Raw genomic sequence first — 72,089 nt, 5'->3', positions numbered from 1 at the left:
CTCGAGTAGGTAAATGATAAAAACAGAATTTTTGATGTGGAATGCTACCTAACATATTTATAGATGTAATCTTCTTTATTGTGGCAAGAATATTCAGATCCATAAGATTCAAAACAAAAGTTTAATATTGACATGAAAACAATAATACTTCAAGCATACTAACAAAGCAATCATGTCTTCTCAAAATAACATGGCCAAAGCAAGCTATCCCTACAAAATCATATAGTCTGGCTATGCTCTATCTTCATCACACAAAATATTTAAATCATGCACAACCCCGATGACAAGCCAAGCAATTGTTTCATACTTTTGATGTTCTCAAACTTTTTCAATCTTCACGCAATACATGAGCGTGAGCCATGGACATAGCACTATAGGTGGAATAGAATGGTGGTTGTGGAGAAGACAAAAAGGAGAAGATAGTCTCACATCAACTAGGCGTATCAACGGGCTATGGAGATGCCCATCAATACATATCAATGTGAGTGAGTAGGGATTGCCATGCAACGGATGCACTAGAGCTATAAGTGTATGAAAGCTCAACAAAAGAAACTAAGTGGGTGTGCATCCAACTCGCCTGCTCACGAAGACCTAGGGAAATTTGAAGAAGCCCATCATTGGAATATACAAGCCAAGTTCTTTAATGTAAAATTCCAACTAGTATATGAAAGTGACAACATAAGAGACTCTCTATCATAAAGATCATGGTGCTACTTTGAAGCACAAGTGTGGTAAAAGGATAGTAGCATTGCCCCTTCTCTCTTTTTCTCTCATTTTTTCCTTTTTTTTTCTTTTTTGGGCCTTCTCTTTTTTTATGGCCTCTTTTTTCTCTTTTTTTTCGTCCGGAGTCTCATCCCGACTTGTGGGGGAATCATAGTCTCCATCATCCTTTCCTCACTGGGACAATGCTGTAATAATGATGATCATCACACTTTTATTTACTTACAACTCAACAGAAAACTCGTAAGCTCCTTTAGTATAAGAAAATAAATCACCACTTAGGTACTGTTGTGAACTCATTCTAAATTCATATTGGTGTAATATCTACTGTATTACAACTTCTCTATGGTTCATACCCTCCGATACTACTCATAGATTCATCAAAATAAGCAAACAACACAATGAAAACAGAATCTGTCAAAAACAGAACAGTCTGTAGTAATATGTATCAAACGTATACTTATGGAACTCCAAAAATTCTGAAACAAATTGGTGGACCTGAGGAATTTGTCTATTAATCATCTGCAAAAATAATCAACCTAAAAGCACTCTCCAGTAAAAAATGGCAGCTAATCTCGTGAGCGCTAAAGTTTCTGTTTTTTACAGCAAGATCATAAAGGCTTCACCCAAGTCTTCCCAAAGGTTCTACCTTGCACAAACACTAATTAAAACATAAAACCACATCTAACCAGAGGCTAGATAGATTATTTATTGCTAAACAGGAGCAAAAAGCAAAGAACAAAAATAAAATTGGGTTGCCTCCCAACAAGCGCTAACGTTTAACGCCCCTAGCTAGGCATGATGATTTCAATGATGCTCACAAAAAAGATAAGAATTGGAACATAAAGAGAGCATCATGAAGAATATGACTAGCACATTTAAGTCTAACCCACTTCCTATGCATAGGGATTTTGTGAGCAAATAACTTATGGGAACAATAATCAACTAGCATAGGAAGGCAAAACAAGCTTAACTTCAAAACTTTAAGCACATAGAGAGGAAACTTGATATTATTGCAATTCCTACAAGCATATATTCGTCCCTCATAATAATTTTCAGTAGCATCATGAATGAATTCAACAATATAACCAGCACCTAAAGCATTCTTTTCATGATCTACAAGAATAGAAAATTTACTACTCTCTACATAAGCAAAGTTCTTCTCAATCGGAATAGTGGGAGTATCATAAGAGACTCAAATACTATAAATTGTTTCCATATTAAAAGAGTAATGTTCAGAAAAAGGGTAATCATAATCATGACAAGTTTTTATAAATATAATCATCACTACTTTTTATAGCATAAGTTTCATCACAATAATCATCATAAGTAGCAACTTTGTTCTCATAATAATCAATTGAAACCTCTTCCGAAATAGTGGATTCATCACTAAATAAAGTCATGACCTCTCCAAATCCACTTTCATAAATATTATAAGATTCAACACCCTCCAAAATAGTGGGATCATTACTTCCTAAAGTTGACACTCTTCCAAACCCACTTTCATCAATATAACCATCATAAATAGGAGGCATGCTATCATCATAACAAGTTTGCATATCAAAACTTGGGGGCTAAAAATATCATCCTCATTAAACATAGCATCCCCAAGCTTGGGACAAACATTAATTTCAGCAAATATATTCTCAAACTTGTCATTCTCATCAAACATAGCATCCCCAAGCTTGGGCCTTTTCATATCATAAGCATAATCACTCTCATCATTAATAGTATGGGTAGCACCAATAGTATAGCAATTATCATCATCACAATGAGTAATAGGAGCAACATCATTTGGGAGGGATACCTTTTCACCTTTGCTTCTCCGTCTTTTCTTTTTCTTCTTCACATCATGCGTGCGTTAAACCCTCTTTTTTGAGCTCCTTATTAATGAGATTGGTTGAATAGAAAGCTCCTCCTCGTTACCTGATTCATCATAAGAAATAATAGGAGGATATTGGGAAGTCTCTTCCCTTTCATTAGTATTCTCTTCATCTTCTATTTGTTTTATTGTCTTTATGTAATTGGCAATATAAGGATTTTCAATGGAATTCACTGCACAATACATAAAAATTTCTTCTAGATCAAAATCAAGAAATCTATCAAGATTAAATTTTGGAATACCCTCAGTTATACGTTTCATTTTTTCATACCCCAAAAGAAGACTAAGCTCTTTATGATGTTCAAGGGTAATCAAGTTATCACAATTTTTGGACACGATTTGATCATGAAACAAATAGCATTGGAGCTTTAAATGACCATGTTCATTGCAAAGTTCACAAGGATGGCGATAAATGTTGAATCTTTCAGCACAGTCATCTTGCCTTTCTTGCAACCATTTAGTTTCCGAATACTTATGGCTCTTGCAAAATCTATCTTCCCTATTTAGTGTGTGCTTGCAAGCTCTATGTATTCCACAAAAGTTGACATGCTTATAAGAAACATTTTCATCATGACTAGTGCAATCATCATTAGTACTATGGATATTCAAAGAGTTCATACTAACAACATTGCAATCATGGTCATCTTTCAAAGATTTAGTGCTAAACATTCTAATGCATTCTTCCTCTAGCAATTGAGCACAATTATCGGAATCCTTATTTTCACGAAATACATTAAAAAGATGAAGCATATGAGGCAACCTTAATTCCATTTTTTAGTTTTCTTTTATAGACTAAACTAGTGATAAAACAAGAAACTAAAAGATTCGATTGCAAGATCTAAAGATATACCTTCAAGCACTCACCTCCCCGGCAACGGTGCCGGAAACTGCTTGATGTCTACTACACAACCTTCTTGTAGACGTTGTTGGGCCTCCAAGTGCAGAGGTTTGTAGGATAGTAGAAAATTTCCCTCAAGTGGATGACCTAAGGTTTATCAATCCGTGGGAGGCATAGGATGAAGATGGTATCTCTCAAGCAAACCTGCAACAAAATAACAAAGAGTCTCTTGTGTCCCCAACACACCCAATACAATGGTAAATTGTATAGGTGCACTAGTTCGGCGAAGAGATGGTGATACAAGTGCAATATGGATGGTAGATATAGGTTTTTGTAATCTAAAAATATAAAAACAGCAAGGTAACAAGCGATAAAAGTGAGCGTAAACGGTATTGCAATGTGTTGAAACAAGGCCTAGGGTTCATACTTTCACTAGTGCAAGTTCTCTCAACAATAATAACATAACTGGATCATATAAATATCCCTCAACATGCAACAAAGAGTCACTCCAAAGTCACTAATAGCGGAGAACAAACGAAGAGATTATGGTAGGGTACGAAACCACCTCAAAGTTATTCTTTCTGATCGATCTATTCAAGAGTCTGTAGTAAAATAACACGTAGCTATTCTTTCCGTTCGATCTATCATAGAGTTCGTACTAGAATAACACCTTAAGACACAAATCAACCAAAACCCTAATGTCACCAAGATACTCCAATGTCACCTCAAGTATCCGTGGGTATGATTATACGATTTGCATCACACAATCTCAGATTCATCTATTCAACCAACACAAAGAACTTCAAAGAGTGCCCCAAAGTTTCTACCGGAGAGTCCAGATGAAAACGTGTGCCAACCCGTGTGCATATGTTCACGAGGTCACAGAACCCGCAAGTTGATCACCAAAACTTACATCAAGTGAATCACGTGATATCGCATTGTCACCACAGATAAGCACATGCAAGACATACATCAAGTGTTCTCAAATCCTTAAAGACTCAATCCGATAAGATAACTTCAAAGGGAAAACTCAATCCATTACAAGAGAGTAGAGGGGGAGAAACATCATAAGATCCAACTATGATAGCAAAGCTCGCGATACATCAAGATCGTACCACCTCAAGAACACGAGAGAGAGAGAGATCAAACACATAGCTACTAGTACATACCCTCAGCCCCGAGGGTGAACTACTCCCTCCTCATCATGGAGAGCACCGGGATGATGAAGATGGCCACCGGTGAGGGTTCCCCCCTCCAGCAGGGTGCCGGAATTTGTCTAGATTGGTTTTCCGTGGCTACAGACGCTTGCGGTGGCGGAACTCCCGATCTAGGTTATGTTCTGTGGGTTTCTGTATATATAAGAGGTTTTGGCGTCGAGAACAAGTCAGGGGGGTCTCCGGGCTGTCCACGAGGTAGGAAGGCGCGCCCAGGGGGGTGGGCGCGCCCCCCACCCTCGTGGGCAGCCCGGGACTCTTCTGGCCCAACTCTTTTACTCCATGGCGTTCTTCTGGTCCAAAAATAAGCTCCGTCAAGTTTCAGGTCAATTGGACTCCATTTGGTTTTCCTTTTCTGCGATACTCAAAAACAAGGAAAAAACAGAAACGGGCACTGGGCTCTGGGTTAATAGGTTAGTCCCAAAAATCATATAAAATAGCATATAAATGCATGTAAAACATCCTAGATGGATAATATAATAGCATGGAACAATAAAAAATTATAGATACATTGGAGACGTATCAACGACCAATGCTGATGAGTTCGCTATTCGTAAGAACAAGCGATGATACCATTTGGTGCTCAAGTTGAGGAAGGACTTCATCATCTTCAACATTGTCTTCACGACCAATGTCTTCAGCTGTGATGGGGTCAACAGCTGGAACTTCTTCATCTTCAGGAGCCTCTGTGAAAGCAGGCTCATGGATCACAAGGCGACGTCCTTGGTTGGTGGAGGCTGGACGGGCAACAGACATGGGCTCAACAACAAGGGGCTCAGAGGCCGCAGCATGCTCTTTCTTTGAAGACTTTGTCTTCAATTTCTTCTTCGATGGTGCATCACCAGAAGCATTCTTGTGCTTGCGTTTCTTGGCTTCGGCTTCAGCTGCCCTTGTCTTCTTCAGTTCTGAAGCTGCTGAGGAGACCTTAGGCTTCGAGCCTGTCATGCTGGCAGGGAAGACAATGCGAGGTTCTTCCTGCCTTGATGCTTCACTTTGGGTTTTAGAAGACTTCTTCTTTTGTTTGGTAGCCATCTTGGGGTCGATGCCAGGACGCCCAAGAGCCTTGCGCTTCTCAGCCTCATTGTGTGCTTGAACACATTTCTGCGGAAAGTATTTCATGCGCTCTCTTGAACCTTTTGCTTCTTCACGCTTCTTGTGAAACTGTTCCTTGAGCTCATGCAACATCTTCTTGAAGATCTGAACATCTGCCACATTGAGCTTGGCCATGTTCTTCTTGAAGTGAGCCTTCTCATAGTCAATTTCATTTTTTAGCTCGACAACCTTCTGAGCCAGGGCCAACTCATTAGCAATGGCTCCATGGAAGGTGACGCTGATGTCCACTGGCAGCTGAAGATCATCAATGCTGATGCTCTGGTCATCAAACCACTCGTCGATAAAGTTGTTGAGAATATCCATGTCAAAGAGGGGCAGATCATTGAAGATCTCCGCCTCTTTCTTGCTCTTGATCAACAACTCAAGGGCATCATCACCAAGATCTTCATCGCTGGACAGATCAATGGTGTCATCCTCATTGTGCAGAACAACAGCAGGAGTTAGTTCATGCCCAGAAATATTCTTGGGTTTCTTGTCTTTCTTTGTCTTCTCGGTCTTCTTGGAGACACGAGACAAATCTTCAGATTGCACACTGGGTTCAGGAGGCGCAGTGGCCAAAGGCTTCACACGCGAAGCTTTTGGTGAGGCAGAGTGCTTTGAAGCCTTGGTCTTCTTCTTCTTCTGCGGCTTTGGTGGAGCTGGCGCTTCTTCAGAGTCAGGGTCGTCAGCTAATTGCTCCACAGTGGCCCTCTGAGCAGCTATGTGGGAAAGGAGCCCATCAAAGTTACCGAAGGGCCCGATGACATTTGGATTGGCATCGCGAGTGCTGTCCTGTCTAGGAGCAGATGGACCAGGGTTGAAGTTGAGTCCCAGGTCCTTCTTGTTCTTTAGAGCTGATTCTTTTGCAAATGATAGTTGCGCTTGAAGAGATTGTCTTCACGACACCATAACATAGATGATGGGTCGGCATTCTCTGGCTTTGGTCCTCGGACCATGCATGGGTAGAAGCCTTGAGCAATGGCTTCAGACTTGGACTTGGGCTGCAGATTTCTGTACATAGTATCTCCCCATGGGCGCTTGATGGCGTTCTTTTCAGCATATTTAGCAGTCACAAATCTGTATTTGAACCATTCCACTGCCCAATATCTTCGAATCCATTGGATTCGGGTCTTGCGCTGGTTGTAGCTTTCCTCTGGATCTGACTTGTATAGTTCAAACGCACCTGGAGGTAAATCCTTAGTTGTATCTCCATGGTGCTGCCTGCCGCCCTTTCTAGCTGATTTCTCTGTTGCCATTCTATTCAGACTGAACGGCTTCAATACAGTGAATGGCTTCCTTTTGCTGGTCAGACAGGAACTGGCTTCAGGTGAGTGAATATGACGCTGTAAGAACTCTGCAAATGAATGTAGACTATGAGAACCAAGGGATTCTCCCACGGACATGTACCTATGACAGCATTAGAGGTGCGAGGGAAGGGGAAGAGGTCATATGCATTCTCAGAAGATTTTGAAGATAAATCAGTTTGAAGACATTGACCTCATAGTGCGAAGACATTCACTTATTTGTTGAGAGTTGGTTCCAGATTTGTACGAATCCATGAATAAGTACAAGTGAGTAATCTAACTAGTTGTGAAGCATAAGTGAATATACTTCGCATGATATGAGATGCAGATGAAAACGGATCCAGATTTGAAAGTGAAGAAACCACTTTTTATTGAAGTGGATGGATTTGACGGATCAAAAAGGCAGTAAAAAGTAAGTTTTAATTACCGTTGACAAACCACTAGAAGAGGTGGAGAGAGAGGCCAAGCAGTTCAATCTTCCGCGCCCTAACTTGGCGGCGGAAGACACCTACGGTGGCTGCGGAGAAGACGAGGTCCGAGGCCAGCGTGAGGACGGCATCGAAGTAGTCGCGGCAGCTAAGCGCTTCATCTCCGGCGTCGACGCGATATAGCGGAGGCGCTAGGGTTTGTGCGAGGTGGCGAGGTGGAAGAAGATATAATGACCGTGGTGAGTGTGTATTTATAAGGAGAGGGGGTAGCACAGCGTAATTACGCAGGTGCCCCTGGCGGTTCACATCTGAAAGACACGTGGCATACATGCAACATATTGGAAGTTGTTCCATGTTCCCACGCACGCCTGGATTGTCGGTTGGTCGTTCCAGCTTCTCCGGTATTCAGGCAAAAGGATATGGCATTAAAAACAGACTTGAATGTTTGTCTCTTTGTCTTCTGCTGACAAGAACTCAGAGAAGACTGAAGGAAATATGCCCTAAAGGCAATAATAAAGTATTATATATTTCCTTATATCATGATAAATGTTTATTATTCATGCTAGAAGTGTATTTACCGGAAACATAATACATGTGTGAATACATAGACAAACAGAGTGTCACTAGTATGCCTCTACTTGACTAGCTCGTTAATCAAACATGGTTATGTTTCCTAGCCATAGACATGAGTTGTCATTTGATTAATGGGATCACCTCATTAGGAGAATGACGTGATTGACTTGACCCATTCCGTTAGCTTAGCACCCGATCGTTTAGTATGTTGCTATTGCTTTCTTCATGACTTATACATGTTCCTATGACTATGAGATTATGCAACTGCCGTTTACCGGAGGAACACTTTGTGTGCTACCAAACGTCACAACGTAAATGGGTGATTATAAAGGTGCTCTACAGGTGTCTCCAAAGGTACTTGTTGGGTTGGCGTATTTCGAGATTAGGATTTGTCACTCCGATTGTCGGAGAGGTATCTCTGGGCCCACTCGGTAATGCACATCACTATAAGCCTTGCAAGCATTGTGACTAATGAATTAGTTGCGGGATGATGTATTACGGAACGAGTAAAGAGATTTGCCGGTAACGAGATTGAACTAGGTATCGAGATACTGACGATCGAATCTCGGGCAAGTAACATACCGATGACAAAGGGAACAACGTATGTTGTTATGCGGTCTGACCGATAAAGATCTTCGTAGAATATGTGGGAGCCAATATGGGCATCCAGGTCCCGCTATTGGTTATTGACCGGAGAGGTGTCTCGGTCAAGTCTACATAGTTCTCGAACCCGAAGGGTCCGCACGCTTAACGTTACGATGACAGTTTTATTGAGTTTTGATGTACCGAAGGAGTTCAGAGTTCCGGATGTGATCGGGGACATGACGAGGAGTCTCGAAATGGCCGAGACGTAAAGATCGATATATTGGACGACTATATTCGGACTTCGGAAAGGTTCCGAGTGATTCGAGTATTTTTCGGAGTACCGGAGAGTTACGGGAATTCGTATTGGGCCTTAATGGGCCATACGGGAAAGGAGGGAAAGACCTCAAAGGGTGGCCGCACCCCTCCCCATGGGCTAGTCCGAATTGGACTAGGGAGGGGGGCGCCCCCTTCCTTCTTTCTCCTTCCCGCTTCCCTTCTCCTACTCCCACAAGGAAAGGAGGAGTCCTACTCCCGGTGGGAGTAGGACTCCCCCTTGGGCGCGCCACCTCCCTTTGGCCGGCCCTCTTCCCCTTGCTCCTTTATATACGGGGGCAGGGGGGCACCCCAGAGACACAACTTGATATACGATATTTTAGCCGTGTGCGGTGCCGCCCTCCACCAGATTACACCTCGATAATACCATTGCGGAGCTTAGGCGAAGCCCTGCGTCGGTGGAACATCATCATCGTCACCACGCCGTCGTGCTGACGAAACTATCCCTCAACACTCGGCTGGATCGGAGTTCGACGGACATCATCGAGCTGAACGTGTGTAGAACTCGGAGGTACCGTGCGTTCGGTACTTGATCGGTCGGATCGTGAAGACGTACGACTACATCAACCGCATTGTGATAACGCTTCCGCTGTCGGTCTACGAGGGTACGTGGACAACACTCTCCCCTCTCGTTGCTATGCATCACCTTGATCTTGCGTGTGCGTAGGAATTTTTTTTGAAATTACTACGTTGCCCAACAGTGGCATCCGAGCCTGGTTTTATGCGTTGATGCTATGCACGAGTAGAACACAAGTGAGTTGTGGGCGATATAAGTCATACTGCTTACCAGCATGTCATACTTTGGTTCAGCGGTATTGTGAGATGAAGCGGCCCGGACCGACATTACGCGTACGCTTACGCGAGACTGGTTTCACCGTTCGGAGCACTCGTTGCTTAAAGGTGACTGGCGGGTGTCTGTCTCTCTCACTTTAGTTGAACCGAGTGTGGCTACGCCCGGTCCTTGCGATGGTTAAAACAGCACCAACTTGACAAACTATCGTTGTGGTTTTGATGCGTAGGTAAGAACGGTTCTTGCTAAGCCCGTAGCAGCCACGTAAAACTTGCAACAACAAAGTAGAGGACGTCTAACTTGTTTTTGCAGGGCATGTTGTGATGTGATATGGTCAAGACATGATGTGATATAATTTGTTGTATGAGATGATCATGTTTTGTAACCGAGTTATCGGCAACTGGCAGGAGCCATATGGTTGTCGCTTTATTGTATGAGATGCAATTACCATGTAATAGTTTTACTTTATCACTAAGCGGTAGCGATAGTCGTAAAAGCAATTATTTGGCGAGACGACAACGATACTACGATGGAGATCAAGGTGTCGCGCCGGTGACGATGGTGATCATGATGGTGCTTCGGAGATGGAGATCACAAGCACGGTGCTTCGGAGATGGAGATCACAAGCACAAGATGATGATGGCCATATCATATCACTTATATTGATTGCATGTGATGTTAATCCTTTATGCATCTTATCTTGCTTTGTTTGACGGTAGCATTATAAGATGATCTCTCACTAAAATTTTAAGATAAAAGTGTTCTCCCTGAGTATGCACCGTTGCGAAAGTTCTTCGTGCTGAGACACCACGTGATGATCGAGTGTGATAGGCTCTACGTTCAAATACAACGGGTGCAAAACAGTTGCGCACGCGGAATACTCAGGTTAAACTTGACGAGCCTAGCATATGCAGATATGGCCTCGGAACACGGAGATCGAAAGGTCGAGCGTGAATCATATAGTAGATATGATCAACATAGTGATGTTCACCATTGAAACTACTCCATCTCACGTGATGATCGGACATGGTTTAGTTGATTTGGATCACGTAATCACTTAGATGATTAGAGGGATATCTATCTAAGTGGGAGTTCTTAAGTAATATGATTAATTGAACTTTAATTTATCATGAACTTAGTCCTGATAGTATTTTGCAAATTATGTTGTAGATCAATAGCTCGCGTTGTTACTTCCCTGTGTTTATTTTTGATATGTTCCTAGAGAAAAATTATGTTGAAAGATGTTAGTAGCAAAGATGCGGATTGGATCCGTGATCTGAGGATTATCCTCATTGCTGCACAGAAAAATTATGTCCTTGATGCACCGCTAGGTGACAGACCTATTGCAGGAGCAGATGCAGACGTTATGAACGTTTGGCTAGCTCAATATGATGACTACTTGATAGTTTAGTGCACCATGCTTAACGGCTTAGAATCGGGACTTCAAAGACGTTTTAAACGTCATGGACCTTATAAGATGTTCCAGGAGTTGAAGTTAATATTTCAAGCAAATACCCGAGTTGAGAGATATGAAGTCTCCAACAAGTTCTATAGCTAAAAGATGGAGGAGAATCGCTCAACTAGTGAGCATGTGCTCAGATTGTCTGGGTAGTACAATCGCTTGAATCAAGTGGGAGTTAATCTTCCAGATAAAATAGTGATTGACAGAATTCTCTAGTCACCATCACCAAGTTAGTAGAACTTCGTGATGAACTATAGTGTGCAAGGGATGACGAAAGTAATTCCCGAGCTCTTCGTGATGCTGAAATCGACGAAGGTAGAAATCAAGAAAAACATCAAGTGTTGATGGTTGACGAGACCACTAGTTTCAAGAAAAGGGCAAAGGGAAGAAGGGGAACTTCAAAAAGAACGGCAAGCAAGTTGCTACTCAAGTGAAGAACCCCAAGTCTGTACCTAAGCCTGAGACTAAGTGCTTCTACTGCAAAGGGACTGGTCACTGGAGGCGGAACTGCCCCAAGTATTTGGTGGATAAGAAGGATGGCAAAGTGAACAAAGGTATATTGGATATACATGTTATTGATGTGTACTTACTAGTGTTTATAGCAACCCCTCAGTATTTGATACTGGTTCAGTTGCTAAAGAGTAGTAACTCGAAAACGGGAGTTGCAGAATAAACAGACTAGTAATAGGCGAGGTGACGATGTGTGTTGGAAGAAGTTCCAAGATTGATATGATCATCATCGCACACTCCCTATACTTTCGGGACTAGTGTTGAAACTAAATAAATGTTATTTGGTGTTTGCGTTGAGCATGAATATGATTTGATCATGTTTATTGCAATACGGTTATTCATTTAAGTTAGAGAACAATTGTTGTTCTGTTTACATGAATAAAAACCTTTTATGGTCATACACACCAACAACAATGGTTTGTTGGATCTCGATCGTAGTGATACACATATTCATAATATTGAAGCCAAAAGATGCAAAGTTAATAATGATAGTGCAACTTATTTGTGGCACTGCTGTTTAGGTCATATTGGTGTAAAGCGCATGAAGAAACTCCATACTGATGGGATGTTGGAATCAATTGATTATGAATCACTTGATGCTTGCGAACCATGCCTCATGGGCAAGATGACTAAAACGCTGTTCTCCGGAACTATGGAGAGAGCAACAGATTTGTTGGAAATCATACATACAGATGTATGTGGTCCGATGAATATTGAGGCTCGTAGCAGGTATCATTATTTTCTGACCTTCACAGATGATTTGAGCAGATATGGGTATATCTACTTAATGAAACAGAAGTCTGAAACATTTGAAAAGTTCATATAATTTCAGAGTGAAGCGAAAATCATCGTAACAAGAAAATAAAGTTTCTACGATTTGATCGTGGAGAAGAGTATTTTAGTTACGAGTTTGGCCTTCAGTTAAAACAATGTGAAATAGTTTCACTACTCACGCCACCTGGAACACCACGGTGTAATGGTGTGTCCGAACATCGTAACCGTACTTTATTAGATATGGTGCGATATATGATGTCTCTTACCGATCTACCACTATCGTTTTGGGGTTATGCATTAGAGACAGCTACATTCACGTTAAATAGGGTACCATCTAAATCCGTTGAGACGACGTCTTATGAACTGTGGTTTGGCAAGAAACCAAGTTGTCGTTTCTTAAAGTTTGGGGTTGCGATGCTTATGTGAAAAAGTTTCATCCTGATAAGCTCAAACCCAAATCGGAGAAATGTGTCTTCATAGGATACCCAAAGGAGACAGTTGGGTACACCTTCTATCACAGATCCGAAGGCAAGACATTCGTTGCTAAGTATGGATCCTTTCTAGAGAAGGAGTTTCTCTCGAAAGAAGTGAGTGGGAGGAAAGTAGAACTTGATGAGGTAACTGTACCTACTCCCTTATTGGAAAGTAGTTCATCACAGAAATCTGTTCCTGTGACTCCTACACCAATTAGTGAGGAAGTTAATGATGATGATCATGTAAACTTCAGATCACGTTACTACCAAACCTCGTAGGTAAACCAGAGTAAGATCCGCACCAGAGTGGTACGGTAATCCTGTTCTGGAGGTTATGTTACTAGACCATGACGAACCTACGAACTATGAAGAAGCGATGGTGAGCCCAGATTCCGCAAAATGGCTTGAAGCCATGAAATCTGAGATGAGATCCATGTATGAGAACAAAGTATGGACTTTGATTGACTTGCCCAATGATCGGCGAGCCATTGAGATTAAATGGATCTTCAAGAGGAAGACGGACGCTGATAGTAGTGTTACTATCTACAAAGCTAGAATTGTCGCAAAAGGTTTTCGACAAGTTTAAGGTGTTGACTACGATGAGAGTTTCTCACTCGTATCTATGCTTAAGTCTGTGTGAATCATGTTAGCAATTGCCGCATTTTATGAAATCTGGCAATTGGATAAACAAAACTGCATTCCTTAATGGATTTATTAAAGAAGAGTTGTATATGATGCAACCAGAAGGTTTTGTCAATCCTAAAGATGCCAATAAAATATGCAAGCTCCAGCGATCCATCTATGGACTGGTGCAAGCATCTCGGAGTTGGAATATACACTTTGATAAGTTGATCAAAGGATATAGTGTTATACAGACTTGCGGTGAAGCCTGTATTTACAAGAAAGTGAGTGGGAGCACTACAACATTTCTGATAAGTATATGTGAATGACATATTGTTGATCGGAAATAATGTAGAAATATTCTGCAAAGCATAAAGGAGTGTTTGAAAGGAGTTTTTCAAAACAAAGACCTCGGTGAAGCTGCTTACATATTGAGCATCAAGATCTATAGAGATAGATCAAAATGCTTGATAAGTTTTTTCAATGAGTACATACCTTAACAAGATTTTGAAGCAGTTCAAAATAGAACAGTCAAAGAAAGAGTTCTTGCCTGTGTTACAAGGTGTGAAATTGAGTAAGACTCAAAGCCCGACCACGCCAGAAGATAGAAAGAGAATGAAAATCATTCCCTATGCCTTGGCCATAGGTTCTATAAAGTATGCCATGCTGTGTACCAGATCTATTGTATACCCTACACTGATTTTGGCAAAGGAGTACAATAGTGATCTAGGAGTAGATCACTGGACAACGGTCAAAATTATCCTTAGTGGAATAAGGACATTTTTCTCGATTATGGAAGTGACAAAAAGGTTCGTCATAAAGGGTTACGTCGATGCAAGATTTGACACTAATCTAGATGACTCTAAGTCTCGGTCTAGATACATATTGAAAGTGGGAGCAATTAGCTAGAGTAGCTCCGTGCAGAGCATTGCAGACATAGAAATTTGCAAATATACTTACGGATCTGAATGTGACAGACCCGTTGACTAAAATTATCTCACAATCAAAACATGATCACACCTTAGTACTCTTTGGGTGTTAATCACATAGCGATGTGAACTAGATTATTGACTCTAGTAAACCCTTTGAGTGTTGGTCACATAGAGATGTGAACTATGGGTGTTAATCACATGGTGATGTGAATTATTGATGTTAAATCACATGGCGATGTGAACTAGATTATTGACTCTAGTGCAAGTGGGAGACTGAAGGAAATATGCCCTAAAGACAATAATAAAGTATTATATATTTCCTTATATCATGATAAATGTTTATTATTCATGCTAGAATTGTATTTACCGGAAACATAATACATGTGTGAATACATAGACAAACAGAGTGTCACTAGTATGCCTCTACTTGACTAGCTCGTTAATCAAACATGGTTATGTTTCCTAGCCATAGACATGAGTTGTCATTTGATTAACAGGATCACCTCATTAGGAGAATGACGTGATTGACTTGACCCATTCAGTTAGCTTAGCACCCGATCGTTTAGTATGTTGCTATTGCTTTCTTCATGACTTATACATGTTCCTATGACTATGAGATTATGCAACTCCCGTTTACCGGAGGAACACTTTGTGTGCTACCAAACGTCACAACGTAAATGGGTGATTATAAAGGTGCTCTACAGGTGTCTCCAAAGGTTCTTGTTGGGTTGGCGTATTTCGAGATTAGGATTTGTCACTCCGATTGTCGGAGAGGTATCTCTGGGCCCACTCGGTAATGCACATCACTATAAGCCTTGCAAGCTTGTGACTAATGAATTAGTTGCGGGATGATGTATTACGGAATGAGTAAAGAGACTTGCCGGTAACGAGATTGAACTAGGTATCGAGATACCGACGATCGAATCTCGGGCAAGTAACATACCGATGACAAAGGGAACAACGTATGTTGTTATGCGGTCTGACCGATAAAGATCTTCGTAGAATATATGGGAGCCAATATGGGCATCCAGGTCCCGCTATTGGTTATTGACCGGAGAGGTGTCTCGGTCATGCCTACATAGTTCTCGAACCCGAAGGGTCCGCACGCTTAACGTTACGATGACAGTTTTATTGAGTTTTGATGTACCGAAGGAGTTTGGAGTCCCGGATGTGATCGGGGACATGACGAGGAGTCTCGAAATGGCCGAGACGTAAAGATCGATATATTGGACGACTATATTCGGACTTCGGAAAGGTTCCGAGTGATTCGAGTATTTTTCGGAGTACCGGAGAGTTACGGGAATTTGTATTGGGCCTTAATGGGCCATACGGGAAAGGAGGGAAAGACCTCAAAGGGTGGCCGCACCCCTCCCCATGGGCTAGTCCGAATTGGACTAGGGAGGGGGGGTGCCCCCTTCCTTCTTTCTCCTTCCCCCTTCCCTTCTCCTACTCCCACAAGGAAAGGAGGAGTCCTACTCCCGGTGGGAGTAGGACTCCCCCCTTGGGCGCGCCACCTCCCATTGGCCGGCCCTCTTCCCCTTGCTCCTTTATATACGGGGGCAGGGGGGCACCCCAGAGACACAACTTGATATACGATATTTTAGCCGTGTGCGGTGCCGCCCTCCACCAGATTACACCTCGATAATACCGTTGCGGAGCTTAGGCGAAGCCCTGCGTCGGTGGAACATCATCATCGTCACCACGCCGTCGTGCTGACGAAACTCTCCCTCAACACTCGGCTGGATCGGAGTTCGAGGGACGTCATCGAGCTGAACGTGTGTAGAACTCGGAGGTACCGTGCGTTCGGTACTTGATCGGTCGGATCGTGAAGACGTACGACTACATCAACCGCGTTGTGATAACGCTTCCGCTGTCGGTCTATGAGGGTACGTGGACAACACTCTCCCCTCTCGTTGCTATGCATCACCATGATCTTGCGTGTGCGTAGGATTTTTTTTGAAATTACTACGTTCCCCAACAAAGGCAATCGACACGTTTCAATAGAATGCATATGATTTGGACAGATAGAATTAGCGGAAGAAGCACAGAAGAAGTTTGGGTCCGATCACATTCACTTAGATCAAAAATTCCAGTATGAAGACATAGCTATAAGTGAATGCTGTAGAAGACAGAACACAGATATATGTATATATCAGCACAAGACCAACTCAACATTGTGAAGATAAACGTGACGTCAATTCAATGTCGAAGACAAACCAAATGCGAAGACTATGCAATTATGACGCCAAATGAAACACTTCAATGGAAAATTTGGTGGTGGCGTTACCCACCGTATAGGAAGTATTAGACCCAGACACGGCGCACAATTATCGTGGCGCTCCAAAGTCAAATTCCACGTTAATGTATTCACACTTAGAATGTATGTGTTCATTGATTGAAGATATACGTTACTTTGTGTGTTGCACATCTAAGTCATCAACATGCATAAGCGTTAGGATGTGTGTCCAATTACAGGACATTTGAGGATTCTAAGATATTTAGCTCACACTGCAACTTGCAAAACCTTTTCTCATCCAAGGGCTTTGCGAAGATATCTGCGAATTTGTCTTCAGTCTTGATGTGAATGATATCAATATCTTCCTTCATGACATGATCTCTGAGAAAGTGATGACGGACATGAATGTGCTTTGTCTTCGAGTGTTGAACTGGGTTGTTGGCAATCTTGATGGCGCTTTCATTGTCGCAGTAGAGTGGCACATGCTTCAAGTGGATACCATAGTCCTTGAGAGTTTACTTCATCCATAGAAGCTGAGCATAGCAAGATCCAGTAGCAATGTATTCAGATTCAGCAGTGGAGAGGGATACACAGTTCTGCTTCTTTGAAGACCAACAGACAAGAGATCGTCCAAGAAAGTGACATGTGCCTGATGTGGACTTGCGATCAACCTTGTCACCAGCATAATCAGCATCTGAGAATCCAACTAGATCAAACTCTGAGCCCTTTGGTTAGCATAATCCTAGTGTTGGGGTGTAAGCCAAATATCTAAGAATTCGCTTCACAGCTAAGTGATGCGATTCCTTAGGTGCCGCTTGAAATCGGGCACACATGCAAACGCTAAGCATTATATCTGGCCTAGATGCACATAAATAGAGTAAAGAACCAATCATGGAGCGGTATACCTTTTGATCAAACTCTTTACCATTGTCGTCGGGACCCAATTGACCTTTGGTTGGCATTGGCGTCGTGTATCCTTTCCAGTCTTGCATTCCAAACTTCTTCAGCAATCTTTGAGGTATTTCTCTTGTGATATGAAGATGTCGTTGCTCTGTTGACGGATTTGAAGATCGAGGAAGAATTTCAGCTCACCCATCATGGACATCTTATATTGCTCTTGCATCATGTGTCCAAACTCATCACTATATCTCTTGTGAGTGCAGCCGAAGATAATGTCATCCACATAGATTTGGCACACAAACAGTTCTCCATCATTTGTCTTCTTGAAGAGTGTAGGATCTAGAGAACCAGGTTTGAAGCCTTTGCTCTTCAGGAAGTCTTTGAGTGTGTCATACCAAGCGCGAGGAGCTTGTTTGAGGCCATACAGTGACTTGTTGAGCTTGTATACCATGTCAGGATGTTTTGGATCTTCAAAGCCAGGTGGTTGTGCAACATACACTTCTTCTTCAATCTTGCCATTAAGAAAGGCACTCTTCACATCCATTTGGTACAGAAGAATGTTGTGATGGTTGGCATAGGCTAGCAGGATGCGAATAGCTTCAAGCCTAGTCACAGGAGCAAAAGTTTCATCGAAGTCAATCCCTTCTACTTGAGTGTATCCTTAAGCAACGAGACGAGCCTTGTTTCTGACCACTTGACCATGCTCATCTTGTTTGTTGCGATAGATCCATTTGGTGCCAATGATGTTATGCTTGCGTGGATCAGGACGCTTAACCAATTCCCACACATTGTTCAACTCGAACTGTTGAAGCTCTTCTTGCATCGCTTGAATCCATTCAGGTTCCATGAAGGCTTCAGCAAATTTATTGGGTTCAGATATAGAGACAAATGCAACGTGCCCACAGAAATTTGCTAGCCGTGTTGCTCTTGAACGAGTGAGTGGACCAGGTGCATTGATGCTATAAATTATCTTCTCAATCTGTACTTCATTTGCAACACGAGGATGAACCGGACGAAGACTTTGCCCTTGCTGATCATTGTCTTCGTCTTCAGCATTGGCTTCAGGCTGAGCATTGTCTTCGGGTTGATTAGGTGTAGAAATGATGATTACTTCTTCAGCCTGTGCCTCTGAAGGTATGATTTCTCAAGTACCCATAAGCTTGATCGATTCACTAGGTGAGACTTCATCTAGCACATTTGGCAGGTGCTCTCTTTGCGAGCCGTTAGTCTCATCGAACCGCACATCCACAGTTTCAACCACTTTGTAGTGAAAGAGGTTGAAGACTCTGTAGGAGTGCGAATCCTTTCTGTAGCCAAGCATAAAACCTTCATGTGCTTTCGGTGCAAATTTTGAAGTGTGATGTGGATCCTTGGTCCAGCACCTTGCACCAAATACTCTGAAGTAACTGATGTTTGGCTTCTTACCAGTTAGTAGCTCATATGATGTCTTCTTTAGAAGCTTGTGAAGATAAACACGGTTGATGACGTGACATGCAGTGTCAATGGCTTCATGCCAGAATTTCCTTGGAGTCTTGTACTCATCGAGCATCTCCGAGCCATCTCAATGAGGGTTCTGTTCTTGCGCTCCACGATGCCATTCTGCTAAGGTGTGCAAGGAGCTGAGAACTCATGAGTGATGCCCAATGTATCAAGATAAGTGTCGAGGCCGGTGTTCTTGAATTCTGTGCCGTTGTCACTTCTGATGTGCTTGATCTTGATGCCATAGTTCGTCATGGCACGATTGGCGAATCTTCTGAAGACATCCTGCACTTCAGTCTTGTAGAGAATTATGTGTACCCATGTGTATCTTGAGTAATCATCAACAATGACGAAGCCATAGAGGCAAGTAGTGGTAGTAAGAGTAGAGTAGTGAGTAGGGCCAAATAAGTCCACGTGAAGCAGGTAGAAGGGACGTGATGTCGTCATGATTGTCTTCGAGGGATGCTAGGCCCTTGTCATCTTTCCAGCTTCGCAGGCACCACACAGATGATCCTTCTTGAACTTGACGCCCTCGATGCCTATGACATGCTTCTTCTTCGCGAGAGTGTACAAGTTCCTCATGCCAGCATGCCCTAGCCTTCGATGCCAGAGCCAACACTCTCAAGCTTTTGCTAGAAGACATACTGCCAACTGTGGTTCTGCTGAGAAATCTACCATGTACAAATCATCTTTTCGATATCCTTCAAAGACTAGTGATTTTTCAGATTCCATAAGCACAAGGCAACAATATTTTCCAAATATCACAATCATGTTCAGATCACAAAGCATTGAGACAGACATTAAGTTGAAACCAAGGGATTCAACAAGCATCACTTTATCCATGTGATGATCCTTTGAGATTGCAACTGTACCTAGACCCAATACCTTGCTTTTACCAGTGTCAGCAAATGTGATGTGACTCTTGTCAGATGGACGTAAGGTTGAGTCCATGAGAAGACTTTGATCACCATTCATGTGGTTAGTGCATCCACTGTCCATAATCCACTCAGAAGCCTTTGGTGTTGTACCCTACAGTGCAGTTAGGGGGATAGGCTTCACCAAGGGAAATGTGAAGCATAAACATTTCACGAACAAGCATATTATCAAAGTGCAGATCCTGGTTAGGGTAGGTAGGATGTTTGCCAAGAAATCCTAGGACGAAATACATAGTAAGACCATTTGGACATTTTATCTTGCGTCCGACAAGATGTTTTAGGTCCCCAGCATAAGCATCAGACGCCTTCGATTTTCGGCTGGAGACCTTTCCCTGCAAAAGAGAGTTAAGTTTTCTTAACCACCCACATTTTCAGGGGTGGCTTCGAAGCAATGAGTCTAAGTGCAGCATCTGAGAACTTCAGCTTTGGAGCCTTAGCAAATAGCCTTGCAGGAGGTGAATACTACTCATAAGAATAAGCAGAAAAGTTCTTGGTCTTATGAACATAGCGGTTTGATGAAACACGCTCATATTCATAAGTCTGAGTATGGTTTCCCTGCAAAACATTGGCGTTAGGGTGACTCTGGTGAGTCCTCTGTCTGTATGAAGCCTTTGGACCATATGAAGCCTTTGGTCTGGGGTTTGTCTTCTTCCTAGGTGGTGTCATGATGACATTCACCTGAAGATTCTCAAGACAACTCTTGGGCACCCAGATCTTCTTCAAAGGGGGTCCATATCTGCAGTTAGTACCAATATACCTGGCAAACACTTCACCATTCTGATTCTTAAACAGTTTATAGTTTGCATCAAAGGATTCATCAATGATAATCGGGTCAGCACAAGTGAAGCCAGATACGGTAGATGGATCCACTAGAGCCCCCTTTGCAGCAACCCATGTGGTTTTGGGGTACTGCTTAGGCTTCCAGTAAGAGACATCAACATTCATTTTCCTCTCGAACCCAACACCCTCTTTCCTAGGGTTTCGGTTCAGAATCTGTTTCTTGAGGACATCACATAGTGTCTGATGCCCTTTGAGACTTTTGTACATTCCTGTCTCAAGCAATGTCTTCAACCTAGCATTCCCATCAGCAATAGTAGTGGTATCCTCAATAGAGGGGTTAGTTACCACATCAGCAGTTGAAGATACTGCAATAGTAGCAGCAGTAGATCATTCAGCAACAGAGACAACATTATCACGCTCAAGACATTTTAGACATGGTGGTTCAAATCCTTCCTGAGCGGAACTGATCTGTTGAGCGCGGAGTGACTTGTTCTCCTTTTGAAGATCTTCATGAGCCGACCTCAAGTTCTCAAGCTATTGCTTCCTTTGAAGATAATCATAGGAGAGCTTTTCATGAGTAGTTGAGAGCATTTCATGACGACTTTCAAGTTCCTTGTACTTAACATGAAGATTTTTAATGTCTTAGATTAAGGACTGAGTTCAGGTCATTTCTGAGTTCAACAGGTCATCGGTTTTGTCTTGCAACTTTTGAATATGTTCCATAGCATTTTGTTGTTCAGTTGCAATTTTAGCAAGTGTTTTATAGCTTGGTTTAGATTCACATTCAGAGTCATCTTCACTTGATATTTGAAAGTAAGCATCACGTGAGTTTACCTTGGCACCACGTGCCATGAAGCAGTAGGTGGGAGCAGAGTCATCCTCATCATTAGCATCAGCGTTGGTGACGGGGCCATTGTCTTCAGTGTTGAAGACGGACTTGGCGACATACGCTGAAGCTAGAGCCAGGCTTGCCATGTCTGAATCAGATTCCTCTTCAGACTCCACCTCAGCCTCCTCAGAAGCAGACTCCTCCTCTGAATCCATCTCCTTGCGAACAAACGCACGAGCCTTGCTAGATGAGCTCTTCTTGTGTGATGAAGACTTCAACGAAGACTTCGAAGAAGACTTTGAGGATTTCTTCTTCTTGTCATCAGAATCATATTCCTTGCTCTTCTTTTTCTTCTTGGTCTCATTGTCCCACTATGGACACTCAGAGATGTAGTGACCAGGTTTCTTGCACTTGTGGCATGTTCTCTTCTTGTGATCACGAGCGAAAGCTTCATCGTTTCTTGAGCTGGATCTTGAAGACTTTATGAAGCCTTTCTTCTTGGTGAACTTCTGGAACTTCTTCACAAGCATAGCAAGCCCCTTTCCAATGTCTTCAGGATCCTCATAACTGCAGTCAGATTCTTCTCAGATGAGGAAACAACTTTTGCCTTCAAAGCGCGAGTTCGGCCATGGTTAGGAGCATAGATATCTCTTTTCTCCGATTGCTAGAACTCATGTGTGTTGAGCCTCTCAAGTATGTCAGATGGATCGAGAGTCTTGAAGTTAGGGCATTCTTGAATCATCAGGGCCAGGGTGTCGAATGCGCTGTCATGTGATCTCAGAAACGTCTTGACAATTTGTGCTTGGTGATCTCAGTGGCGCCGAGTGCGTGAAGCTCAATAGTGATATCAGTGAGGCGATCAAATGTGAGTTGGACATTCTCATTGTCATTTCTCTTAAAGCGGTTTAAGATGTTGTGAAGAACAATGATCCTCGAGTCTCTCTGGGTTGAGACGCCTTCGTTGACCTTGGAGAGCCTGTCCCCGACTAGCTTCGCAGTTTCGAGAGCACTCACACGACCATACTGTCCTTTGGTCAGATGACTACAGATGATGTTCTTGGCAGTCGAGTCCAGTTTAATGAACCTCTTGACATCAGCAGCATTGACACCTTCACTGACCTTGGGAATGCCGTTCTTGACGACATACCAGAGGTCGACGTCAATGGCTTCAAGATGCATACGCATCTTATTCTTCCAGTAGGGGTAATCAGTGCCATCGAAGACAGGGCATGCAGCGGAGACTTTGATTATCCCTGCAGTCGACATAGCTAAAACTCTAGGTGGTTAAACCGAATCACACAGAACAAGGGAGCACCTTGCTCGGATACCAATTGAAAGCACTAGTTATCGACTAGAGGGGAGGTGAATGCTCGTTTTTTATGAAAGTCTTCAAAACCCGGGAGCTTTGAAGACAAATAGTAGAAATGAACCTATTGATATGCAGTGGAAGGTAGACTACACTAGACAATCCAAAGTCAAGTAAGCAATGAAGTGAAAGCACGAAGACTATCATCAGCTAGGTAGTATGGATCAGGATGGAAGATAGTACGAAGCCAAATAGCAAACAATCTTTACACAATGAAGCCATTTAGTTCAAGCAATCAGCCAATGACTTCACGAAGACAAACTGTAAGTAAAGAGAGGTAAGAGATTGAACCGGTTGCTTGGTGAGGACAAGGATTTGTTGGACCAGTTACAGTTGCTGTGACAACTGTACGTCTGGTTAGGGAGGCTGAGATTCAACTCAGAAGACTCCGTCTTCACCTTATTCCCCTTGAGCTAAGGCACTTAGTCCTCGCCCAATCACTCTGGTAAGTCTTCAAGGTAGACTTCCAAACCTTCACAGACTTCGTTCACCGGCAATCCACAATGACTCTTGGATGCTCAAAACGCGACACCTAACCGGCTGGAGGATTCACAGTCCTCAAGTGTAACAAGTCTTCAGATCATGCGGACAGAAAGACTTCAGTGATGCCTAACACTCTTTGGCTCTGGGTGTTTTGGGCTTTGTCCTCACAAGGATCTCTCTCTCAAATGCTTTGGAGGTGGGTTGCTCTCAAACGACAAAAGCCGTGCACTAACTCTGAGCAGCCACCAGTTTATGGTGTAGGGGTGGGCTATTTATAGCCAGGAGGCAACCCGACCTGATTTGTCCAAAATGACCCTGGGTCACTAAGGAACTGACACGTGTCCAATGGTCAGATTTCAAACACACGCGACAGCTTGATTTGGGATACAAGTAAAGCTGACTCATCCAGCTCTGGATAAGATTTGCTCTCATTGTCTTCGCTCGAAGACATATGATTTGGTTGAGCATCACATCAGTCACTCTAACTTTGTTCACTTGGACCCCACTTAACAGTACGGTGGTTCCTATGACTCAACAAAGAAGAAAAGGAAACTACGAAACAACTATGTCTTCGCACTCCATAGTCTTCATGCGATGTCTTCTCATGTCATAGTCTTCAACCTGAATCTCTTCACAGACCACCATTCTCTTCAATGTCTTCATACATTTTTAGGGGTCATCTCTAATAGGTAAACCGAATCAATATGGGACTACTACCTGTGTTATCCTGCAATTCTCACAAACACATCAGTCCCTCAACCAAGTTTGTCATCAATACTCCAAAACCAACCAGGGGTGGCACTAGATGCACTTACAGATGTCAATCGCATTCAAAACTTGGCCACCAAAAACTCGTTTGTTGCCCATGAAGCCTGTCGGCGGTCCTGGAAGAGTCTCACATTGCTCTGTCCTGAAGCTGATTTTCACGAAGATGGCTTCACTGAGGACTTCAAGTTTGATTCCAGGCCTTCCAGAATGCAAGCTGGCATCACACTCCCTCAATAGAAGATTCTGAGTATTCATCTTCGGCTGCAACTGTTGTTGCGAGAGTCGTCGATGAAGAAGACGACGCCACTTAACCAACCATGGCTTCACTTCATCTCGACACTACACGAGGCCCCTCTGCACCACCGAACTCCAGCGTCGACCCTGCAACTACATCTACTCCTGATGGGAACGAGTAGATACTCTATGTCTTCAAGCCTTTTTGGTCATTACTGACAAAAGGGGGAGAAGCTTATGAGTTTATAGTCTTCAAGCGGGTCCTTATGGGTGGTTGCATTATTATTGCTAAGTTTTTACAACTCTCGCCTTTTGAAACATTTGGTTCTCTGAGTTGGAACACTTCAACTTGATGGTCGTCTGCTACTTTTTCTGCTACTTTGTGATGCGATGATAAATCCCGCATGAAGCCATTCCGCAGACGTCCGTTTTTCATTATGCATATCATTATCGTTGTTATATTTTCGTATGCATTTTTCATTATGCAAACTACCTATATGCACATCCTCAGGGGGAGCCTTTTGCTACTTATGAAGACAATGATGTAATTCTCAACTTTCACATACTTTTATCCCCGTTGAAAACTTCAACCAGTTTGTCATCAATCACCAAAAAGGGGGAGATTGTAAGTGCATCTAGTGCCACCCCTAGTTGGTTTTGGAGTATTGACGACAAACTTGATTGTGGGACTAATGTGTTTGTGAGAATTGCAGGACAACACAGGTAGTAGTCCCATATTGATTCGGTTACCTACCAGAGATGACCCCTAAAAATGTGTGAAGAAATTGAAGACAATGGTGGTCTATGAAGAGATTCACATTGAAGACTATGACATGAGAAGACATCATATGAAGTCTATGGAGTGCGAAGACATAGTTGTTTCGTAGTTTCCTTTTCTTCTTTGTTGAGTCATAGGAACCACCATACTGTTAAGTGGGGTCCAAGTGAACAAAGTCAGAGTGACTGATGTGATGCTTAACTAAATCCTATGTATTCGAGTGAAGACAATGAGAGCAAATCTTATCCAGAGCTGGATGAGTCAGCTTTACTTGTAACCCAAGTCAAGCTGCCGCGTGTGTTTGAAATCTGACCGTTGGACACGTGTCAGTTCCTTAGTGACCCAGGGTCATTTTGGACAAATCAGGTCGGGTTGCCTCCTGGCTATAAATATCCCACCCCCTACACCATAAATTGGTGGCTGCTCAGAGTTAGTACACAGCTTCTGTCGTTTGAGAGCAACCCACCTCCGAAGCATTTGAGAGAGAGATCCTTGCGAGGACAAATCCCAAAACACCCAGAGCCAAAGAGTGTTAGGCATCGCTGAAGTCTTTCTGTCCGCATGATCTGAAGACTTGTTACACTTGAGGACTGTGAATCCTGCAGCCGGTTAGGCGTCTCGTTCTGAGCATCCAAGAGCCATTGTGGATGGCCGGTGAACGATGTCTGTGAAGGTTTGGAAGTCTACCTTGAAGACTTACCAGAGTGATTGGGCAGGGACTGTGTGTTCTTAGCTCAAGGGGAATAAGGTGAAGACGCGGTCTTCTGAGTTGAATCTCAGCCTCACTAACCAGACGTACAGTTGTCACAGCAACTGGAACTGGTCTAGCAAATCTGTGTCCTCTCCAAGCTACTGGTTCAATCCTTCCCATCTCTCTACTTTACAGTTTGCCTTCGTGAAGTCATTGCCTGATTGCTTGAACTTATTGGCTTCACTGTGTAAAGACTGTTTGCTATTTGGCTTCATACTATCTTCCATCCTGATCCATACTACCTAGTTGCTGATAGTCTTCGTGCTTTCACTTCATTGCTTACTTGACTATGGCTTGTCTAGTGTAGCATACCTTCCGCTGAAAATCAATAGGTTCATTTCTACTGTTTGTCTTCAAAGCCCCTGTGTTTTGAAGACTTTCATAAAAATTGCCTATTCACCCCCCTCTAGTCGATAACTAGCACTTTCAACCTAGCACCAAATACTCTGAAGTAGCTAATGTTTGGCTTCTTACCAGTTAGTAGCTGATATGATGTCTTCTTTAGAAGCTTGTGAAGATAAACACGGTCGATGATGTGACATGCAGTGTCAATGGCTTTAGGCCAGAATTTCCTTGGAGTCTTGTACTCATCAAGCATTGTCTGTGCCATCTCAATGAGGGTTCTGTTCTTGCGCTCCATGATGCCATTCTGCTGAGGTGTGTATGGAGCTGAGAACTCATGAGTGATGCCCAATGTATCAAGATAAGTGTCGAGGCCGGTGTTCTTGAATTGTGTGTCATTGTCACTTCTGATGTGCTTGATCTTGATGCCATAGTTCGTCATGGCACGATTGGCGAATCTTCTGAATACATCCTGCACTTCATTCATATAGAGGATTATGTGCACCCATGTGTATCTTGAGTAATCATCAACAATGACGAAGCCATAGAGGCAAGCAGTGGTAGTAAGTGTAGAGTAGCAAGTAGGGCTGAATAAGTCCATGTGAAGCAGCTCGAAGGGACGTGATGTCATCATGATTGTCTTCGAGGGATTCTTGGCCCTAGTCATGTTTCCAGCTTCGCAGGCACCACATAGATGATCCTTCTTGAACTTGACGCCCTCGATGCCTATGACATGCTTCTTCTTCGCGAGAGTGTACAAGATCCTCATGCCAGCATGCCCTAGCCTCCGATGCCAGAGCCAACACTCTCAAGCTTTTGCTAGAAGACATACTGCCAACTGTGGTCCTGCTGAGAAATCTACCATGTACAGATTGTCTTTTCGATACCCTTCAAAGACTAGAGATTTGTCAGATTCCATAAGCACAAGGCACCGATATTTTCCAAATATCACAATCATGTTCAGATCACAAAGCATTGAGACAGACATTAAGTTGAAACCAAGGGATTCAACAAGCATCACTTTATCCATGTGCTGATCCTTTGAGATTGCAACTCTACCTAGACCCAATACCTTGCTTTTACCAGTGTTAGCAAATGTGATGTGACTCTTGTCAGATGGACTAGGGCTGAATCCATGAGAAGACTTCGATCACCAGTCATGTGGATAGTGCATCCACTATCCATAATCCATTCTGAAGCCTTTGGTGTCATACCCTACAGTGCAGTTTGGGGATAGGCTTCACCAAGGGTATTGTGAAGCATAAACATTTGATGAACAAGCCGATTATGAAAGTTCAGGTCTTGGTTAGGATAAATAGGATGTTTGTCAAGGAATCCTGGGACGAAATACATAAAAAGACCATTTTGGCAATTTATCTTGTGCCCCACAAGACGTTTTAGGTCCCCGGCATAAACATCAGACGCCTTTGATTTCCGGCTGGATACCTTCCCCTGCAAAAGAGAGTTAATTTTTCTTAACCACCCACATTTTCAGGGGTGGCTTAGAAGCAATGAGTCTAAGTGCAGCATCTGAGAACTTCGGCTTTGGAGCCCTAGCAAATAGCCTTGTAGGAGGTGAATAATACTCATAAGAATAAGCAGAAAAGTTCTTGGTCTTATGAACATACCGGTTTGATGAAACACACTCATATTCATAGGCCTGAGTATGGTTTCCCTGCAAAACATTGGCGTTAGGGTGACTCTGGTGAGTCCTCTGTCTGTATGAAGCCTTTGGACCATATGAAGCCTTTGGTCTAGGGTTTGTCTTCTTCCCAGGTGGTGTCATGATGGCATTCAGAGGAAGATTCTCAAGACAACTTTTGGGCACCCAGATCTTCTTCAACGGTGGTCCATTCCTGCAGTTAGTACCAATATACCTGGCAAACACTTCACCATTCTGATTCTTAAACAGTTTATAGTTTGCATCAAAGGATTCATCAATGATAATCGGGTTAGCACAAGTGAAGCCAGATAAGGTAGATGGATCCACTAAAGGTCCGTTTGCAACAATCCATGTGGTTTTGGGTTACTACTTAGGTTTCTAGTAAGAACCATCAACATTCATTTTCCTCTTGAACCCAACACCCGCTTTCCTAGGGTTTCGGTTCAGAATCTATTTCTTGAGGACATCACATAGTGTCTGATGCCCTTTGAGACTTTTGTACATTCCTGTCTCAAGCAATGTATTCAACATGACATTCTCATCAGCAATAGTAGTGGTATCCTCAGCAGAGGGGTTAGTTACCACATCAGCAGTTGAAGATATTGCAATAGTAGCAGGAGTGGAACATTCAGCAACAGAGACAGCATTATCACGCTCAAGACATTTTAGACATGGTGGTTCAAATCCTTCCTGAGCGGAACTGATGTGTTGAGCGCGGAGTGACTCGTTCTCTTTTTGAAGATCTTGATGAGACGCTCTCAGGTTCTCAAGTTCATGCTTCCTTTGAAGATAATCATAGGAAAGCTTCTCATGAGTAGCTGATAGGGTTTCATGACGACTTTTAAGTTCCTCGTACTTAACATGAAGAATTTTGATGTCTTCAAATAAGGACTGAGATCGGGTCATTTCCGCGTCCAATAGATCATCGCTTTTGTCTAGCAACTTTTGAATATGTTCCATAGCATTATGTTGTTCAGTTGCAATTTTAGCAAGTGTTTTGTAGCTAGGTTTGGATTCACATTTAGAGTCATCTTCACTTGATGTTTGAAAGTAATCATCGCGTGAGTTTACCTTGGCACCACGTGCCATGAAGCAGTAGGTGGGAGCAGAGTCATCTTCATCATTAGCATCAGCGTTGGTGACGGGGCCATTGTCTTCAGTGTTGAAGATGGACTTGGTGACATACGCTGAAGGTAAAGCCAGGCTTGCCACACCTGAATCAGATTCGTATTCAGACTCCACCTCAGCCTCCTCAGAAGCAGACTCCTCCTCTGAATCCATCTCCTTGCCAACAAATGCACGAGCCTTGCTAGATGAGCTCTTCTTGTGTGATGAAGACTTCGATGAAGACTTGGAAGAAGACTTTGAGGATTTCTTCTTCTTCTTGTCATCAAAATCATATTCCTTGCTCTTCTTCTTCTTCTTCTTCTTCTTCTTGGTCTCATTGTCCCACTGTGGACATTTAGAGATGTAGTGACCAGGTTTCTTGCATTTGTGACATGTTCTCTTCTTGTGATCACGAGTGGAAGCTTCATCATTTCTAGAGCTGGATCTTGAAGACTTTCTGAAGCCTTTCTTCTTGGTGAACTTCTGGAACTTCTTCACAAGCACAGCAAGTTCCTTTCCAATGTCTTCAGGATCCTCAGAACTGCAGTCAGATTTTTCTTAAGATGAGGAAACAACCTTTTCCTTCAAAGCGCGAGTTTGGCCATAGATGGGACCACATATATCTCTTTTCTCAGATAACCGGAACTCATGTGTGTTGAGCCTCTCAAGTATGTCAGATGGATCGAGAGTCTTGAAGTCAGGGCGTTCTTGAATCATCAGGGCCAGGGTGTCGAATGAGCTGTCAAGTGATCTCAGAAGCTTCTTGACGATTTCGTGCTTGGTGATCTCAGTCGTGACGAGTGCATGAAGCTCATTCATGATATCAGTGAGGTGATCAAACGTGAGCTGGACATTCTCATTGTCGTTTCTCTTGAAGCGATTGAAGAGGTTGCGAAGAACATCAATCCTTGAGTCTCTCCGGGTTGAGACGCCTCCGTTGACCTTGGATAGCCAGTCCCAGACTAGCTTCGCAGTTTCCAGAGCACTCACATGGCCATACTGTCCTTTGGTCAGATGACCACAGTTGATGTTCTTGGCAGTCGAGTCCAGTTGAATGAACCTCTTGACATCAGCAGCGGTGACACCTTCACCGAACTTGGGAACGCCGTTCTTGATGACATACCAGAGGTCGACGTCAATGGCTTCAAGATGCATGTGTGTCTTATTCTTCAAGTAGGGGTAATCAGTGCCATCGAAGACAGGGCACGCAGCGGAGACCTTGATTATCCATGCAGTCGACATAGCTAAAACTCCAGGTGGTTAAACCGAATCACGCAAAACAAGTGAGCACCTTGCTCTGATAACAATTGAAAGTGCTAGTTATCGACTAGAGGGGGGATGAATAGGCGATTTTTATGAAAGTCTTCAAAACACGGGGGCTTTGAAGACAAACAGTAGAAATGAACCTATTTCTATGCAGCGGAAGGTATATTACACTAGACAAGCCATAGTCAAGTAAGCAATGAAGTGAACGCACGAAGACTATCAGCAGCTAGGTAGTATGGATTAGGATGGAAGATAGTATGAAGCCAAACAGCAAACAATCTTCACACAGTGAAGCCAATCAGATCATGCAAGCAGGCAATGACTTGACAAACTATAAAGTAAAGAGATGGGAAGGATAGAACCAGTTGCTTGGGGAGGACACGGATTTGGTAGACCAATTCCAATTGCTGTGACAACTGCACGTTTTTTTAGGGAGGCCTGACACTCTTTGGCTCTGGGTGTTTTGGGCTTTGTCCTTGCAAGGATCTTTCTCTCAAATGCTTCGGAGGTGGGTTGCTCTCAAACAACAAAAGCCGTGCACTAACTCTGAGCAGCCACCAATTTATGGTGTAGGGGTGGGCTATTTATAGCCAGGGCAACCCGACCTGATTTGTCCAAAATGACCATGTGTCACTAAGGAACTGACACGTGTCCAACGATCAGATTTCAAACACACGCGACAGCTTGACTTGGGCTACAAGTAAAGCTGACTCATCCAGCTCTGGATAAGATTTGCTCTCATTGTCTTCGCTCGAAGACATAGGATTTGGTTGAGCATCACATCAGTCACTCTGAGTTTGTTCACTTGGACCCCACTTAACAGTACGGTGGTTCCTATGACTCAACAAAGAAGAAGAGGAAACTATAAAACAACTATGTCTTCGCACTCGATAGTCTTCATGTGAATGTCTTCTCATGTCATAATCTTCACTGTGAATATCTTCACAGACCACCATTGTCTTCAATGTCTTCACACATTTTTAGGGGTCATCTCTGGTAGGTAAACCGAATCAATAAGGAACTACTACCTGTGTTATCCTGAAATTCTCACAAACACATTAGTCCCTCAACCAAGTTTGTGGTCAATACTCCAAAACCAACTAGGGGTGGCACTAGATGCACTTACAGGAGGAAAGGTTCTTAAATAGCCAAACTCCAAAACTAGTCGTTGGGGCTCCAACGGACACTTCCTGGGCACCCCTTGCCCACGGGGGTTGAGACCCCATGCCCACGGGGTCCCGTGCGCATGGTACAAGCCCGTGGGCACGGGGGACCCGCGCCCACGGGGTCAAAACCCCGTGCCCACGGGGTACCGAGGAAAGCCTGCAGCAGCCCACTAAAACATGCATAACTTTGGCATATCAACTCCGAATTCGATGATCTTAGGCGTGTTTTAAAGCTATGGAAAAGCCCAAGGTCCCCATATAGAGAACCACCAAAGATCAACAAGAAGAATGATGCAAATTATGCAAAGGTTTGAGCTCTCTTTATGCGACGTGATCAAGCTACTCGCCCGGAAGTCCCTCTTGATAGTACGACTATCAAACCTATAATCCGGTCTCCCTCCAAGCACCATGAGACCAGAAAAACTAGGAAAACCTAACTAAGGTATACCTTTGCATTGCACATTCAACTTGAGGTTGATGATGACTTTGATGCTTGCCTCAAGTTGGAACCCTTTTCTTGTCCATGATCACTTGGTGAAGACACTCAAAATGCTTCCTCATATTGCAATGAGGGAAGCCTTAACTTAAGCCCATCTGCACATGCACATCATCATGATGTGGAACGCAAGCTTCAAAGCATATAACCTCCGGCTTCTCGTCTTGCACTTGGGCTCCTCGAACCCGATGACCATCACCACTTGATGTCATCCACACATAGGCTACTTGAAATCTTTTTTCGATGCAAGCCCATGAGAAACACCTAACCCACATAGACATAGAAAAAACATACCATGGGTTAGTGAAGAAAATGCAATTCACAATTACTTACCATACCACTAGTTCACTTGATCCCACGTGGTACATTGTTTGCGCTTGTGAGTTGACCATCAAGATAAGCTTCGAGCTTAACCTTGGTCAACCAACATCTTTACTTCATGCCCCATCTTGGTTCTTGAAAGCCACAGTGAATTCTTCATTTCCCTTCATTTCTTCAAGAAAGAGATCACCAAAGACTCCTTCATGACCATATTAAGTTTCACTATGAATATCATATTGGTCATCATTTGCTCTTCTAAAAACTCCATCATAATCTCTTGAGAGGCACAATGAATTCTCCACTCTAGTTGCTTGCTTCAAAACTTGATCAACCGAAACCCAACATGAGCTTACCATGATCTTGTCTTGAAACCATCACTTGAATTCTTCTATTTGTTTATACTCTCGAGCTCTTGATCCTTAAAATCCCATATATGCCAATCTTTGAGATCCTCTAATGAACCCCACCTTCAATATATTATGTTAGACATTAAAATCAATCTTGATGGCTTCAACATAAATCCCCAAAGACTAACTTGAAACCTCACTAGATACGGGACCTGGAGTGCCAAAACCTAGGCCCTGTGTGCACGGGGGGGTCAGGGACCCCGTGCGCACGGGGTATCCGAAGACTTGACACTCGACCCCATGTGCACGGGGGTCAGGAGGCCCGTGCACACGGGGTATCCAGAAAGGGATACCTAGAGGACTTCTTTGGATGATTTGATGTCATTCTTCACAAACCAACCCAATGCACCTCAAGCATCACCATGGAACATATCTTCTTATAAGATTGAATGCACTTGATGCTCCATAGGAATTGTCAATTAATACCAATGCTTAGAGCAAATATATCTTCATATATATGGACTTCATCCTTCATTCCATCTAATATCCTTGAAGCACCATCTATGTAGAATACCTTCAAATATATCTCAGTGAAAACATTAGTCCATCACTGGTGCGTGTCGGTCCTAAACAAACGTTTTTTACCCCTTTCCGCGACGACATTTGGAACCGTCGCCAAGTGAGTGTGGGCGATAGGGGGTCCTTCCCACACGACCCAGAAACCATCGGGGATATGCCCTCCTGGCACACACGTTCGGCAAAATGAGGTCGTGTGAGACCAGCGAGCACTCAAATACGGAAATACGTATAGTAGAGCTAAAAAATACAATTATACGGCGAAATTGTTTTCGGTGGGAAGTATATCCCACACAGTCAGTCCCCGCTAAAGGTTTCCGTTCGTATGCACATCCCACACAGTCGCTCCAAGGAAAATGTTTCCGTTCACAGGTACATCACACACAATTTTTCCCGTTAAATCGTTTGCGTTATTGAATGTAGCACACACGGTCCGTAGAAGAAACTGTGTGGCAAAGGCTGTCCATGACACACATTTTTTATGTGGTAAACATTTGCGCAAGGTGGCCTAACGCAAACAGTTTTCAAGAGAAAGTCGTGTCTGATTGTTCATTGATCCAACATGGTTTATTCCTAGAAACTGTGTGCGTTGCCTGAGGTCATCGCCCACGGTATTTTTTCAACATCCGTTTGCAATATCAAAACCCAATTAGCAGGCTAATTGCCCTATTATTAATAGTCCATTTATTAATCTAATTGACATTCATATTAAGCACACAATATATTCCATTTCCATATTAAGGAAGCAGAATTTCATAATTGAAATACATCAGAGTACAACATGATATAGCTTCAGCACTCAGCTACCCCATTACACAACTGCACCAGCAGCAAGTTCCACATGCAACATGTAGAACCTTTCGAAATTAGCATCATAGACGACATATAGACAGATGCATCTCATCTGGAAAACTGCTGAAGCAGAAGGCGAATATTGAGCCTTCATTCATGTTGAAGGTCTTTGCAACTTTAGGCCAGTGCCTGTGGATGATTGACTGTCCATCCTTCGACCTCTTCAGGAACACTTCAATATTGAACCATGGGTGTTGTATGAAAACCTTCCTCGCCTCCTGACCATAGAGGTGGTTTGAGAGCTAATCATCAGTGAACTGCTTTGGAAAGGCCTGAAAACAAGGATGTGCATAAATATCTTCTCTATATTGGAAATGGGGCAAAGGTATAAAAAAAGGCAAGGTATAATAGTTAGTACCATCTTGTAGTGAACTGTTGTCTTCTTCATTGTGCAGACAAAGATCTTGTTTTTTTTGTCGCTAATTTCTTTATCCTAACAATCTTTCTGAGTTTCTTGATTTGATTGATATTCATGGACAACTCATTTCCCCATATGCAAAAAGGGTCGAACAGTGGGTCAAAACCTCTGACAGCAGGACCTACATGTGCAAGACCAAATTGTTAAAAACCAAAATATTAGAATGGTTCCTCCAATTGCACAATAATGTGCTATTAGACAACGGACCATGCACGTGCTAACCTCGATTGTAAACCTCAGTGCTTCCCAGTGTTTCCCTGCAACACATATAAGGTAGTTAGTCATCAGGTTAAGTAAGGGTTCGCTTGCTATTAGTAAAATATGTTGATGAAAAATAAGCACATTGCAGATTCATCAAATTAATTGAAGCCACACGGAAAACCCATTTACCCAAACCAAGCATGATTAAGAACTAGGAAATATAGCACCTGTATATGTTTCTCATGTATTAAGTGCAGCCAAATTCGATTTATTCCTCACATGCACAACAATACAAAATTCTACCCACGACAATTGGACATCGCATTGCAGAATTGAACCAAGCAGTTAAATCAGCACCACAACAAATGAACCAAACATTAACTGAGCACCACATTGCACAATATAACATACTCCTAATAGAAGATCAAAGAGTTAATCAAACAGTTAAGTACAGCCAATTGTAGCAATTGTATTTGTTTCTCATGTATTTACTACAGCCAAATTAAATTTATTCCTCACATGGCATACAATAACAGAATGCACCCACAATTTTGTAAAGATAAATTCAATTTATTTCTCACATGGAAGACAATACAAAATTGCAGCCTGAAGAATTGAACATCACATTTGCAGAACTGAACCAAACAGTTAACTGAAGACGACAACTAATTAACAAAACAGTTAATAAGTGAGCACCACACTGCACGACATATAGAACATATACACTAGAGCAACAGATTGCATGGTGAAATTAGATAGCACAATTCACTACATTTTGTGAAGGAAAGGCAGGAGCGGCACACGCAACGGGTAAACCGAGCATGGTTAATCGGCATAGCTAGCAATTGGCAAGGTGCTCCTCCAAGATCTGGGGGTCGGCACGAATGGCAGCCATCGCGACCTCATCCGCGCGTGCGGCCGCGATTTGCTTCTCCGCTGCCAAATGCTCCTTGAGGTCCTGGCTATACTGCGTGCACCATGGCTTAGGCCGGCGCTTATTTGGTGGAGGGGTCGGCGATTTGGGTGGAAGGTGTCGCGCTCGCGCCGGCAGTCGAGGCATGTGGGATGTGGAAGGAGGAGGAGGATGGGGGTCGGGTGTGGATTACCTGCCTGGATAGAGGAGGCCGAGCAGCGTGAAGGAGGGTCGCCGAGGAGGAGGTGGCGGCGCTGCAAGCAAGGAGTGAAGGTTTCAACTTGGAAAGGAAGGCGGAAAGAGGGGAAATGTGGCTTTTGGTAAGGGGGAGAGGGCGGGGAGGTAGATATTTTCGCGGAAGCCGAAAATTTGGAATCGCTTCAGCAGAAAAACTGGCGCGCAAAGTCTCATCAGACACGGTCCCTTATTCAGAACTGTGTACGATATGTGGACATCATAAGCGATTCAGATAGCTTAACCCGTGTGTGATGAGTTTGAACGTCAAAAGTTTTGGTTTGAATTTCCATGGTTACAGTGGTCATCTACGTCATTGCATAATTTGGGTACACAAAGGAGACTACAACACACCCACACTTCTTAATCGAGCAAGTTCAGTAATTAAACAGAGCTAGCTGACCTAAACGTTACTCTAACAAATTAAAGACCGACGCTCTTAATTAAACAAAACATAGAGTACTACTGCGGCTGGTGCTCGTCGATCTCCGCCGCCGCCTCCATGTCCAGCTCGCGCCCGACGGACTCGTGGGTCAGGGGCTCCATGGCATCCATCTCACCATACTGGGCAAGCATCTCGCCATCCGCGTCCGCCATCTCTTTGGAAAAGATTGCCACGAGCTGGGCGTGGGCGGACGCGATCTGGGCTTGGACGGGCTCCGTCGTCGCAAGGTATGCGGCGGAGGAACGGACGGCTGCTCGAACGCTCTCGGCGATTTCCAGCTCTTCGGCCGTGGGTTGCCGACCGTTGTCGGAGAAGCTTCATTCGATTTGTGCAGTGACCGCCAGGAGCTGGGCGTGGGCGGACTCGACATCGTCGTGGGTGTTGTGGAATGTAGCAATTTCAAAAAAAAATCCTACGCACAAGCAAGATCATGGTGATGCATAGCAACGAGAGGGGAGAGTGTTGTCCACGTACCCTCGTAGACCGTAAGCGAAAGCATTATGACAACACGGTTGATGTAGTAGTACGTCTTCACGATCGACCAATCCTAGCACCGAAAGTACGGCACCTCCGTGATCTGCACACGTTCGGCTCGGTGACGTCCCACGAACTCACGATCCAGCAGAGTGTCGAGGGAGAGCTTCATCAGCACGACGGCGTGATGACAGTGATGATGAAGCTACCGGCGCAGGGCTTCGCCTAAGCACTACGACGATATGGCCGAGGTGGATTATGGTGGAAGGGGGCACCGCACACGGCTAAGCGATCAATGATCAACTTGTGTGTCTATGGGGTGCCCCCAGGCCACGTATATAAAGGATGGAGGGAGGAGGAGGCCGGCCTCATAGGGCACGCCCAAAGTGTGGAGTCCTACTAGGACTCCCTAGTCCTAGTAGGATTCCACCTCCCACATGGAATAGGAAAAAGGGAAGGGAGAAGGAGAAGGAAGGAAGGGGGCGCCCCCTTTCCCTAGTCCAATTCAGACCAGTCCATGGGGAAGGGGCGCGGCCACCCTTGAGGCCTTTCTCTCCTTTCCCATATGGCCCATTAAGGCCCAATACGAATTCCCGTAACTCTCCGGTACTCCAAAAATAACCGAATCACTCGAAATCTTTCCGATTTCCGAATATAGCCTTCCAATATATCGATATTTACGTCTCGACCATTTCGAGACTCCTCGTCATGTCCCAGATCTCATCTGGGACTCCGAACAAACTTCGGTCATCAAATCACATAACTCATAATACAAATCGTCACAGAACGTTAAGCGTGCAGACCCTATGGGTTCGAGAACTATGTAGACATGACCGAGACTCATCTCCGGTCAATAACCAATAGCGGAACCTGGATGCTCATATTGGTTCCTACATATTCTACGAAGATCTTTATCGGTCAAACCGCATAACAACATACGTTGTTTCCTTCGTCATCGGTATGTTACTTGCCCGAGATTCGATCGTCGGTATCTCAATACCTAGTTCAATCTCATTACCGGCAAGTCTCTTGAGTCGTTCTGTAATGCATCATCCCACAACTAACTCATTAGTCACATTACTTGCAAGGCTTATAGTGATGTGCATTACCGAGATGGCCCAGAGATACCTCTCCGATACACGGAGTGACAAATCCTAATCTTGATCTATGACAACTCAACAAACACCATCGGAGACACCTGTAGAGCATCTTTATAATCACCCAGTTACGTTGTGACGTTTGATAGCACACAAGGTGTTCCTCCGGTATTCGGGAGTTGCATAATCTCATAGTCTGAGGAACATGTATAAGTCATGAAGAAAGCAGTAGCAATGAAACTGTAACGATCATAATGCTAAGCTAACGAATGGGTCTTGTCCATCACATCATTCTCCTAATGATATGATCCCGTTCATCAAATGACAACACATGTCTATGGTTAGGAAACATAACCATATTTGATAAACAAGCTAGTCAAATAGAGGCATACTAGGGACACTTTGTTTGTCTATGTATTCACACATGTACTAAGTTTCCGGTCAATACAATTCTAGCATGAATAATAAACATTTATCATGAAATAAGGAAATAAATGATAACATTATTATTGCCTCTAGGGCATATTTCCTTCAGTCTCCCACTTGCACTAGAGTCAATAATCTAGTTCACATCGCCATGTGATTTAACACCAATAGTTCACATCACCATGTGATTAACACCCATAGTTCACATCGTCATGTGACAAACACCCAAAGGGTTTACTAGAGTCAATAATCTAGTTCACATTGCTATGTGATTTACACCCAAAGAGTACTTAAGGTGTGATCATGTTTTGTTTGTGAGAGAAGTTTAGTCAACGGGTCTGCTACATTCAGAGCAGTATGTATTTTGCAAATATTCTATGTTTACAATGCTCTGCACGGAGCTACTCTAGCTAATTGCTCCCACTTTTAATATGTATCTAGACCGAGACTTAGAGTCCTCCAGATCGGTGTCAAAGCTTGCATCAACGAAACTCTTTACGACAAACTCTTTGTCACCTCCATGACCAAGAAATATTTCCTTATTCCACTAAGGATAATTTTGACCGTTGTCTAGTGATCCACTCCTGGATCACTATTGTACCCTCTTGCCAAACTCATGGTGAGGTACAATAGGTCTGGTACACAGCACATCATACTTTATAGAACCTATGACTGAGGCATAGGGAATGACTTTCATTCTCTTTCTATTTTCTGCCATGGTCGAGTTTTGAGTCTTACTCAACTTCACACCATGCAACACAGGCAAGAACTCCTTCTTTGACTATTCCATTTTGAACTTACTTCAAAATCTTGTCAAGGTATGTACTCATTGAAAAAAACATCTTATCAAGCGTCCATCTTCTTTAAGATTGCTGGAGCTTGCACACTTTGTTAGCACCTTTAGGATTGACAAAACCTTCTTGTTGCATCATATACAACTCTTCTTTAAGAAATCCATTAAGGAATGTAGTTTTGACATCCATTTGCCAGATTTCGTAAAATGTGGCAATTGCTAACATGATTCGGACAGACTTAAGCATCGCTACGAGTGAGAAAATCTCATCGTAGTCAACACCTTGAACTTGTCAAAAAAAACTTTTTCGACAAGTCTAGCTTTGTAGATAGTAGCACTACTATCAGCGTCCGTCTTCCTCTTGAAGATCCATTTATTCTCAATGACTCACCGGTCATTGGGCAAGTCAATCAAAGTCCATACTTTGTTCTCATACATGGATCCCATCTCAGATTTCATGGCCTCAAGCCATTTTGCAGAATCTGGGCTCATCATCGCTTCCTCATAGTTCGTAGGTTTGTCATAGTCTAGTAACATGATTTCCAGAACAGGATTACCATACCACTTTGGTGCAGAACGTACTCTGGTTGACCTACGAGGTTTGGTAGTAACTTGATCCGAAGCTTCATGATCATCATCACTAACTTCCTCACTAATTGGTGTAAGCATCACTTGAACTGATTTCAGTGAAGAAATACTTTCCAATTCGGGAGAAGGTACAATTACCTCATCAAGTTCTACCTTCCTCCTACTCACTTCTTTCGAGAGAAACTCCTTCTCTAGAAAGGATCCATTCTTAGCAACGAATATCTTGCCTTCGGATCTGTGATAGAAGGTGTACCCAACATTTTCTTTTGGGTATCCTATGAAGACGCACTTCTCTGATATGGGTTCGAGCTTATCATGTTTAAACTTTTTCACATAAGCATCGCAACCCCAAACTTTAAGAAACGACAACTTGGGTTTCTTGTCAAACCACAGTTCATAAGGTGTCGTCTCAACGGATTTAGATGGTGCCCTATTTAACGTGAATGCAGCTGTCTCTAATGCATAACCCCAAAACGATAGTGGTAAATCGGTAAGAGACATCATAGATTGCACTATATTCAATAAAGTACGGTTATGATGTTCGGACACGCCATTATGCTGTGGTGTTCCAGGTGCCATGAATTTGTGAAACTATTCCACATTGTTTTAATTGAAGACCAACCTCGTAACTCAATATTCGTCTCCGCGATCAGATCGTAGAAACTTTATTTTCTTGTTACGATGATTTTACACTTCACTCTGAAATTCTTTGAACTTTTCAAATGTTTCAGACTTATGTTTCATCAAGTAGATATACCCACATCTGCTCAAATCATCTGTGAAGGTCAGAAAATAACGATACCCGCCGCGAGCCTCAACACTCATCGGACCACATACATCACTATGTATTACTTCCAACAAGTCTGTTGCTCGCTCCATTGTTCCAGAGAACGGAGTCTTAGTCATCTTGCCCATGAGGCATGGTTCGCAAGCATCAAATGATTCATAATCAAGTGATTCCAAAAGTCCATCCGCATGGAGTTTCTTCATGCGCTTTACACCAATATGACCTAAATGGCAGTGCCACAAATAAGTTGCACTATCATTATTAACTTTGCATCTTTTGGCTTCAATATTATGAATATGTGTATCACTACGATCGAGATCCAACAAACTATTTTCATTGGGTGTATGACCATCGAAGGTTTTATTCATGTAAACAGAACAACAATTATTCTCTGACTTTAAATGAATAACTGTATTGCAATAAACATGATCAAATCATATTCATGCTCAACGCAAACACCAAATAACATTTATTTAGGTTCAACACTAATCTTGAAAGTATAGGGAGTGTGCGATGATGATCATATCAATCTTGGGACCACGTCCAACACACATCGTCACTTCACCCTTAACTAGTCTCTGTTCATTCTACAACTTCCGTTTCGAGTTACTAATCTTAGCAACTGAACTAGTATCAAATACTGAGGGGTTGCTATAAACACTAGTAAAGTACACATTAATAACATGTATATCAAATATACCTTTGTTCACTTTGCCATCCTTCTTATCCGCCAAATACTTGGGGCAGTTCTGCTTCCAATGACTAGTCCGTTTGTAGTAGAAGCACTTAGTCTCAGGCTTAGGTCTAGACTTGGGCTTCTTCACTTGAGCAGCAACTTGCTTGCCGTTCTTCTTGAAGTTCCCTTTCTTCCCTTAGCCCTTTTTCTTGAAACTAGTGGTCTTGTTAACCATCAACACTTGATGCTTTTCTTGATTTCTACCTTCGCCGGTTTTAGCATCGCGAAGAGCTTGGGAATTGTTTTCGTCATCCCTTGCATGCTATAGTTCATCATGAAGTTCTAGTAACTTGGTGATATTGACTAGAGAACTTTTGTCAATTACTATCTTATTTGGAAGATTAACTCCCACTTGATTCAAGCAATTGTAGTACCCAGACAATCTGAGCACATGCTCACTGATTGAGCTATTCTCCTCCATCTTGTAGGCAAAGTACTGTCAGAGGTCTCATACCTCTTGACACGGGCATGAGTATGAAATAAAAAATTTAACTCTTGGAACATCTTTTATGCTCCGCGGCATTCAAAACATTTCTGAAGTCCCGGTTCTAAGCCGTAAAGCATGGTGCACTAAACTATCAAATAGTCATCATACCGAGCTTTGCCAAACGTTCATAACGTCTGCATATGCTCATGCAATAGGTCCGTCACCTAGCGGTGCATCAAGGACATAATTCTTCTGTGCAGCAATCAGGATAATCCTCAGATTATGAATCCAATCCTCATTATTGCTACTAACATCTTTCAATTTATTTTTCTCTAGGAACATATCAAAAATAAACGGGGAAGCTATGCGTGAGCTATTGATCTACAACATAGATATGCAAATACTATCAGGACTAAGTTCATGATAAATTTAAGTTCAATTAATCGTATTACTTAAGAACTCCCACTTAAATAGACATCCCTCTAGTCATCTAAATGATCACGTGATCCAAATCAACTAAACCATGTCCGATCATCACGTGAGATGCAGTAGTTTTGAATGGTGAACATCACTATGTTGATCATATCTACTATATGATTCACGCTCGACCTTTGGGTCTCCAGTGTTCCGAGGCCATATCTGCATATGCTAGGCTCGTCAAGTTTAACCCGAGTATTCTGCGTGTGCAAAACTGGCTTGCACCCGTTGTATGTGAATGTAGAGCTTATCACACCTGATCATCACGTGGTGTCTCAGCACGAAGAACTGTCGCAATGGTGCGTACTCAGGGAGAACACTTATACCTTGAAATTTTAGTAAGGGATCATCTTATAAAGCTACCGCCGAACTAAGCAAAATAAGATGTATAAAAGATAAACATCACGTGCAATCAAAATATGTGACATGATATGGCCATCATCATCTTGTGCCTTTGATCTCCATCTGCAAAGTACCGTTATGATCTCCATTGTCACCGGCATGACACCATGATCTCCATCATCTTGATCTTTATCAATGTGTCGTCACATGGTCGTCTCGCCAACTATTGCTCTTGCAACTATTGCTATCGCATAGCGATAAAGTAAAGCAATCATATGGCGCCTGCATCTTATGCAATAAGGAGACAACCATAAGGCTCCTGCCAGTTACCGATAACTTGAACAAAACATGATCATCTCATACAACAACTTATATCTCATCACGTCTTGACCATATCACATCACAACAAGCCCTGCAAAAACAAGTTAGACGTCCTCTACTTTGTTGTTGCAAGTTTTACGTGGCTGCTACGAGCTTAGCAAGAACCGTTCTTACCTACACATCAAAACCACAATGATTTTTCGTCAAGTATGTGTTGTTTTAACCTTCAACAAGGACCAGGCGTAGCCACACTCGATCAACTAAAGTTGGAGAAACTGACACCCGCCAGCCACCTGTGTGTGAAGCACTTCGGTAGAACCAGTCTCGCATAAGCGTACGCGTAATGTCGGTCCGGGCTGCTTCATCCAGTATTACCGCCGAATCAAAGTATGACATGCTGGTAAGCAGTATGACTATTATCGCCCAGAACTCACTTGTGTTCTACTCGTGCATATAACATCTACGCATAAACCTGGCTCGGATGCCACTGTTGGGGAACGTAGTAATTTCTAAAAAAAATCCTACGCACACGCAAGATCATGGTGATGCATAGCAACGAGAGGGGAGAGTGTTGTCCACGTCCCCTCGTAGACCGTAAGTGGAAGCGTTATGACAACGCGGTTGATGTAGTCGTACGTCTTCACGATCGACCGATCCTAGCACTGAAAGTACGACACCTCCGCGATATGCACACGTTCGGCTCGGTGACGTCCCACGCACTCACGATCCAACAGAGTGTCGAGAGACAGCTTCGTCAGCACGATGGCATGATGACGGTGATGATGAAGCTACCAGCGCAGGACTTCGCCTAAGCACTACGACGATATGACCGAGGTGGATTGTGGTGGAGAGGGGCACCGCACACGGCTAAGATATCAATGATCAACTTGTGTGTCTATGGGGTGCCCCCAGGCCACGTATATAAAGGATGGAGGGAGGAGGAGGCCGGCCCTCATAGGGCGCGCCCAAAGTGTGGAGTCCTACTAGGACTCCCTAGTCCTAGTAGGATTCCACCTCCCACATGGAATAGGAAAAAGGGAAGGGAGAAGGAGAAGGAAGGAAGGGGGCGCCCCCTTTCCCTAGTCCAATTCGGACCAGTCCATGGGGAAGGGGCGCGGCCACCCTTGAGGCCTTTCTCTCCTTTCCCGTATGGCCCATTAAGGCCCAATACGAATTGCCGTAACTCTCCGGTACTCCGAAAAATACCCGAATCACTCTGAACCTTTCCGATGTCCGAATATCCCTTCCAATATATCGATCTTTACGTCTCGACCATTTCGAGACTCCTCGTCATGTCCCCGATCTCATCCAGGACTGAACAAACTTCGGTCATCAAATCACATAACTCATAATACAAATCATCACAGAACGTTAAGCGTGCGGACCCTATGGGTTGGAGAACTATGTAGACATGACCGAGACTCATATCTGATCAATAACCAATAGCGGAACCTGGATGCTCATATTGGTTCCTACATATTCTACGAAGATCTTTATCGGTCAAACCGCATAACAACATATGTTGTTCCCTTTGTCATCGGTATGTTACTTGCCCGAGATTCGATCGTCGGTATCTCAATACCTAGTTCAATCTCGTTACCGGCAAGTCTCTTTACTCGTTCCATAATGCATCATCCCGCAACTAACTCATTAGTCACAATGCTTGCAAGGCTTATGGTGATGTGCATTACCGAGAGGGCCCACAGATACCTCTCCGATACACGGAGTGACAAATCCTAATCTTGATCTATGCCAACTCTACAAACACCATCGGAGACACCTGTAGAGCATCTTTATAATCACCCAGTTACGTTGTGACATTGATAGCACACAAGGTGTTCCTCTGGTATTCGGGAGTTGCATAATCTCATAGTCTGAGGAACATGTATAAGTCATGAAGAAAGCAGTAGCAATGAAACTGTAACGATCATAATGCTAAGCTAACGAATGGGTCTTGCCCATCACATCATTCTCCTAATGATATGATCCCGTTCATCAAATGACAACACATGTCTATGGTTAGGAAACATAACCATCTTTGATAAACAAGCTAGTCAAATAGAGGCATACTAGGGACACTTTGTTTGTCTATGTATTCACACATGTACTAAGTTTCCGGTCAATACAATTCTAGCATGAATAATAAACATTTATCATGAAATAAGGAAATAAATGATAACTTTATTATTGCCTCTAGGGCATATTTCCTTCAGTGGGCAGCCTCCATCAGGGATAAGGCCGCCGCTGCGGAACGGACAGCTGATGTGCCGCTCTCGCCAGTTGCTATCCCCGAGGCAGATGTTGCTGCCGCCACCCAAGAAGCAACAACGGCCGTTTGGGCTGCCTTTGCCGCCCGGTCGCAAATTTTGGCCGCGCTCATGCACCTTGTTAGCACGCGCATGGCGGCTGCGGCCGCGCTCTCGCCGGAGTGGGCCACCGAAGTTGCCCTCACGACGTGGGTCCACGTGCCCATCTTTCACCGGCGACGATTGAACAGTGAAATGATATTTGCGGAGCGAGCTAGTGTACTTGAGACGCCGGCTGTGGACTGTAGCCGACGCACCTTCACGCGTAAGCCATAGGCGTACTATACACCAACGGTGCTCCAAGATATTTTGTACTACATCTCACACGGTTGCTGATAATAAACTGTGTGCGATCTACTTGATTTTTCATCTTGATTTGAATTACATAATGGGGTCACAGGGGCAATGGACGGTGTTTGAATGCTAGACCTTTTATTTGGAGTGAACATGCAACTATATGTGTGTCGTAAAAGAATTGGAATTATTCAGGGTTCGTTTGAACATTTTATACATTAAATTGGTTTTCTAGCCATTTTAGGTGAACAATTCAAATTTGAACTACATGCACATGCTCCAGTGCATATAAATTGGTTGAAAAATCATCCTTGGGTGCATGCTTAGGTACCATGCAAGAAATGGGAATGAATTTCAAACACCAGGGCGCCGTTGATTGCCGGCAAAACATTGAGATGCCTGGTTTTTAAATTCTAGTAAATCCAAAACTCGTCTGAAATTCATGAAACTTGGCATGCTATCATGGAGCGGCATCAACATGCCATGGTACAAATTTTGTCCCATTTGGGGCAGGTTTGGGTATATGCTTCTCACAAACCGGAGCTTCTCACAACAATCATGATGGTTTTCGGTAGGGAATGTCCCACCTTTGGGGACGAAACGATATCCATTGCCTCTTATTGCTTTCAAATTTTTTTCTCGTGTCAACATAGAACAACAGGAGTGTTGTGTGAATTTTTGTGATTTTTCGGGGTTCGTTTGGACATTTTTATGCATTAACTGAGTTTTCAATGCATTTTATGTGCACAATTCAAATTAGAACTACATGCACATGCACCAATGCATAAAAATTGGTTGAAAAATCAAATCTATGTCCTTGGGTGCATGCTTAGGTCCCATGCAAGAAATGGGAATGTATTTCAAACACCGGGGCACCATTGATTGCCGGCAAAACATTGAGATGCCTGGTTTTCAAATTCTAGTAAATCCAAAACTCGTCTCAAATTCATGAAACTTAGCATGCTATCATGGAGCGGCAGCAACATGCCATGGTACAAATTTTGTCCCATTTGGGGCAGGTTTGGGCATATGCTTCTCACGAATCGGAGCTTCTCACAACAAGCATGATGGTTTTCTGTAGGGAACGTCCCACCTTTGTGGACGAAACGATATCCATTGCCTCTTATTGCTTCCAATTTTTTTTCTCATGTCAACATAGAACTATAGGAGTGTTGTGTAATTTTTTGTACTTTTTCGGGGTTCATTTGGACATTTTTATGCATTAATTGAGTTTTCAATGTATTTTATGTGCATAATTCAAATTCGAACTACATGCACATGGTCCAGTGCATATAAATTGATTGAAAAATCAAATCTGTGTCCTTAGGTGCATGCTTAGGTCCCATGCAAGAAATGGGAATGAATTTCAAACACCGGGGCACTGTTGATTGCCGGCAAAACATTGAGATGCCGGGTTTTTAAATTCTAGTAAACCCAAAGCTCGTCTGAAATTCATGAAACTTGGCATGCTATCATGGAGCGGCATCAACATGCTGTGGTACAAATTTTGTCCCATTTGGTGCAGGTTTGGGTATACGCTTCTCACAAACCGGAGCTTCTCACAACAAGCATGATGGTTTTCGGTAGGGAACATCCCACCTTTGTGGACGAAATGATATCCATTGCCTCTTATTGCTTTCAAATTTTTTTCTCGTGTCAACATAGAACAACAAGAGTGTTGTGTCATTTTTTGCGATTTTTCGGGGTTCGTTTGGACATTTTTATGCATTAACTAAGTTTTCAATGCATTTTAACAACATGCACATGCTCCAGTGCACATAAATTGGTTGAAAAATCAAATATGTGTCCTTGGGTGCATGCTTAGGTCCCATGCAAGAAATGGGAATGAATTTCAAACACCGGCGCACCATTGATTGCCCGCAAAACATTGAGATGCCTGGTTTTTAAATTCTAGTAAATCCAAAACTCGTCTGAAATTCATGAAACTTGGGATGCTATCATGGAGCGGCATCAACATGCCGTGGTACAAATTTCGTCCCATTTGGGGCAGGTTTGGGTATATGCTTCTCACAAACTGGAGCTTCTCACAACAAGCATGATGGTTTTCGGTAGGGAACGTCCCACCTTTGTGGACGAAACGATATCCATTGCCTCTTATTGCTTTCAAATTTTTTCCTCGTGTCAACAAAGAACAGCAGGAGTGTTGTATGAATTTTTGTGATTTTTCGGGGTTCGTATGGACATTTTTATGCATTAACTGAGTTTTCAATGCATTTTATGTGCATAATTCAAATTTCAACTACATGCACATGCACCAATGCATATAAAATGGTTGAAAAATCAAATCTGTGTCCTTGGGTGCATGCTTAGGTCCCATGCAAGAAATGGGAATGTATTTCAAACACTGGGGCACCGTTGATTGCCGGCAAAACATTGAGATGCCTAGTTTTTAAATTCTAGTAAATCCAAAACTCGTCTGAAATTCATGAAACTTGGCATGCTATCATGGAGCAGCATCAACATGCCGTCATACAAATATTGTCCCATTTGGGGCGGGTTTGGGTATATGCTTCTCACGACCGGAGCTTCTCACAACAAGCATGATGGTTTTCGGTAGGGAGCGTCCCACCTTTGTGGACGAAACGATATCCATTGCCTCTTATTGCTTTCAAATTTTTTTCTCATGTCAACATAGAACAACAGGAGTGTTGTGTGATTTTTTGTGATTTTTCGGGGTTCGTTTGGACATTTTTATGCATTAACTGAGTTTTCAATGCATTTTATGTGCATAATTCAAATTTGAACTACATGCACATGCACCAGTGCATATAAATTGGTTGAAAAATCAAATATGTGTCCATGGGTGCATGCTTAGGTCCCATGCAGGAAATGGGAATGAATTTCAAACACCGGGGCACCGTTGATTGCCCGCAAAACATTGAGATGCCTGGTTTTTAAATTCTAGTAAAGCCAAAACTCGTCTGAAATTCATGAAACTTGGCATGCTATCATTGAGCGGCATCAACATGCCGTGGTACAAATTTTGTCCCATTTGGGGCAGGTTTGGGTATATGCTTCTCACAAACCGGAGCTTCTCACAATAAGCATGATGGTTTTCGGTAGGGAACGTCCCACCTTTGTGGACGAAACGATATCCATTGCCTCTTATTGCTTTCAAATTTTTTTCTCATGTCAACATAGAACAACAGGAGTGTTGTGTGATTTTTTGTGATTTTTCGGGGTTCGTTTGGACATTTTTATGCATTAACTGAGTTTTCAATGCATTTTATGTGCATAATTCAAATTTGAACTACATGCACATGCACCAGTGCATATAAATTGGTTGAAAAATCAAATATGTGTCCATGGGTGCATGCTTAGGTCCCATGCAAGAAATGGGAATGAATTTCAAACACCGGGGCACCATTGATTGATGGCAAAACATTGAGATGCCTGGTTTGAAATTCTAGTAAATCCAAAACTCTTCTGAAATTCATGAAACTTGGCATGCGATCATGGAGCGGCATCAACATGCCGTGGTACAAATTTTGTCCCATTTGGGGCAGGTTTGGGTATATGCTTCTCACAACAAGCATGATGGTTTTCGGTAGCGAACGTCCCACCTTTGTGGATGAAACGATATCCAATGCCTCTTATTGATTTCAAATTGTTTTCTCTATGTCAACATAGAACAACATGAGTGTTGTGTGATTTTTTGTGATTTTTCGGGGTTCGTTTCGACACTTTTATGCATTAACTGAGTTTTCAATGCATTTTATGTGCATAATTCAAATTTGAACTACATGCACATGCTCCAGTGCATATAAATTGGTTGAAAAATCAAATATGTGTCCTTGGGTGCATGCTTAGGTCCCATGCAAGAATTGGGAATGAATTTCAAACGCCGGGGCACTGTTGATTGCCGGCAAAACATTGAGAAGCCTGGTTTTTAAATTCTAGTAAATCTAAAACTCGTCTGAAATTCATGGAACTTGGCATGCTATCATGGAGCGGCATCGACATGCCGTGGTACAAATTTTGTCCCATTTGGGGCAGGTTTGGGTATATGCTTCTCACAAACCGGAGCTTCTCACAACAAGCATGATGGTTTTCGGTTGGGAACGTCCCACCTTTTGTGGACGAAACGATATCCATTGCCTCTTACTGCTTTCAACTTTTTTTCTCGTGTCAACATAGAACAACAGGAGTGTTGTGTGATTTTTTGTGATTTTTCGGGGTTCGTTTGGACATTTTTATGCATTAACCGAGTTTTCAATGCATTTTAACTACATGCACATTTCTCTAGTGCACATAAATTGGTTGAAAAATCAAATATGTGTCCTTGGGTGCATGCTTAGGTCCCACGCTAGAATGGGAATGAATTTCAAACACCGGGGCACCGTTGATTGCCAGCAAAACATTGAGATACATGGTTTTTAAATTCTAGTAAATCCAAAACTCGTCTGAAATTCATGAAACTTGGAATGCTATCATGGAGCGGCATCAACATGCCGTGGTACAAATTTTGTACCATTTGGGGCAGGTTTGGTTATATGCTTCTCACAAAGCGGAGCTTCTCACAACAAGCATGATGGTTTTCGGTAGGGAACGTCCCACCTTTGTGGACGAAACGATATCCATTGCCTCTTATTGCTTTCAATTTTTTTCTCATGTCAACAATAGAACAACAGGAGTGTTGTGTGATTTTTTGTGATTTTTCAGGGTTCGTTTGGACATTTTTATGCATTAACTGAGTTTTCAATGCATTTTATGTGCATAATTCAAATTTGAACTACATGCACATGCACCAATGCATATAAATTGGTTGAAAAATCAAATATGTGTCCTTGGGTGCATGCTTAGGTCCCATGCAAGAAATTGGAATGAATTTCAAACACCGAGGCACCATTGATTGCCGGCAAAACATTGAGGTGCCTGGTTTTTAAATTCTAGTAAATCCAAAACTCATCTAAAATTCATGAAACTTGGCATGCGAACATGGAGTGGCATCAACATGTCGTGGTACAAATTTTGTCCCATTTGGGGCAGGTTTGGGTATATGCTTCTCACAAACCGGAGCTTCTCACAACAAGCATGATGGTTTTCGGTAGGGAACGTCCCACCTTTGTGGACGAAATGATATCCATTGCCTCTTATTGCTTTCAAATTTTTTTCTCGTGTCAACAGAGAACAAGAGGAGTGTTGTGTGAATTTTTGTGATTTTTCGGGGTTCGTTTGGACATTTTTATACATTAACTGAGTTTTTAATGCATTTATTTCCATAATTCAAATTTTAACTACATGCAGATGCTCTAGTGCATATAAATTGGTTGAAAAATCAAATATGTGTCCTTCGGTGCATGCTCAGGGCCCATGCAAGAAATGGTAATGAATTTCAAACACCAGGCCACCGTTGATTGCCGGCAAAACATTGAGATGCCTGGTTTTTAAATTCTAGTAAATCCAAAATTTTGTTAACCATTCACGTGACGCCACGTGTCTTGGTTTAATGGCTGTAGGAGGTGCCTCGCGGACAGCTGCTTGAACTTAACTGAACGGGAGGTGTGCTTGCGCTGTCCGGTGCGCAGGCTAGCCGAGAGGCGTGCAAGCTGTCCTTGAGTGCACAGACTCACCAGGAAGCGTGCGAGCTATATGCTGTACAGGCTCACTTGGAAGCGAGCCCTTTGACTTCCATGGCCGCCCGCCTTGCTCGCATCATCTCCATTAATGGCGCCCTAGCCGCAGTTTAATTTTCTTTTTAAATATAAAACACTCATCGCAAACATTTTAGTTAGAACACCCGTATGCAGACAGACAGCTTCCCCAGGAAGCCAAGAGAAAATGTGCCGAGCAGGATTTCTGCAGCTCTTGATCGCAAACGTTTTAGAAAGAACACCCGTATGCAAAGTGAGAGCAGCGCAGGATTTGTGCATCCCTTCAACGCAAACGGTTGTTTTGGATGACCCGTGTGGAACCACGTACAAACAATTTGGTAAGATTTGTCAATCCTTGTAACACTGCGATTTGTCAAAATATGAAGCTAAAAATCACTAGCAGTGTCTAATTTTTGCAACTAAAATTCAGTAATTAAGCATAGATTTCATTCATAGATTAAGCAGTCATTGTTAATTTATACAAAAAGTTCAACTCGACAGCTGAACCGACCAAACTTTTCACCAATTGTTGCCAACCACGTACTGACATAGCTAGTTCAACTATATATACTAGCTAATTTTAAGTACGTTGTACAGTTCCACCACATCTATAGTCAGATGAACTGAACAAAATAGCCCCTAAATACAACTACTACTGCGGAGGGGCTTTGTACTACTTCCGGCTGCCTCTCCTCTGCCGAGCGCGCTCAGTAAGAGGCGGAGGAGGAGGAGCCTACCGACGAGTTGGGCAACCGCAATGCGGTGCTTGCCGCTAATGCAGCTTCAGCGATGCTCGCCTCGAACGCCCCTTGAAGCGGTGGTTCTCCTCGTAGATCTCCTGATTCCTTGCCTCTGAGGCGGCGTGTGCCGCTTCCACTGCGGCGGTTAGGCTCTTTGTGTGCTCGATGAGGCGCTCCTCCTACTCCCACAGGAACTCGGTGTAGCGCGCAAGGTCGCTATCGCACGTGCGGGCATCCACCTCCGCGTCCCGCCTTCGGGCGGCGGTGGCGGAGTGGGTGATGACCCCGGTGGTCGAGGGTGGGCTGGCGGCCATGGCGGCCGATGACGGGGTGGCGGCCACGACCACCACCTCCCGCCTTCGGGCCACGGTGGCGGAGCGGGTGATGACTAGAGTGGCTGGCAGTGGGGTGGCGGCCACGACAGCCATCTCCCGCCTTCAGGCCGCGGCGGCGGAGCGGGCGATGGCCCTGGCTTTTGACGGTGGTGTGGCGGCAACGGCGGCCGGCAACAGCTGCCGACGGGCACCGACGGCGGAGCATGTGGTGGGTGTTCCGCGCACACCCAACATGGATTCCACACGCACTACACTACACCGGGGACTGCGCCGCCGCCGCGGTGTAGCCTCCCAGCTGGAGCTGTCCTCTGATGACGGCGGAGTGGCTGAGCGACGACAACGGACCGGTGCCATTGGCGAATGTGGGAGAAGCAGATGAGAAAGCTACAGGGATGGAGGGGAAAATGCGACGCATGACTCGCCGGCCGTGAGGGTTTTTATAGCAGGCCGGTAAGCATTGGGATTTTGGGGGATTTCACCGAGTCGTGCGGGAAGCTTGCGCAGGAACCTGCGAGGTTGCACGGGAACGGGCTCACCAACGATTCATTGGCGCCACCGTTTGGCAAAAAGAACGCCCCCGCGCGCTGCGCAAACTTGCGCTGTAAGCCGTTTGTGGCAGCAATGTGAGAAGACGTGCGAGAGGAGGACGAAAGGCCACATACACATACGGTTAATAAAAAATGTTTGTGATTTAATTACCTACTATACCATCACCCTGGTTTATAAGTATGATTTAACTAATAAAATACGAATGCATGTCGCCAAAGATTATATAGTTGGATTTGTATTTGAACATAGTTTCCAATTATATAATTTTTAAAACATGCATTAACATTTTGTTGGTTAAATTTGAGGGCAAAGTATGGCACGGAATATAAAGGAGACTATAGACTAGATGGAGGTGGTACCACACGGCCGCTCTCTACGCAGCGACGCAACTGTTGGCCGGCTTGTAGGCAACCAGTTGCTGCGTGTTCAACTGCTCCATGTGTGTGGTTGCTTGCGGTTCAGGCGGCCGCAGCGCGCTCTGCTCGCGTCCCGCCACGCACGCTCTGCACTCGCATCCCTTCCGGTGCTCTGCCCTCGTCCCTCCACGCGTGCTGCCAGTGTTTTGGGCTGGTGCACGATCACGCACGTTCGTGTGCAAGCGGTTGCGCCGGGCGCGACGCGACGATGCAGATACCCGCTGCAAAAACTGCCATGCGTACGCGCCGAGAATCCATGCCACCCGGCCCCCTTTTATTCCTACAGCCATTTACCTTCATCTCTTGTCTCACACGTCACAATAAGCACACCCACGAGGACACATACAGAGAGGACATCCAGCAGTTCCAATGGCGCTCCCCGTGGCTCCAATGGCGCTCCCAGCCGACTACGACAACGGCGGGTAGTTCACCACGCATCACGTAGTGGACACCCACGTGAGGGGAAGGCCCTCTCGGTGGTGTACACGAATGATCCGGTCTCGGTGGAGAGCTCCATCCAAACTATGGGGCAGTTCCTTGCCGAGGACAAGTACCGAGTGGTCAGCTTCGACCTCGAGTACCCCATCGGTCATGTCGGGCATGATCAGAAGGTTGCCATCACCCAGTTGTGCGTGCAACATGACGTCCTCGTCTACCACTTCCACCTTGCCACAAGGCCTTGCGAGCGTTTCTCCAGGTTAATCAAGAGCTCCGACTACAGTTTCGCTACGGTGGACACCACCAACGATCTAAAAGCAATCAAGGTTTCAGACTTGAAATGCCCGAATCTTGTCAACATCCAGCACCACTACAAGGTCTGGGGCACCGACAAAAGCAAACTGAACTCCCTGGTTGACCTCGCCTCGGCCATCATCGACCCCTTCTACGCGAAGATGAAGCAAGAGAGCAATAAGGACAAGAACGCCTGGCACAGTGTGTGGCATAAGAGACTGGATGAACAACATGTCAAGTACGCGGCCATGGACGCGTACACAAGCTATGAGATGTACAGGCGGATCGTTGACATGAGGAACTGTCTTCTTCCTGACCCAGACGAGGGATCGAACCACATAGCAGTGGCGGGAGCGTCACAAGAAGTAGATGACTAGACGACCGTTTCTCCTAGTTTAGAATGCATGCAATTGTTTATTGAGGTGTGTGTGAATGATCTGTATAGTCACTTATGTAATTGGATGTTTATTTCAGTTATATATATATATATACATGTTATTCTACTATAGACAGAGCAATTCACACGGCTTATTAGCAGCAATCGTCTGTGTTATTATTGGTCTTCGCACACATTTCAGGTTACGGACCTGTTTGCCGCGTATCACACACATCTTGTTCAGTTGAACCGTTTCCATTGTGTTGCCTAATCACACACAGTTCATCCCAGTGAACCGTATGTTGTATATCGCACACGCCTTCATCTGGTGGCTGTTTCTTTTGTGCCTCCTCATCACAAACAGTTCATTGAGCTGAACCGTATGCCCTGCATCACACACGCAACTAAATTCTGAACCGTGTTTGATGCATCTATCATTGCAAATGTTTTGCACCTTTTTTGACGATTTTTTTACACCACCGTTTGCGATTATGGCATCGCACACAGTTTCGTCGAAGGGTCTCTGGTCGTAGTGTCGCGTTTGCACCATCCTCCAGTAGTGCATAGAGATTGTCATTAATTACCAAAACCACACTTAGGGGCTACATGCCCTTTCAATCTCCCCCATTTTGGTAATTGATGACAATAATAGCAAGACGGTTTATACAATGAATTTAAAGCAAGTTTGCAATCTATCCGAGAATAAATTGTATACTTCCGGTGGTTTCGATTGCCTCAAATATCACAAAGATAGTTGATCTTATCAAAACCGGTTGTACTAGCATCGAAATACTACACAAGAATTTGATGCTAGTAGAACCATACTATATAGAGCAAACTCCCCCACAATATATGCACGTGAAAGAACTTGGTGGAGTTTTCTCTATATACACATCCATGCAACAAGCAAACACATTGAATATAGATATGCATGAATGATAAGAACCAACTCACTTCTCCTAAACCATTGGCATCAAATGCCAAAATGGAAGAAATCAAGCAGGCAATATAGTATGAGTTCCTCCTTAATTTTTGCATTTCTCATATGTGAGTGGAATCAAATGCACATACCCATTTATGAATCATTGGAGGAGCTCAAACTATATTGGGGATCCGTAGCATGCGACAAGAAGATAAAACATGTGATTCACACATTCAAAAGATCCAAAGAACATATTTTCGACAAGATATACGGGAAGTATCCAATAGGATCATCATGCTAATAATGGGTCCAAAATATATCCAAAAACTTATGAGTGCAAAGATATAAGAAATGCGTACAGGCACTCACTAGTTATCCTCTTACCGGATCCATCAAAGAATCAAAAAGAGACAATCCCAAGGACCAGTAGAAAACGAACATATATCAAAGAAGGATATGCACTCTCTCACGTGTATAAGTTTCTTATGTGGCAAAATAATCATCAAGATGAGCATCCACAAAGAAACTTGCACACACAAAAAAAGATACAAAAGATAAGAACATGATATCCTTGAATGAATCCATTATTTTACAAACTTGTTCTTTAGCATAAGATCTTTGTCACATGGCACATGGCACAAGGCACATGGCGTAAACTGATCTCATTTGCATAAAAATGAATTACTAAGCATGAGAGAAGATAAGACAACCAAATTGAGTGTTTTTGCAAATTTATCAATATTGCACATAAGAGCACTTTGAGGAATTGGTATGCAATACATTGCTTAATTGGCATATTTGGGATAAGTGAACCATGAGCATGGTTTTAGAGATCCCCATGATATGTGTAAGTTCATCTAGTGCCACCCCTAGTTGGTTTTGGAGTATTGACAACAAACGTAGTTGAGGGACTAATGTGTTTGTGAGAATTACAAGATAACACAGGTAGTAGTCCCTCATTGATTCGGTTTTCCTACCAGAGATGACCCCTAAAAATGTATGAAGACATTGAAGACAATGGTGGTTTGTGAAGACATTCACGTTGAAGATAATGACGTGTGAAGACATTCACTTGAAGACTATGGAGTGCGAAGACATAGTTTTAGTTTCCTTTTCTTCTTTATTGAGTCATAGGAACCACCGTAGTGTTAAGTGGGGTCCAAGTGAACAAAGTCGGATGACTGATGTGATGCTCAACCCAAAATCCTATGTCTTCGAGCAAAGACAATGAGAGCAAATCTTATCCAGAGTTGGATGAGTCAGCTTTGCTTGTAGGTCAAGCCAAGCTGTCGCGTGTGTTTGAAATCCGACCGTTGAACACGTGTCGGTTCCTTAGTGACCTAGGGTCATTTCGGACACATCAGGTCGGGTTGCCTCCTGGCTATATATAGCCCATCCCCTCCACCATAAATTGGTGGCTGCTCAGAGTTAGTCTTCAAACTTTCACTATATTGCTTACTTGACTATGGCCTGTCTAGTGTAGTCCTTCTTCCGCTGCATATCATATAGGTTCATCTGAACTATTTGTCTTCAAAGACCTCGTGTTTTGAAGACTTACATAAAAACCGCCTATTCACCCCCCCTCTAGTCGATAACTAGCACTTTCAATATGCTCCTTCTCAAATGGCTCATAGATGCAAAAAGGAGGTTTAAGATTTTGCAAGAAACACAAACTCGACAAGTACGAATCATGTCGTGTTGCAACATACACAATGTTGATTCTAATTTAAATGAATGCATGAAGTGAGTACTTGTTACCGAGAGAGCATTGGTTCAAGGGGCCCTTGATCTAGTACGCGAACATGAGGGAATTGATCTTGTTCTTGGATAGGTACATGATCTCCCATAACATCTTGCTCTTGTGTTTGGGGTGATGACTTCCCTTGTGGTGGATCCACAAGAGGGGCTCTTACTCATTCTTCTTCTACATGGACATGGGGTGTTTCTTGTGGAAGAATATGATCAAGCCCCATTGTACTTGTAGCTTGGGAAGGAGCCTCATCACCTACAACAGTTGAAACAAATTGCTTTGCATGGAAGCCATTATTTTCATCACACTCCACATTCGATGTTTCCTCAATACATCCCTTGGATTTATTGAGAAAATAGTAAGTGTGGGAGTTTGATTCATATCCAACAAATTGGCCCAAATTTTGGTTTACCGGGTTTTCATGATGAGAATGAAACACTTACAACCGAACCGGGTTTTCATTATCTTCTCCCTCAAATCAAAGAATCAACCGAGCTTGGCTCAAGTAATTTTCCACGGTGTCTCCACCTTCCTCGTGAATAAGCCAAGCATCCAATGCTTCTCCAAAGTACCTAAAACACATTAAGGCACAATTTTGTCCCCAAACTTGTTGGGTCTGAAGTAGTTAGACCAACTACAATACATAGGGCAAACTCCACATTAAATATGTGCAGATGGATATTAACTCGAAATTCATGCACATCTTTAACCATTAAGGATATTGTGGAGTTTACCCTATAAAAAGGATCAAGTAGAGCAAACAAGGCAAGAAGAAGTATATAAATAAATATGCATGCACAAGCCTACCAAGATCCAAAGAGATACAATTTGGAAAAAAGAACACATACACGATGAATGCACCACTAATATCATAAATCATCCAAGTTGTCCAAATTACATCAAAGTGACAAATCCACACAAGACCGCACACAAAGAACAACATATGAACTAAGCGAAAAACCAATGAGCATAGGAAATACACTACACACATGCTCAAAGGTTTATCTCACCCAAATAGATAATAGATAGTGCAAGTAGTGAGACAAGGCAAGTTGAAGCACGAGCCGAGAAGAAGATGATCATAAAGCTATACCACATGAAGAAATACCAATTGTAGGAGAATAATAGTGGTATTTGGAATTAACACTCAGTAGTAGATTTCAAAGATGCACAAGATCAAAACCATAATCGAAAGTATAAGAAAAGAGTTTCATAGTGTACTTGGTCGGGTGGGCATTTGTGCCCAATGGACCCCATGCACACGGGGGTCAGAAGACCCCGTGCGCACGGGGTATCCAGAACTTTTCTATTATAACTTCTTGGATACCACGTCAAGCATGCTATAAAGGCAAATAAGAACTAACAAGAGATAATTAATGGATACTTTGATAGTTTGAATTTCAAATGAGCTTGACATACCACATGGTGACTAGATTATATTGAATATCAATACTTGGTGGTATTTCTCATATTCACATTTTGGGTTTGTGATGTGCACAAAACATAACAATCCCCCATAATGTGATGATCCACTAATATCTCATAAAAGCCCCCAAAAAATATTCAAATATGATACACTAAAGGCTCAAGACAACAAACACCACTATATGATGTGCAATGCAAAATGCACATGCTAGATACAAAACCTAAGCAACCAAGGCGCGAGTAACTTTCAATGTAAGCAATATAAATACAAGTTACCGCAAAGAGGAACACTAGATAGATAATATGAAGATAATCCACATGACTTGGCCCGAACAAATAAATGGTGGATATCCTTTTTCTTCTTGAACTAGCAAAATCTCCAATGTTGTCCACACACTCTATTGATGAAGTTTGAGCTTGATGGTCCCCAACCAAGTTGGATCCTAAGAAGTTAGTCACAATAGGCTTGGCAACCCAAATGGTCTTTTCCATTTCCAAACCACTTTGGGCACCAACATACTTGGCAAAGAAATTGCTAAAAACATCCTTCCTAAGTGAATAATGATCATTGACTAGAGGAGGCTTAGGGATGTTACCATTGGGACATGATGAGGATATGTGTCCCTTCTCACGACAATTATAGCAACATGTGCTCCCCTTCTCTTCTTATTTATTTTCTCAAATTGTGGAGCATTATCTTTGTTTATCATTGGTAGTGGCCTTTCTTCAACATGAGGTTTACCTTGAGATTGAACTTGAGGCCGCTTCCCTTGTTGATTCACATTTGAAGCCTTCTTCTCATATGGTGTCCAACATTCTTGCACTTGAAGCATATCATGTTGGCTGGATTCTTGACTTGATATTGTCCCTTCTTCTTTGTCTTGGACTTCTTGTTGTTGGGGATGAAACCAAGTCCGCCCTTGTCATAAAGGGATTTTTGAACACTCAAGATAGCGTTGAGAGAGGTATTTCCTTCATGACACATTTCCAAGTCTTTCTTCAAATTAGGGACTTGGGACTTGAGCTCTTTGTTTTCCTCTACAACTTTAGTATCAACAAAAGTACTAGAGGAAGCTTCATTGTTAGAGCAACAAGACAAGGAGAGCAATTCATCACAAGATTTTGCAACAGTATGTCTAGATGAATCACAAGGACTAGCACAAGATAATAAAGCATTTTGAGTAGAACTAGTGTCAATTTCCACATGAGGCTCACATGATGTTACACTACTGCAGGATGCTGCTAATGCGACACTACGATCAGAGACCCTTCAAGAAACTGTGTGCGATGCAATAATCGCAAACAGTGCTGTATGAAAACCGTCAGAAATGTATAAAACGTTTGCGATGACGGATGCATCAAACACGGTTCAGGTTTTAATTGCATGTGTGATGAAGGGCATACGATTTAGTTCAATTAACTGTTTGCGATGAGGAGGAACAAAATAAACGAGCAGCCAGATGAAGGCGTGTGCAATACACAACATACGGTTCACTCGGATGAACTATTTGTGATTAGGCAACACAAAAGAAACGGACAACCAGATCAAGGTGTGTGCGATATACGGCATGCGGTTCACTCAGATGAACTATTTGCGTTGAGACATGAGAACAAAAATGGTTCAAGTTAACAAGATGTGTGTGATACGCGGCAAATGGGTATGTAATCAGAAATGTGTGTGAAGATCGATAATAACACAGACGGTTGCTGCTAATAAGACGTGTGTGTTGTGCGATAGGATTGCATACAGACCAACAACATATATATATACACACACTTATAAGGACATGCTTGCATAACCAAATTAAATATCCACTTACATAGGTGGCTACTACAACCATGGCATTTGCACACACCAAAGTAAACTATTACATGCATAATTACATAGGTGGCTACTACACACATGACATTTCCACACACCAATAAAGTAAACTATATATTACATGGATGATTAACTAGAATAAATGATCTGATCATCATCTACTTCTTGTGACGCTTTCTCTGCTTGTGGCTTGATCCGGGCTCGTCGATTTGGGTAACGAGGCACTTCCTCATGTCAACGATCCGCCTGTGCATCTCGTAGCATGTGTACACGCTCTTGGCCGCAAACCTGAGGTGAGGTTCATCCAGTTGCCGCATCCAGGCCCCGTGCCAGGATACGAGACTTGTTCTCTGGGCATCCTGCTTCATATTTTCGTAGTAGGGGTCGATGATGGCCGAGGCGAGTTTGACCAGGGAGTCCTTTGTGCTGCCCCAGACCGTGTAGTGGTCACGGATTTCGACAAGGTTCTTGCATGCCAAGCCCGTAACACTGAGCGTTCATGACATGATTACATTCAATGACATAATTCGTAAGTAGCAACTGATTGAGCTTCCGGTGAAAGGGAGAACCTATACTTGGAGCAATATGCAGAACGACCCGCTACTTGAGCAGATTGACTAGTTCTTCACTTCCCTGCATTGGACCAATGCATACCCTAAGACGCTCGTTAAACCCCTCGGCAGGCCTATTTCTGATCACATCCCTTGTGTTGTCTCTATCGAGACCAAAATCCCTCGTTCCAAGCTATTTCGATTTGAATCCTACTGGACCCTACATCCAGGTTTTATGGACATTGTTCGTGAGGTTTGGGAACGGCCAGTTAGGGACACTAATGCTGCCACGGTCCTTTGTCGAAAATTCAAAGCTCTTCGACGCACTCTCAAAATCTGGAGTAAGAATATTTCTCGTCTTTGAGTGGCCATCACGAACTGTAACGTTTTCCTTGCGGACTTAGACGAGCTGGAGAATAAACGAAACCTTTCAATCCCAGAAATGAATTTCAGACGAATCCTAAAGTCACACTTGCTTAGACTGCTCAAATATCAAAAACTCTATTGGAAGAAGCGTTGTACTATTTGTTGGATCAAATTCGGAGATGAAAACTCAAAAAATTTCCAAGCAGTGGCCACGGAACGCTATCGACAAAACAATATCTCTTCCTTCACACTTGAGGATGGCACACTGGTTGACAATCATCCTGCAAAAGAAGCCCTCTTGTTTCAAACCTACAAAAACCGCCTGGGGACGGTCTCCCCAACAGATATGAAATTTGATCTTCCAACCATCATCCCCCATGCCACAAATCTTGATCAGCTCACCACTCCTTTTACCCATGAGGAAATCGACAATGTGGTCAAAGGTATGCCTCCTGACCGCGCGCTCGGCCCAGATGGTTTTAGTGGGGCATTTTTGAAAGCATGTTGGCCCATCATTCGACACGACTTCTATGCCCTATGTGAGCAGTTCTATGAAGGTGAGTTAGATGTGACAAGTATCAATGATGGTCTCATCACACTCATACCTAAGATCAACTCTCCAGAGACGGTCAACGACTTCAGACCCATTACTGTACTTAATTGCTACCTCAAGTTAATTACCAAACTGCTAGCAGACAGACTTCAACGTGTCATCCTCACCCTTATCCACCGCAATCAATATGGCTTTATTAAAGGGCGCACCATACAGGATTGTCTGTCTTGGGCATATCAATATCTTTATCAATGTCAAAGCTCGGGTCGGCCAATCATTCTTCTTAAGCTTGACTTCACCAAAGCATTCGATACTATTGCACACGAACCGATGATTCACATTATGCAGCAAATGGATTTTAACGACAAGTGGATTTCCTGGATCAAGTGCCTCTTCTCTTCGGGTCGATCATCCGTCCTTCTTAATGGGGTCCCAGGCCGACAGTTCCTTTGCCGATGCGGTGTGCGGCAAGGTGATCCTCTGTCCCCCCTCATCTTTGTCCTCGCAGCTGAGCTACTTCAAGGTGCGGTCAATGATGCTTTCCGTCGTGGTGATATTAGCTTGCCTTTCCCCTGCAATGGGCAAAATGACTACCCAGTGATCCAATACGCGGACGACACCCTCCTTGTTTTGCCAGCCTGCCCACAACAAGCTACCCGTGTCAAGAACATCCTTTCTGACTATGCATCCTCAATTGGCCTCAAGATTAACTTTCATAAATCCACGCTCATACCAATCAACCTGGACGCAAGTACAACGACTAGTCTAGCCGCTATTTTCGGCTGCAGTGTAAGCACAATGCCTTTCACCTACCTTGGCCTACCGCTCGGCACTACAAAACCAACCATCTAGGAATTCATGCCTCTAGTTTGCAAAATGGAGCGTCGCCTCACTGTCACGATTGCCATGATGTCCTATGGCGGTCGTCTCTCCTGGCTCAATGCATCTGTCACATCCCTTCTGGTGTTTGCCATGTGCACGCTCAAGTTCCCTCCGAAACTGATTGAAATTCTAGACAAGATTAGAAGGAGATGCCTCTGGACAAAGAAAACCGATCAAGGAGACAAATGTAATTCGCTAGCTGCCTGGGAGCTGGTGTGCAAGCCCAAGAGTAAAGGTGGGTTAGGAGTGATCAACATTAAAATCCACAATGATGCCCTCTTGTTGAAATTTCTGCACAAGTTCTATAACAAACTGGACGTACCATGGGTTACCATGCTTTGGGATAATCAGTATGTCCACCAGGTGCCTCATGGGGTTGATTTTATCGGATCTTTTTGATGGAAAGACATTCTCAAGTTAACGCCCATTTATCGGGGAATCACCCGTGTCCAAGTAGTTGACGGCTCGACTACGCTGCTCTGGAAGGACCTGTGGTCAAATGATGTGCTCCAATCATCACACCCGCGTGCCTTTTCTTTTGCTCTGCATGAAGACATGACGGTCGCTGACTTCTGGGCCAACACAGAGCTGCATGAAACCTTTCACCTGCCCCTGTCCGCCCGTGCTCTCAATGAGGTGCAAGATGTCCAACATGCAGCATCCAACATACACCCATCAACAAGAAATTCTGATGTCTGGCACTACGCTTGGGGTGCCGTTGAGTATAGACCAAAAGACTACTATAACAGCTTCTTTCGTGATGCAACAGCTCATCCCGTTTTTCGGCTCCTTTGGAAATCAAACTATACGATGAAAATCAAAGTGTTTGGATGGCTACTCCTACAGGACAGATCGAATACTCGTGACATGCTGAGGAGATGACACTACGATATTGGGGATGATTTCACATGTCTCCTTTGTGGGCAAAATACGGAGGAGACTCTCGAGCATATGATCTTCACTTGCCACTTCAGCGAAAGATGTTGGGCCAAGCTACGTATTGACTGGCCTGATTTTCAGAATAGGTTCACTGCATTGCAAAACGCACAACCCAATTGGCCCAATCCTTTCTTCTTTGAAGTATTCTTCACTGCTGCCTGGAGTTTGTGGAAAGAAAGAAACAATAAACACTTCAGAGGTGTCGCCCCAAGCATTGCATCTTGGTTCCATCGATTCAAAGAGGACATGGGGCTTCTGCAACATAGAGTTAAGGTTGGACGTAGAGCTGCCTTGCTTTCTTACTGTGACACACTTAGTTGAGTCCAACTTTGGCTTTTTCTTTCTTTAACATATATAGAGACAAGTATATAACAGTGATCATGGCGTAGCTGCCCGCCCACGGTGGTCACACCAGGAGTGTGGTTGGATGTTTGTGAGTTGTATGTCTATGTAAACACCCCATTTATATAGATATATGGAATATACAGTGGGAGTTCTCTCCCACTGTCAAGTTCCTCCAAAAAAACACTGAGCGCTTTTACATTTTTGGTGGTATCCACCGTGGTGAACTTGTAGTCAGTGCTGTTGACAAACCTGTTGAAACGGTCACAAGGATCTGTGGCCATGCAGTAGTGGTAGATGAGGACATGATGGCACACGCACAACTGGGCAACGTCAACCTTCTGATCTATGCCGGGACGACCGGCGATGTACTGGAGGTCAATGCCGACCAGCTTGTACTTGTCTCCAGCAAGCAACTGCTCAACGCTGTTGATGTAGTCGTCCACCACGGCCGGGTCGATGGTGTACACCACCGAGAGATCCGTCTCCCTCGCGTAGGTCTCCACTCTATGCTCGCCGAACTCCATTGGAGCGCCGCCGGACATCCCCTCTCTATGTATCGTCGTGGGTGTGCTTGTTGTGTTGTGGGGCGCGATCGAAAGGTTGAAGAGACTAAGGTTATAATGGCCGCGGGAATTGAAGGGGAAGCCGGACGGCCATAAATATCGGTAGGCCCTTATGGCAGTTCTAATTTGCAGCACGTAACTCCATCGTGCCGCACGTAACTGCATCGTGTGGCAACGCGCGCGGCGCAACCGCATGCATATGGGCCCCCCGACGTGATCGTGCGCATGCCCAACCGCTGGCAGAGTGCGCGCGGAGGGAAGCGAGCAGAGCGCTCCGTGGTTGCCTCAAGGAAAAGTTGTCCACAAGCCGGGCGCGCCGACGGACGCGACAGAGCGCGCCAACGGACGCAACAGAGCGCGTCGCAGCGCCTAACGGCGAGCACAGCGTGCTGCGGTGCCAAACGCTGAGCAGAGCTTGTCGAGGGACGCGAGCAGAGGACGACACACTGATACGTGGCAAATAAGACGAACTGTGCGAGCGATGTCGGAGACATCAAGCACGAATCAGATTAGAGTTGCGTGTGCGATACGTGGCAGACACTTGATCCATCAGAGCTGTTTGAGATGGAGTAAGCCGTGTGTGTTGCGGGCAAACGCTTGCTGGTGTATAACCTTAAATTTAACCAAAAAAGTGTGAATGCATGTTACAAAAATTGTATAGCTGGAAACTATGTTCAAATACGACTCCAACGATATAATCTATGGCGACATGCATTCGTATTTTATTAGTTAAATCCTACTTATAAACCAGGACGGGGGTATCGTAGGTAATTAATCGCAAACATTTTTTATTAACTGTATGTGTACGTTTCCTCTCGTCCTCCTCTCGCACGTCTTGTCACCCCACTGCCGCAGACGCCTTACAGCACAACCTTGCGTAGTACGCGGGGGCATTCCTTTGGCCAAACGGTGGTACCAATGAATCGTCGGTGAGCCCGTTCCCAAGCAACCTCGCGGGTTCCCGCACAAGCTTCCCGCCCGACTCGGTGAAATCCCCCAAAATCCCAATGCTTACCGACCTGCTATAAAAACCCTCACGGTCGGCGAGTCCTGCGTCGCATTTTCCCCTCCCTCCCTGTAGCTTATCTCGTCTGCTTCTCCCACAATCGCCAATGGCACCGGTCCGTCATCGTCGCTCAGCCACTCCGCCGTCATCAGAGGACAGCTCCAGCTAGGAGGCTACACCGCGGCGGCGGCGCAGTCCCCGGCATAGTGTAGTGCGCGTGGCCTCCCTGTTGGGTGTGCGCAGAACACCCACCACATGCTCCATCGCCGCTGCCCGTTGGCAGCTGTTGCCGGCCGCCGTTGCCGCCACACCACCGTCGAAAGCCAGGGCCATCTCTCGCTCCGCCGCCGCGGCCCGAAGGCGCTAGGTGGCCGTCATGGCCACCACCCCACTGCCGGCCACCGTAGCCATCACCCGCTCCGCCACCGCGGCCCAAAGGCGGGAGGTGGTGGTCATGGCCGCCACCCCATCGTCGGCCGCCGAGGCCGCCAGCCCACTGTCGACTATCGGGATCATCACCCGCTCCGCCACCGCCGCGCGAAGGAGGAAGGCGGAGGTGGAGGCCCGCACGTGCGTCAGCGACCTTGCACGGTACATCGAGTTCCTGCGGGAGGAGGAGCGCCTCGTCGAGAAGGCAAAGAGCCTTACCGCAGTCGTGGTCGCAGCACACGCCGACCGAGAGGCGCCGAAGCAGGAGATCTACGAGCAGTCCGGCCGCTTCGAGAGGGATCGTCTGGAGCGGTAGTGGGCGTTCAAGCTGGCGAGCGTCGTTGAACGTGCAGCAGCGGCAGGCACCGTATTGCATTTGTCCAGCTCGTCGGTAGGCTCCTCCTCCTCTGCCTCTTACTGAGCGCGCTCGGCAGAGGAGAGGCTGCCGGAAGTAGCACAAAGCCCCTCCGTGGTAGTAGTAGTATTTAGGGGCTATGTTGTTCAGTTCATCTGACTATAGATGTGTGGTCGAACTGTACAGCGTACTTAAAATTAGCTAGTATATATAGTTGAACTAGCTATTTCAGTACGCGGTTGGCAACAATTGGGGAGAAGTTTGGTCCGTTCAGCTGTCGAGTTGAACTATTTGTATAAATTAAGAACGACTACTTAATCTATGAATGAAATCTATGCTTAATTACTGAATTTTAGTTGCAAAAATTACATAGTGCTAATTATTTCTAGGTGCATATTTTGACAAATCGCAGTGTTACAAGGATTGAGATGGCAACATTACTAGATCAACAAATGTAAATATTTCCAGTTTGACAAATGGCAACATACCCAATATGACAAATGCAAATCTTACCAAATTGTTTGTACGTGGTTGCACAGGGGTCATCCAAAACAACCGTTTGCGTTGAAGGGATGCACAAATCCTGCGCTGCCCTCACTTTGCATACGGGTGTTCTATCTAAATCGTTTGTGATCAAGAGCTGCAGAAATCATGCTCGGCACATTTTCTCTTGGCTTCCTGGGGAACGTGTCGGTTTGCATACGGGTGTTCTAACTAAAACATTGACGAGTGTTTTATATTTAAAAAGAAAATTAATCTACGGCTTGGGCGCCATTAATGGAGAGGATGTAAGCAAGGTGGGCGGGCATGGAAGTCAAAGGGCTCGCTTCCCAATGAGTCTGTGCAGCGTACAGCTCACACGCTTCCCGGTGAGCCTGCACACTCGGGGATAGCTTGCACGCCTCTCGGTTAGCCTGCGTACCGGACGGTGTTCGCACGCCTCCCGTTCAGTCAAGGTCAAGCAGCTGTCCGCACAGCACCTCCTACAACCATTAAAACCAAGACATGTGGCGTCACGTGAATGGTTAACAGAATTTTGGATTTACTAGAATTTAAAAACCAGGCATCTCAATGTTTTGCCAGCAATCAACGGTGCGCTAGTGTTTGAAATTCATTCCCATTTCTTGCATGGGACCTAAGCATGCACCCAAGGACACATATTTGATTTTTCAACCAATTTATATGCACTGGAGCATGTGCATGTAGTTCAAATTTGAATTATGCACATAAATGCATGCAAAACTCAGTTAATGCATAAAAATGTTCAAATGAACCCCGAAAAATAACAAAAATTCACACAATACTCCTGTTGTTCTATGTTGACACGAGAAAAAAATTTGAAAGCAATAAGAGGCAATGGATATCGTTTCGTCCCCAAAGGTGGGACGTTCTCTACCAAAAACCATCATGCTTGTTGTGGGAAACTCCGGTTTGTGAGAAGCATATACCCAAACCTGCCCCAAATGGGACAAAATTTGTACCACGGCATGTTGATGCCGCTCTATGACAGCATGCCAAGTTTCATGAATTTCAGACGAGTTTTGGATTTACCAGAATTTAAAAACCAGGCATCTCAATGTTTTGCCGGCAATCAACGGTGCCCTGGTGTTTGAAATTCAGTCCCATTTCTTGCATGGGACCTAAGCATGCACCTAAGGACACAGATTTGATTTTTTTTCAACCAATTTATATGCACTAGAGCATGTGCATGTAGTTCAAATTTGAATTATGCACATAAATGCATTGAAAACCCAATTAATGTATAAAAATGTCCAATTGAACCCCGAAAATTTCCAAAATTGAACACAAGACTCTTGTTATTCTATTTTGACACTCAGAATTTTTTGAAAGCAATAAGAGGCAACGGATATCGTTTCGTCCCCAAAGGTGGCACGTTCACTACCGAAACCATTACGCTTGTTGTGAGAAGCTCTGGTTTGTTAGAAGCTTATACCCAAACCTACCCCAAATGGGACAAAATTTTTACCATGGCATGTTGATACCGCTACATGATAGCATGCCAAGTTTCATGAATTTTAGACGAGTTTTGGATTTACTAGAATTTAAAAACCAGGTATCTCAATGTTTGGGGCCGAGTGACGGTGGCAGGGTGTTTGAAATTCATTCCCATTTCTTGCATGGGACCTAAGCATGCACCCAAGGACACAGATTTGATTTTTCAACCAATTTATATGCCCTGGAGAATATCCATGTAGTTCAAATTTGAATTATGCACATAAAATGCCTGGAAAACTCACTTAATGTATAAAAATGTCCAAACGAACCCCGAAAAATTCCAAAATTGAACACAACACTCTTGTTGTTCTATGTTAACACTCGAAATTTTTTGAAAGCAATAAGAGGCAACGTATATTGTTTCGTCCCCAAATGTGGCACGTTCCCTAACGAAACCATCACGCTTGTTGTGAGAAGCTCTGGTTTGTGAGAAGCTTATACCCAAACCTGCCCCAAATGGGACAAAAATTTTACCATCGCATGTTGATGCCACTACATGATAGCATGCCAAGTTTCATGAATTTTAGATGAGTTTTGGATTTACTAGAATTTAAAAACCAGGTATGTTAATGTTTGCAGCCGAGTGACGGTGGCAAGGTGTTTGAAATTCATTCCCATTTCTTGCATGGGACCTAAGCATGCAACCAAGGACACATATTTGATTTTTCAATAAGTTTATATGCACTAGAGCATGTGCATGTAGTTCAAATTTGAATTATGCACATAAAATGCGTGGAAAACCCAGTTAATGTATAAAAATGTACAAACGAACCCTGAATAATCCCAATTTTTTTACTACACAACTATAGTTGCATGTTCACTGCAGATAAAAGTTCTAACAATTCAAACACCATCCTTTGTAGCTGTGACCCCATTACGTAATTCAAATGATCAAGACGATAAATCAAGTAGATCGCACACAGTTTATTATCACCAACCGTGTGAGATGCAACACAAAATATCTTGGAGCACCGTCGTTGTATAGTACGCCCATGGCTTACGAGAGAAGGTGCGTCGGCTACAGTCCACATCCGGCGTGTCAAGCACACTAGCTCACTCCCCAAATATCATTTCACTGTTCATTCCTCGCCGGTGAAAGATGGGGACGTGGACCCACGTCGTGAGGGCAACTTCGGTGGCCCACTCCGGCGAGAGCGCAGCTGTAGCCGCCAGGCGTGTGCTAACAAGATTCGTGAGGGCGACCGCAGTCTGCGTCCGGGCGGCCAAGGCAGCCCAAATGGCCGATGTTGCTTCTCAGGTGGCGGCAGCAGCATCTGCCTCGGGGATAGCAACTGGCGAGAGTGGCACAACAGCTGTCTGTTCCGCAGCAGCGGCCTTAGCCCTGCTATAGGCCGCCCACTACCATGTCAAGGCCGTCCATGCCCAGCTCGTGGCGGTCACCGCACAAAATCGAACGAAGCTTCTCCGACAACGGTCGGCAACCCACGGCCGAAGAGCTGGCAATCGCCGAGAGAGTTCGAGCAGCCGTCCGTTCCTGCGCGGCATACCTTGCCATGACGGAGCCCGCCAGAGCCCAGATCGCGGGCGCCCACGCCCAGCTCATGGCGGCCTATTCCAAAGATATGGCGGACGCCGATGGTGAGATGCTTGCCGAGTATGGTGCACACTACAAAAAAATACACTTCCGTGATGATACGTGTTTGTCACAGTAGGTCGCTTTTTTTGTCATGCATGTACATCCATGACGATTTTATGACAGAATCAAGATAGTCATACCTGTGCTGTCGTAGAAGTGTTCCATGACATTACCAAAATTATCATCACGGAAGTGTCCACTTCCATGACGATAAATCACGCGTCACAGAAGTGCTTTCGTCAAGGGTGACCGACACGTGGCATCCACCGTAACGGAACACCGTTAAGCTATCGGGTCAGGGTTTGGATCCGATAACCCGTTAACAGCCCTGACCAATGGGAAATTTCCACGTGTAAAATTCATATTGGCTAGACGAAACACGTGTCAGCTCGTCAGTGGGTCAGATAGGCGCCCATGATATGTCCACACGTGCCACGGCCCACTACTGGCCCATTTAGCTTACAAAGCCAGCCCGTTTGACTTGGTCAAAAGTTAACGTGCTGGCCCATGAAAAGCCTGTTAACGGTCTCTTCGCAAATAGCCCATTTCAGGGCCCGTTAACTCACGGCCCGTTAGGCCCTAAAGGAAATCGGCCCAACAATGTCATGTGGGCCGTCGAATATAACACCAGCCCATTTCACTTTCGGCCCATGTATGGCCCACGACGTCTTTCGGCCCATATGAGGCCTTCGTATCTTTCGGCCCTTTACAGGCCCACGGTGACTCTAGCCCATAATGAACAGTAATTTTCTTTATACCCGTTAACGGCCCGTGATTTACATGGGCCGTTTCTAGCTCGTGTTAGCTTTCGGCCTATTGACGGCCCATACGTTCTTGGGCTCCTTTTCGTCCCTCGATTACTTCCGGCCCGTTACTGGCCTGTTCCCCTAATGGGCCAAATTCGGCCCATGGCAAGAGTCGGCCCGTTACTGGCCTGTTCCCCTAACGGGCCAAATTCGGCCCATGGCAAGAGTCGGCCAGTTACTGGCCTGTTACCCTAATGGGCCAAATTCGGCCCATGGCAAGAGTCGGCCCGTTTCTGGCCTGTTAACCCGTTGCGCCGTTTCCAGCCCGTCCTATATTCTGGCCCATTAACGACCAGTTATGCCTGTGACAGAATTAAGCCTTTGCTGTCCTACGGCCTGTTACCATGCTGGGCCGATACCAATTACGCCCGATTACGGCCCATGTAGACCCATTTATCCGACGGCCCGAGGCCCGCCGATTACAGGCCCATTTATCGACGGCCCGTAGGAGACCCATGGATCCTATGGCCCGTATATGGCCCATGGTAGTTGCGGCCACTAGCAAACCAGGGAAAAAGAAGACTAGGAAATAAATAAGGCCGAAACTAACGCTAGGCTATTAAGGCGATTGCATAGATTACATCCACTCGGCATCAAAGATCGCCACCAGTGCAAATATAGGGAATACCCTACACTATACAAAAATGGCTTGCTGTTTTCTTTAGCCGGTGGCTGCACGTTAAGAATAAATTTTGTATCGCACCAAAACAAATTACAACTATATAACAAAAGGAAGGTTGGCATAAAACTTAACAGTCTAGGGAAGCTCAGTTCATTTGACCTGACTGTTACGTTTTCATGTTGTATTGTCCGATGGAGCACCATAACCCTCGCCTTCATTTCCCCTAGGCTCCTGAACAACATAGCATATGTCTGATAGTCTGGTTTCAAAACCATGCATATCTTGACGACATTGAGCAATGTTTCTCCTTGTTTCACAAAGGGTCTCTGTTAGGGAATGGACTTGTGTCTGGAGCGCAGATACAACATTGCTTTGAGCTTGCATATCTTGATCATGAGGCAGTTTGGACGATATTGCCTTAATAACCAACCCAGTATTACGCAGGAACGTGCTTTTGGCACTGTTAGTGGACAGGTACTGACCCACTGCAGCAAGAGCTGACATTGCGGTTATAGTTGCCTCGCCACCTTCAGAAGGTGGCGGTTCCACCATTTTTTCCATAGCTCGCTGAGAAGTTGAGGTTTTACATTAGTAGTACCAGAACAGAAGATATTAAGGAGGCAGCAAAACCAAACAAAATAGCTTTGGTCTATATACAGAACTTATTCTGGTGAACCCATGTAAAATATTAGTTGTATTTTGTTGCAAAGTACATAATAAAACCAGGTTCCAAACATATGACGATGTACCATCGCTAATGTATTGTCTATTTCTTCACATTGTATTGAGGGCTAAGGATAAAGAGACGAAGTTTATAATACGGTAAGCATAGTATGACATCATTCATATCACAAAACAACTGAGAACAGACAAACAGGCAATTGTAACGTTG

Source organism: Triticum aestivum, chromosome 2D, assembly GCF_018294505.1.
Source record: "Triticum aestivum cultivar Chinese Spring chromosome 2D, IWGSC CS RefSeq v2.1, whole genome shotgun sequence".
NCBI lineage: Eukaryota > Viridiplantae > Streptophyta > Magnoliopsida > Poales > Poaceae > Triticum > Triticum aestivum.
Note: the sequence above shows the minus strand (reverse complement) of the source record.